The sequence below is a fragment of the Rhagoletis zephyria genome, unplaced genomic scaffold, assembly GCF_001687245.7.
Source record: "Rhagoletis zephyria isolate East Lansing unplaced genomic scaffold, Rhagoletis_zephyria_1.1 Rzeph_scaffold_03985, whole genome shotgun sequence".
NCBI classification, from domain to species: domain Eukaryota; kingdom Metazoa; phylum Arthropoda; class Insecta; order Diptera; family Tephritidae; genus Rhagoletis; species Rhagoletis zephyria.
In genome coordinates this window covers 1-55,775 of record NW_016161068.1, presented here as the reverse complement: position 1 = coordinate 55,775, position 55,775 = coordinate 1, and the positions used below count along the sequence as shown (strand labels likewise).

Below are 55,775 nucleotides of genomic sequence, written 5' to 3'. Positions count from 1 at the left end.
TCATACATATTTACATAGCCATACATCTGAATTTGTTGAGGTAGTGCACGTGTGGTGTTCGGCGTAAGAGCGAATAGAAATTACAAATAAAAGAATGGCAATGGCGAAAGCAGATGATAGAATACTAAATAAGCTTTTATAAATGTTATATGCAAGAAGAATGGCATCGCTAATAAGGGTGCCAGTGGCGTTAAAAGCTACTATAAGTACTTCAAGATATAAAAGTACTTGTCTACACGGACTATTTACTTATAAGTACATACATATGTATGTTTGCATATGAAAGCGTAGAAAATGCGTACTATTGCGTAAAAATTATGTTGTGAATGCCTTTCCACACCTATCAGGACATGCACACACACGCACACACCTGCACACACCTGCAGCATTTATTTCTTAGTGCACATTTATTTATTTATATATTTTTTCACTTCAGCAGCTTTCTTATTTACTGCCTCACCATCACACACTACTACACTTGCCACTGCAACTCCATTTGTGTGTGTGTGTTGTGTGCCTGGTATATTAGAACGGCACAAGGCAATTTATATTGTTGGCATCAGTCTACTCAACTTTTCAGTATAAGCATACATATATTGTTTGTTGAACTCTTATTTTTTCCAGTGTTTTTGTTACATGCATTTTTCTGCCTGCTGCTACTGGCAGTCGATATTAGTATGGTGGGCGTTCCGGGTCACACACATTGTCTACCTTTGCACGCTGTAGTTTGCCAGGAGCAGGAGCACTTGCACACGTGTAAAACTTTGCTCTAATTAAAATTTCAAATTACTTTACGTACAATTTTTCGTCTTCAATTTTTCTTTGTTATGGCGACTCGGCTGTACTTATTACTCCTCGAAAATTTTTAATCAATTTATTTTTTGTTTATTTTAAAATTTCTTGCCTTTTATGTAATCCACTCATTCACTTGGTCCTCAATTGACGTTCGCTCGCACACTGGCTCGCTGACTCACTGACTCACCGCTTGCCAAATATGGCACAATAACGACAAAACGAGCGTTCATATGCGCACGCCGTCTGCCTGGCACTGCCGTTCCCTATTATGCACTGTTGTTTTTTTTTTTTTTTCTTCACACATTTGCATTTTTTTTCAGATTTTTCAGCTGTTTTCAAATTTTAGTTTATTTTTTTTTTTTTGTAAATTTTCAAATATTTTTTTGCACATCAACAACGTAGGTAAGTATTCGTATAGGCATAGCATCGCATCACATTGAAATGCATAAATCGAATCGAATCCGGCACTGTCACTGCCACTGCCGCTGCCGCTGTTCTAGCTACTGCTGGTGTTGGTGCTAGCGCTTTTTAAGACGGTGAGTGTTACGAAACGGAAACCACGACCGACGAAGTACGTCGTTTTAGCAAACTGCTGCATTCGTGGTCGCCAGCGTCGTTGTCGTCGTCGTCGTCGTTGTTTGGCTGGCTGTTGGGTTTGACACGCGCGCACGCTGCTGTTGACTTTTAGGCGGCCGCAACGGCAACGGCAGCCACAAACAATATGAGTACGACAAACAGCAGCGCAGGTGTGAGCAATGGCTCAGAATCCAACAACTGTAGTGGGCATTGACTGACGTCGTCCGACATGATTTCGCATGCGATTGGGTTATTTTCGAATGTACTCTATGCGCCACTTTATTTTCTTTCGTTTCCTTTTTTTTATGTTTGTTTTCACTGTTTACTTCTTTTTTTGCGAATTTTTTCGTTTTAATTGTCTTGTATATTTTTTGTTCCTTTTTGTTTTTGCTTTTATTATGAATGCAGTTCAGTGCTAACTAGCGACTACCAATTGCTTTCACGAATATAACTTTCTATGTATGCGTGTGGAAAAGCGGCCCTACGGGAAAGGAATTGTTGATGTGGTGGCTTAATTTATCGAAATTGGTATCGTTATGTTATCTATATCAACTCGTTATCGATTTCTAGTGTTAAAGTTATCGATATAAATATTGTGATCGCTAATGGTGCGGGTACATAGCATAAATATACCATATCATTATGACCAACAAGTTTATAGTTATCGATTATCGAAATTATTCGCATATCTATCGTTATCGAAATCAAAAGCTTTATCGTCATGGAAATTAAAGTATTTGCATTTTACCGAAGTTTTTACCGTCACATACTCATTTTTGCATTTGAGTAATTTTAGATTGCAAAACGTTTCAAAATATTGGCAGCACCTATTTGTTTATTTAAAAATGTATCCTACCAAATGTTGCTTGAAATTAAAAAAAAGTTGTATGTAGATTCGCGCGACTGAAGTGAAAGTAGTATTTTCTGGATAATATTGAAAATATATCTTGATCTTAAACTTAATCTCAATTTTTATCTCAGCTTCAATCTCAATCTCAATCGCAGTCTCAGTCTCAATCTCAAACCCAATCTCAATCCCAATCTCAATCGCAGTCTTAATCTCAATCTCAATCTCAATCCTAATCTCAATCTAAATCTAAATATAAATATAAATCTTAATATCAATCTTAAACCTAATCTTGATCTTAGATTAAATTTTCAACTTAATCTTAACCTTACCCTTAATCTTAATTATAATCTTAATCTTTGTCTTAACTTTTATCTTAACCTTAGTATTAATCTTAATCTTAATTTTTATCTTAAGCTTAATCTTAACATTAACCTTAATCCTAATCTTAATCTTAATCTTAACCTTAATGGCAATCTTAATCTTAATCCCAATCTTAATCCCGATCTTAATATTAATCTTGATTTCAATCTTAATCTCAGGCTTAATTTTAGTTTTATTCAAGCCCGACCACCCCCGCCATCCCCTCGCTTCTTCTGCCGCTTTTTAATTTCATTGGAATTTGGAATTGGAGCCTAAAGATCGTGTCACTTTTGCGTTACATCGATGTTTGCTTTTACACCCAACCGAACGCAAAAAAGTTTCACTTCATTCTATTATAGTTTTTAAACACTTACTGGTCACCGAAAAATTAGTATTTAACTGCAGTTGGAATTTTAAATTTCAAGTCGATAGTATCACACAGTTTTCTTATGTTAAATTCTTTTCAAAAAAGTTCATATGAAAGATCAGACGCGCGCGCTATTCAAATGCGTGGGATTCCGTAGGCGATTTCTGCAATACCCTCTGTTGATAGCACGGAATACGATCTACTAAATATACGATTTCGGTAGGCAGAGAGAAGTTGACGTTACCACCACATGTCGCTGAATAGCAAGCCTCCTTAAACGAGAAAATATAATTTCTCCACTAGAACAGCAGGAAATAGTAAGCTATGAAAGTATGACCACAGAAGGGACTGATCTCTCATTCTATTACGGTCCATCGTATTAGATAGACTGCCTTCTAATTGACAAGGACACCATCTCAAACCTCCTACAGAGTGCGCTGAAAGTAGCCGCAAAGGGTCAACTTAAATAGCATAGTTATTTTTTCCAAGAAAAGGAAAGGGAAAACTGCTGGAACCATTTCATCTAGGAACAGAGATACAATCTCTAAAGAAGTCAAATATCTGGGAGTTTAGCTTGATAGAAAAAGGCCAGGGTCTCCCTTTGGGGCTATCGAAACTTGAGGCTAAGATCATCTACATAAGTTGGTGAGTTGGATGACCGAACCGCTTTCACAATCACACCCAACGCAAGCCACGCTAGTCCAGTAAACAACTTGTCTGCGTGGGCAATAAGCACTTTCCAGCAAGACAAATCTCTGGAGATAATGTGGAGGATAAGAAACTAAAACACTCACCTTCTCTCAATGTTATTGACTAAGAGGATCGACTGCATTTTAGGTTCATTGATTTGTGTCTAACGAGCAAGGTCGACCATAGTATAGTATTGGAGCAGCGGCCTATGCTAACCACCTAGAAGGCTTCCTTTAGGAATTAAATTACTTCCAATTACAAATTGCAAGGGATTGTAATTAGAAATCCATTCGATTACTTTTTCAATTCCTCAGAAGTGGTTGCAAATGTAATTGTTTTTGTTTTGGAATTCCCTTACAAGGAATTTCATATTGTAATTGGAATAAATTACGTGCTAGTAATGAAATTTTTCTCCGAATTCCTTTGAAAGGAATTGAAAATGTAATATATTTTCTTCCATTTCCATTACCTGGAATTGCAGGAGTACTTTAGTTTTTTCAATTACTCAACGGAATTGTAAAAGTAATTGAGAAACTGAAAGTTCATTCACGAATGTAAAATGTGTAATTTTTTTGGTAATCAAAGATTAAATCGAAACTATACATTGCACATCTTCTATTTATATATACATATGTACATATATGTAGTATATATAAAAAATTTGTGTTCGTTTGTTCGAGACGTCAAAACTCGAGAACGGCTGAAACGATTTGAATAATTTTTAATTGTGCGGCATAATACCAGAATTTAAGGTACAAAAATTTGTAGGGTTCCCACCTGTTTCAAAATTTTGAACTCAATTAAATTGATAAAATTAATGAAATATAGCAATTTGGGTATTAAATTAAAGACGTTTAAGAAAGATAACCATTTGAAATATTATTGAGGAGTGTTACCACCTATTTGAAAATTTTAACTAAGTTAAATTGATAAAATAAATGAAATATTGTAATGTGGGCGCCAAATTAGAGAGTTTTAAGAAGGCTTACAGGAGCAGAAAATATTGTATCCCTTTTTGGAATCCAAAATCCAAAAAAAGTATTACACTGCCAAAAAAAAAGTATAGATACGAGCGTTTGATATACATAATGCGACACATTTCCTAAATTTTATTACTTCTAAAATAAGTTAGGTCTGGTGGTCCTGAGATCTTATCCCATACTGTTTACTTCAATTTGATGTGCCTACTTCTGTTTTTAACCCACTGCCGTTTTAGCCCCGGCGCTTAAGATGAATGAATTGTGCTCAACGGAGTGCGCAAACGCTTCTCAGCAAGTCTTATCTCAGCTGTCTGTCATCGAAACACGCCTGGTAATAAGACTGACGAGTTATCTGTTATCGACACCTGAATGGAAGATCGACCTATCGCGGCAGGCAATGCGAAAACGCCCTATCTCAGATTTCAAAAAATTTTCAAAAACGCCCTATCTCGGAATTCGGTTCAAAAACGCCCTGCACCTTAACTCCCTTCACCTCAACTCATCAAAACTCACCTCAACCAACTCACCTTATCTCAACTCAGCTTAACTTATCTCACCTCAACTTAGCTCACCCTGGTTCACCTTAACACCTCCCATCAACTCACATCAACTTAACGCACCTCAACTCACCTCACTTAAACTCACGTCTACTCACCGCATCTTAACTCACCATAGGTCTCCTCAACTCACAATTGCGGTGGTTACAATTTCAACCGCTGGACGAAAAATAATTCAGTTATAGAAAATCTACATAATTCACAGGCGATTACATAGTTGATTCAAAAGTTGAACAAAAGTAGGCAAATGGCCAACTCTATTACAAGCGATTAGTTGAAAGGCCATTTACACCAGAACTGCTTCATTCAACTAAAAGTTGCCCGTAAAATCGCCTCATGTAAATTCCCCATTAAATCGACATCGGGCTGCAGAATAGCAAAGCTCACATCAGAGAACCTCACTTCTGTTAACAGAGCCCATGCTTGACGAAGCCATCAGCCTGACAGAGTATTACCCAAAATCCAAATTCTTGCTTACAATTCGAAACCATTAGGAGCAACTGAGCGTCTACTGAGGAAATACCCAGCTTTATAAAGGGGAAGGAGGATCTCATTTTAACGCAGTTTTTACGAAATTCTTATTTTGAACAAAAAAAAATGATATTCATATTTGAGGGCTATTAATTTTTATGACACTCTACGTATGTATGTACGTATGGTAACAAAAAAGTAATTATCTCAGACTAATTTTCAATTTCGAAGTTTATTTTTAGCTTATGTCAAAAAAACACAAAAAAACGTACATACATATGTACGTATGTATTAATCGATTTCACGTCGATTCTATTTCCCGCAGGTCAACAATACCGAAACGCATGCACGTAAATAATACATACACATGCACACACTTGTAGAACAACAACAAAAAATTTCACATTGACTAGGCAATTACTATTTTACTTGTACTGCTGAAAATTGTATCGAAGAAGTAAGGGAACCAAGAAGATAGCGTGCAGTCAGTCATATTTATTTGATTTACATGCACACCATTTCCATATACATTTTCAACTTTATTTTAGCGTACGTTACTCCATTGTGCATACTTTATTCTGCACCATACTCCATCATACAGGCATTATACTGTGTTACGCGGCGTATACGCGACATTCATGTTATTTTCGACACTCATACGCCCAGTGGTATGCGCAAACCGAAATCAATGTGAGTTTATTACAATTTAATATGTATGTATGGATGTATGTATATATGTGTGCATGCCCATTTTATTAAATAATTTCGCAAACAAGCGAATTAATGCGCTGTGTAGGTAAGAAAAAAATTCGAGGGGGCCCTATATATTTTGCATGCCCTTTACTCATTTTTCGCTTAATGATTTTCACGTACTTTCTATTAAACTCACTGGCCTTCTGCGCTGCTGCACTTACATTTTTTTTGCCCATACATATTTACATACATATATTTTGCTTTCACACAAAACGACGAGTGTTGAGCGCTTGTAGTCTTGAGTTTTTTCCTCTTCCTATATCTTGATTGCACACTTTTAATACTTCCTACACGCACTTTTTGAATTTTATTTTTATTTTTTTTTCTCATTAACTTCAATGACACTTTTATTTGCTACTTTTTTATTGCTTTGACTTTGTAAATATTTTATGTGTGTATGTACTTGGAAGTTGACTACGTACTGCGCACATTCTTGTACATATGTACATAGTTACTTGTATGTCATTTTGTGCTGCTACTGCTGCTGCTGCTGCTGCTTCGGCTATATATAGAGCGCGACATGTTAAGTCTTTCCACATACAAGNGCACAAGTGTTGTATAATGACTGGCTGGCAAAACAAAATATTTACAAGTGAGAGAAAGTAACAGAATGAAGTGAGTGGGAGAACCGAAGCTAGAAGAGAGTGCTTAAAGCTGCGTTTGAGTTAACAAAAAATTTGTTTAATAGTCACGTCACTACCCGATTAGTTTACACTCTGTGGAAAGGCAAGCAAGTAATGAGAAAGTCAATTAAATTTTTATTTTTTTTATTGGGAGAGTGAAAAGGCTTCTGCTCTCCTGAAATTAAACATATTCAATTTTGAGTTGTATATTGGTGCTTGGTACTGCCGAGACACAAAACCAAAAATGTCATTTTTAATAGCTGATGAAAGTCCAAAGTGTCAGTTAGTAATAGTAATTATATTCAATACAATCTACTCATTCGCTCAACAGCTGTCTAGAATGACATTTGCAGTCAAAGAATTCGATTTAGATGTTACAGCTGTTTGTTACTAGCAAAGAAGTACGTGTAGAATGCTCTCCGCATTGCTTGCCGTTTCCAATATCGAACACTTAACTTTAGTTTTACACACTTCGTCCACTAATAAATAAATATCCGTATTAATAAATATATAATAATAAAATAATAATAATAAATAATTTTTCGCATTCATATTCGACTTTATCGTCTTCGAACTCAACTCCGTATTCGTAGTCGTTTTCGTCTACGTCTTCGGAGCCCCTCAATATTCGCATTGGTCTTCAAGTAAGTCACTGCCTTCGTATTCACCTTCGTAGCAGTCTTCGTACTCGTTCTTCTAATTTGTTTTCGTATTCATCTTCAAAAGCCGTTTCAAAAACGCCCTAACTCAAAATTTTTTAAATGGTTTTTTCAGTTGATATAGAGCGTTTTTCAACCAAATTTTGATATATGGCGTTTTTCAATCAAACGTCGACTTCTAACAAAAAAAAATTGGTTTCCACGTAAGCTTTATTATTACACGATTGTTGTTGTAAACTGGTCGATCTATGTAAGTATTTTGCTATGTGCAAGAAAAAAATTTACATAGTATTCTTCTTTTAGATCCACGCAGTCCCTCACATCATTAACAAATCACCAAAAAGAGGTAGACGCTCATAGAGAAACGGTTAATTAAATTTGTGTATTGAAAACATCTTCAACATCACTGGTCAAAAGTGACATTTCTAATGTTGTTCTATTTACACTCAACTCAGTGTCTCTCATTAACATTGAAATCTCTCTTTACGCCGATGTTTTTATTTATCTAAAGTTTTCATTTATTATTGATGCAAATTGTTTACTTTTAAGCTGCTTTCTTTTAGCGCAAGCTCTCAGCAAATGTCAAAGATGACATTTGTGTTCAACCAAACCACGCTCTCTCTTATGCTTTCACTTCATTCGCTTTAATACAGAATCTACAGAAACCTTTAAAAACCTTCTCACGGGCGATATATGTATGTAGTTTGTAGATCTCTCTCGCTCACGGACTAATTTGCGATTGCATATTTTTTATAAATTCTCTCATAAAAGCTTTACTTTAAGCTGTTGAACCTAGTTATTGCTGCTACTTTTTTCATTTTCTAGGGAGTTATGAAAGTTTCTACGGAAAGCATTATTTTGTCACAAAGTTCATTAATAAACTTTTTGTGTAATTTGAAGTACGTCATCATGCTACGAGTACGTATGTGACCCAGTCTGTAAGAACTCTGCCTTGTTCCCGTAATCAATTCTTCATGACTCTGATTTCAGTAAAAAGAGTTGCTGTTATAGCAGAATTAAAACCATTCTGTGATATATTTTACTATTGGATGTATGTTGGTTTACGTACATGGGCGATTAGCGCGTTCCCTAGGTATTACACTCACTTTATTATTTAGTTGCTAAATGAGCAAGTTGGGCGCCTAAAAGTATTTAGTATTAAATGCTTAAGCGTATTGTTTTAGAATGCTTGCAGCTCTCAATCGGTATATGAAGTATTTTTTTAAGACACAACATCTAGACTGTTTGTCTTTTCCTTTCAAAACTGTAATCCTCAGATCTTTAAGATTCTGTTACAGTATGCAGATTTGTAGCGCAATCAACTTTATTATAACAAAGCACAGTCTCTTCCACACAAAAAAAAATTTCGAAAATGCTTTATATGGAAAAAATGCCAAACAAATTGCATACTCAAAAAAGTTCTAAAAAAATCTAATTAAAAAAGTTGAAAATTCGCTGTATTTTCGAAAGTTTTGTACAAAGTTTGGGAAATTGGCGGAAAAATTATAAGAATAAAAAATTTTGCATATATTGTGGAAAATTTGCTGTGCCAATACTTTGTTCCGGCAGTGTATATGAATTGAAAAAAACACAACCGAATTAAATGCTCATATAAAAACTACACTTAATGTGTAAAAAAAATTAAGCAACGACAATTCCCATTTAAAGACAAGTAATTTTTAACCGAGTTCACAAAGGGGTTATCAATTCGTCGGCATATATTTTTTTTTTTTTTTGTTTAATGTATGAGTACCGCATAACTTTGAATCACGTTAACTGATTTCTATAATTCTTTTCAAGGTAAGGTGGTACCTCAGAGGTGGTCCCATACTACTTTAAATATGATTATTGGATCATGAATAAATTAACGATACCCTTAAATTTTTGTATGAGAGTTGAAGTCGGTTTTGTTTGTTGCTTAAAAATTATTATTTTATCGACAACTATTCATAAGCGCACATACGGTTTGTCGCTTACAGCTCTATACAAATTTTAACGGCACAAATTGTTGAACAATAGAGATTCGTGTCACCTTCGAAAAATTTAAATTTTTCTATTTATACAAATATAAATTTTGTACAGAAAAAATTTTAAATTTAACAAAAGTTTACCTACGTACTGTGAACTCGCCTATAGCTCGAATATTGCTCTACTTTTCTATGATTTGACTCTCATATTCCAATTCGGCAGAAATTTTTAGGTACAAAAGATTTCTTGTCGACTAGTGTATTTTACCAGCTTCTTCTCAACTTCACTTTCGTGCACACAAACTTCAGCAAACTCCACATGACTCACTGATTGGTTAAAGAACATTAAAAAAAAACAGAATAGTCTATGACGTATGAATTGAGAAAAGGGCACAAGAACACATACTTCTTTATACTTCTTCTTGCTGTCATTTGTGCTCCTACACATCGTTGCTCTTTTCCTTAACATTTGAAAGCTTACTGCCGCTTTGACTACTCAACTCTCACATTATATCTCTCTCTCTCTCTCTCTCTCTCCACTCGCTCTCATTTTACTTTTCACTCTTTTCTCAATCACCATCCAAGCGAGGGAACATTCCGCTCCCTGGCCTTTTTGTTGTTCTTCCACATGCAGTCAAACCTCAACATTAAATATATAAAACCAAGTGACAGCACAATGTGGATGGCATTTCGTTTTGGCCAACACATTCGGAAAAAGGACCTCTCACAAATGGCTGAAAACAAGTGTCAGTCTGCTCGTAGCGCACAAATCATATTGTTCGCTCTTTAACGTGGAAAATTCTCGCTCGTCCTGTTACTGTTAAATATTTCACTATTATTGATATTTCTTTGTGGAGAAGTGTATATTCCAACAAAAAAAATTATAATAATTTATTGCACTTTAGTGCAGTAAGCAATTAACTAGTGAAGTTTGGCCGCAGAAAAGAAACTGTAAACAATTGTCAAAAATATCTAAAAAAAAAGTGTGTGCCAGAAATGATTTCATAATAACAACTTGAAACGGCGAAAGGAGGCCAACCAAGCCAAAGTGGTTAAAAGGAAAAGTTTAGCAGTAGACAAGCACATGTACCTGCACATATGTACATAAATAAGTATGTACATACATATACATAAACATATGTACATACAAATAAATGTGCTAATAGACCACAGTTGAAAAACAATTTGTAAACAGTGAAAGAATTGTACTTACCTACATAAGTAGGTGCGGTTGGAGGGCAACACACACACACACAGGAGGCCACAAAAGCAGGTTAGTGCACTTGAGTTAATGAAATGACGCGGAATCGCGTTGCAATTTCAGTTTTTTTTATCCATCAAGTGTGTGCGATATACGGAAATTGGCGTATAAAAAAAGGATGGTTTGTGACATAAATACAATGAATACATCGAGCCCTAACCGTCAAAACAGCGTAAACGAAATTTTTTCAAAATTTTTATTTTTGATGCAGAAATGCATCTAGATGCTCTAGGAATATTTCTGCATCAAAAATAAAAATTTTTTAAAAATTTCGTTTACGCTGTTTTGGCGGTTAGGCCTCGACGAGTTTCCAACATGTAGTGAAATTGTTTGGTCAATGTTCATGACTACTTACATACATAGTTCATGCTTTGCTAACTTTATGTGCTATATTATATAGTCTATATGTCGACATTTTTGCGCGAAGCCAAATTTTACAGGATAGCGTTTTTATACCTTTAAAATTTTTTGGATGTATTTTATCAACTGACTTCACAAAAAGGAGGTGGTTATCAATTCGTCGGAATATTTTTTATTTTTTTAATGCAGGTTATCGCATAACCGATTTCTATAATTCTTTTCAAGGAAAGGTGGTAGGTACCTCATAGGTGGTGACATACTAACTTTATTTAGATGCGGTCATTGGTACTCTTAAATTTTTATATGAGAAATTTACTGGTTTTATTATTTTTACTACGTGCAAAATACTTTTGTGCGGCATATACAATAATTTCGCCCACAAGAAAAAATGCATTGTAACATACGATAAAATGTACAATAAATTTTTGGCATAACAATAGCGAGCTCTAACCGCCAAAATAAAGTAAGCGACATTTTTTTCGAAATTTTCTGCATTTCTGCTTAAAAAAAAATAAATAACAATAATTTTGAAAAAAAATGTCGCTTACGTTATTTTGGCGGTTAGGGCTCAATATTTTACCAGGTGATGTGTTGTGGGGGAAAGAACAAATTCACATCACAAACTCGCTTTGGAAAAAATGGTACACACGCAGCGGGCTCGATAAAATGCAAAATAAGTGATTTCAATATTTTTTAGTATAACATTTTTCTCGAAAAATTTTTGAAAGTTCTGGTCAGTAGATACCTATATAAAAAATATTATGTCAGACAATATTTCATTCCTATAAAAAAATTCAAAAAAGGAAAAAATAAAAATAACAAAACCAGCTAACAATGAAAATAGAATGATTAATAAACAAATTGTGAATGGGCACATATAAATGTGTAATAACCCTGCAAAAAATGGGACTAATCCGGGATGAATCCGGGAGCAATCGCTAAAGAGCATGCGACTAATACCACTTTTGATCTCTTTGCATGGAATGAACTGTTCGCTTTTGTTCGAGCATGTCCTATGAAGAGACTAATTGTTCACCTTTATACCTGAACAGGTATAAAAAGCGATTAGTCACTTTTGAAAAATAAAAATAAAAATTTGCGGCAGCTGAGATTCGAACCGGGGTACTCAGTTTTGTCAGGCGAATACTCTATCTGTGTGCCAACGCCGCACATGAAATTTCATTGACGAAGTGCGTACATATCATTAAATCGTTAATAGTACCCGTTAGAGATGAGTTGGGGACTAATTGATCTCCAATTATACCCATAAGGGATGAGTCGAGACTAATTGATCTCCAATAGTACCCGTATGAGACTAGTTGGGACTAATTAATACCCGATTGAAAGTAATCTCGGAATACTCTCTTTAGAGATTAGTCGCACAAATTTTTGCAGGGAATGTTTTGTATGAAAGAGTAGCAGAAAATTTTGTTACTCATACGCCATGTTGCACATGGCCGTACTAGCATACATATGGCGTGCAAGTAATGGTTTTCATGTTGAAGCTTAGAATCCAGCTCACAAGAAAAATCGCAAGAAATATTTTCCATTATTTCTGTTGCTTGAAAAAGCACTTTGCTTTTGCTGTAAATTTTCTTGAAGAAATAAATATACGAACCTTTTTTAGATGAGAGCTGCAAACTGATTTAAACAATTTTAATACACGAAAATGTTTTGTCCATTTCTTGTGCGTCATTTTATATGATTTTTTCGTTTTTCTTGAGAGCTGGAAATATCGCTTAAAATTTGAATTCTTTTCATTGGAAATGTTAACCTAAAATCGAAATATCTTGGAAAAATTCTACGACCCAAAATTAAGTTTACTTCTCTCGGCATTTTTGTGTATCATTTCAACGTCTCTACAGTGTAATTTTAAAGTTAATGTTTTTTTTCGAAGCAATTTAATCCTTAAACAAGTAAGGGCGCACCCAATATGGCGGACAAAAAAAATCAAAACCAATTAGATTCGCTTAAAAATTTACAATTATGGGGTTTTGGGGTTGCTGATTATGAATCTGAAATCAGGTTTTAAAAATTCAAAGTGGAAGATTCATATTTGACCTACCATTTATCACGGAAAAGTTAAAAACAGTCGAGATGAGAATGTTACTCATACGCCATGTACTGTATGGATCTATGTCTCTCATCCAAGACTTGAAATAATTGCACCCCCAGAGCCAGGGCCATTTTCATTGTTGCACAGTGTAATTGATACCAAATGGATTCCATATACCTTCGTTTGGGTTTTTGTGCATGTAGCCGAAAAATAACGGCATTTTTTTGGAAATTCTCTAAAGAGTTAATCATGAAAACATCAAATTGTTCACCGTATCAGCTAACTTGTGCCTGCGACCATAAAAAAGTATTACAAAGTCTAAACGGCACCACTAAGAGGCCAGAGGGTTGGACTAATTTATATTATCAAATATATACACGTTTTCTGCATTTGGTAGCGACCGTACAGTACGTCGTTCCATCTTCTTCTGGTTTTGCGTAGAACTTTCATTTCAGGTACATCCAAAGTCTTCAAAATTTCATGCGACATCGTCCAAGCTTCTGCGCCGTATTTATGAAAAAAAGGTCTGTTTTATGATTGCTCCTAAACTGAGGCTTGCGAAATAAGAAACGTTGTCGGAAACTATGCTGATAGTAGAAGTATCGATTTCCCACACAAATGAGTAAACGGATGCTCGAGCTACCCATGATCCTCAAGGTGCAGAAGTCGTGGCCCAAAATACAGGTTTCCAAGTGTCCAGGATTATGTGAGGAGCTTAGTTTCTGATATCCCTCAAGAGGGAAGACTCTGGCTATTGATTGGTTCTCTAACGACGCATTACCTGCTGGTATCGCATGCCTTTGAACTGACTCTGACTAATCATCAAATCTGTAGGAGGTGCAGAACGAGCCCACAAAAGCAGCAGTCCGTCTCTGCAGAAAGCCTTATTTTATTGAAATGGTAGCTCAGCTTGCAGTGTTCTCTCAGGTAGCCTGCAAGAGTGTTAAGACCTTACCGGCTAAATTCAAGCAATCTTTCGAAGTTCCTACTAGTTTGAGTTATGAATTTCTTTGCTTGCCTTCTTCCCTTTACTTCCGCCAGCGGGCAACAATCTGAGAATCTTCGAAGATCCTAAGTAGTTCTACTCGGCATCATGCAAGCGCATTTAGGCTCCAAGTTTTTTGAGACTGTCAGCCCATTCGTATCCTTCAAACTCTTCATGTCCACGATCCCACCACAGTCTCACTCTATTTTGGGCTCCTGCTGTTGGCTACAACTGTCTACAAGCCTTGGTATGACTTCTAAATGCGTCTAGGACTTTTGGTGATGCCTGCCAGTACATTTAAATTGACCCCATTTGTTCTTCCAAAGACACAGATTTTGATTGAAAAGACTTTCGCCTGAAGTATGGTTGAGTAAAAGCCCTCTGGTAAACTTTTTTGGAATCTTGGTTCTAGTAGTCTATCCCAGAACTCCCGCCATAAATCTTCGATCCGTCGATATATCATACTTGAGACCCTTTGTCTATCATAGATATTATCGCTGCACAGTAGGGCTGTGCGATTAATTGATTACTCAAAATTTTAATTAATCATAAAGTAAATAACTCAATTATTCGATTAATTGGAAATTATAATTACTCAAAAGTTCAGTTACTCGAGTAATCAAGATTTTTGATTAACCAAAAACCAAAATATTTGAGTAATTTGCTTTATGATTAATCAACATTTCGAGTAAAATGAGTAATCAACATTTCAACTCTTTACATATAAAGTAGTTGAAGTTCCTTGATGCTCTGAAAACATCGTTTCTGTTTTCAAAAATTGAAACGAAAAATTATTTTCATATACAGAATGTAAAAAAGAAAAAAAGCATTTTCCAAAGCAAACTCTTTTAACGAGCAAAATTATTATTTTTTGAGTAATCATATTTCAATTAACTCGACTAATCATCGTTTTGAGTAATCAAAATCTTGATTACTCGAGTAATTGATTAACCTTATAATTGATTAACCAACTTGCTCGAGTAATCGAATAATCGCCCAGCCCTACTGCACAGCATTCCATCTCAGGAATTCTGACATTGTAGGACTATCTGTGAGCATGATAGTGGGATCATCCTTGGATGGCTTTAGAGCATTTAAGTCCCACTTTTCATACTGATTACATGATGCTACATTGGGCAGCCGTAGGGCGCACCAGCAGGCCTCCTTTTCAAGCAGAATTCACAGTGAAGGAATGCCTCTAAACACACCAAGGACATTCGTTGTCGAGGTGTGCATAGTCATGGCCACGTAGACCAAGCGGTTTAGCTTGCTCAAGGTGGCATACGCGCTTACTTGCTTAGCTTTAGGGCACCTAGCTCAGTTCCACATGTGTGACAACGCGTTGACCTAATCTAATCTGACCAGTGATTATTCAGCAGAGTTATGTATTTTTTCTAATAAGACAAAAGTCATTCAACAACATCACAAACCAGCTGACGGTCCGTACATGACTAATTAGTAACGCAAGCATCGACCCAATAAAAAAAAAGACACATACCGCACTACTTCAAATAAAATGAAAGAAGCAAACGAAAGAAGTGAACAATCAAAAATATGCAAAAATAGAGCACGCAAGCCAGTAAAATTGCCAAACGACCAAGCGTCTATATTGCCAAATGTCATGCAAAGTTGGGTGGGGTGAGGTAAAAGTTGTACGAGAAAGCAAAAAGTAAGTAAAGCAGTGCCAAGCTGCCCAAAAAAAAAATTGAATGACATGGCTGTGTAGACAGAGGTAAGCGCCGCAGAGAGTAAACGAAACTGCCAAAAGCATGACAAGCAACGAAATGCTAGGAATTCAAGAACGAAAAAAAATCAGCAAATACAGAAGGAATGCTGCTATCGATTTTTATTTTCCGTTGTACTCCGAGTTAGCAGCAAAGTGCGCGCGCATGCTTAGTGATTTTGTGCAAAAATTTCTTTTGAGTTTCGAAGGAGCTTTCGCCCAGCAGTTTCTCAGCTATGTATGCTCTCTGCCATTTAGCATACATGCCTCCACACATCCGCTCTCCAAAAATCTCAACGCTATTAGAGTTTTAAGAGGATTGTATGTATGGTGCTAGGCGTATAGGCAGATAAGCACTTTTAGGCTGCCATTTGGCCAGTTTGCAATACACACAACATACTCATATTGCCCGTGGTCGGAGCGGTGCAAAGAACGAAAACGAAAATCTTGAAACGGTTGAAGAAGTTGTGAAAACGATTTCTAATTGATAGAAAAAAAAGGAGAAAGCGAACTCAAATTTAATAAAAAACAGGAGCTGATTTTGAATTAAATCAATAAAAAGTGCAAGAAAATGTGGCCAGTTGTGTTTAAGGCAGGCAGCGAAGGCGTGCAATAATGTGCCAGCAGGACATACTTCAGTGCAGCTGAACTAAGAGTAGCAAAAAAAAAACCAGGCAAATTTAGTGGCACAGTGGCAGTTAACCTACAGCGAATTGGCCTGTATTACATTGCGTGGACCAATTTGTGTGCATAAATGGGTGTGTGAGCGTTTTTTGCGTATGCGAATGCGGCTGCTGGAGGCCCCCCGCCCCCCCTATTCGCTGTGACCGAGTGACCGAAAAATTGCCTGCGTAAGTTGGCTACAGCGCCTTAATTAAAATTTATGACTGTCAATGAAAACGAAAAATTAGCGCAACACGCAAGCAAACACAGGCGAAAAGCCAACGCTGCCCAACTGCTAGGAAAAATCAATATTGCAAACATTTTTCGTGACCATCAAAAAACTCGGCTAGGATGTTTGTTTAAAATGCGCTGAAGTGAGGGTGAAAGTATGAAAATAAACTAAAAGTAAAATACAAAAAAAAAAAATACAACAACAAAAAAGTCAGTTATATAAATCACTTAAAAAACACCTTAATGTATAGTGGCGGTGTTATTTAGGCTTAGCCAGCATTTTTTAATCCAACGTCGACTATCGGAATTAATCGCACGAGTTTTTTTAGTGTTTGTGCGCTTAGCTGTGTGTGACTGACATATGCTACAATCGATAGCGAGACGACAGCTAACTAAAACACATTGTAGCTGTCAACGTGCTAAAAGGCAATACATATACACACATACATAGAGACAAACTGGCTGTCGATTTGTACACCCACGCCTAGGTGGCTGGCGAATGTGTTTGGCGAAGGAATTTGACGGTGGCCAGAGAATTGTAGAAATTTTTAGCGCACAAAGCGTTGCTTGCATCCAACATTAAGTGCGAATAAAAAGTGGAATAAAAAACGCTAAATCAGAAATCAAAACTAAGTCACTTAACTTAGCAGAATTTTGAAAAACTTCGCCAACAAACTACAATCAAGCAGAACGGCAAAGGCAACGTCAGCCAAAAACTCGCTTGCTCACCTAAAAACTGCTCATACTAACTGCCAAGCGTGAATCGCGCTTCGTCTCACTCACTAGCAACAGCCCACCACCACCACAATGGGTAAGAAAAAGGTGCCTAGCGAGGACCTTATCGTCCCACCGCAGGATCAGCGCATTTGTGGCACCATTTGTGTGTGTCAAATGACGCTTGTGCTCAGTTCGGTGGCGCTAGTCTATCTAACTGTCGCCATTTATATGCCATCGACTCGCGCCTTCAAGAGCGGCATCGATCCAACGCCCGTCATGTGCACCACCACACGCGCCGTCAACAAGGACAATTGCGAATGGGGTTCGTGCGGTGAATGGTGTCTGAGCAAGACCTCCGGCGCCTGCATACAAATCTATGTAAATTTGCGCAGCAACGGCACCAATCTCACATTCCAGAATTGTACAAATTCGGCGAATAAGACGTGCTATGGCATCGATCAGGACCGCGCCGATAAGGCGCGTTGCATTAATGATGAGTGTAAAAATTTGACGGGCACATTCAATTGTACCGAAGGTCAATGCCTAAATATAACCGATGCATTTGAGTGTGTTTTCAAGAATAGCGATTCGCCGGTTAAGTGTTCGGGTCGACGGGGGAAAATCAATTGTATGGATATAAACGGTTTGTATTCGTGTAATCGTGGTACGTGTCGTAAGATACGCACCCCCTACAATTGTGATCGTCGCTGTGTCGATATACCGACACGCAATAAGAATGTTGTAGTGTTAAGCGGTGATAAAGTGTATTTGTCGCAGTGTCAGAATGCCATCAATGCCGAAACGAAAGAGGAGGTGTGGAACGAATCGGCCGATAATGTTGTGATGGCATCGTGTTATTTCATTAAGAATACATCGGATCGCGTTGAGGCCGTGGATTGCATTAATGGTTCGACGCTTGAGCACAATATGCTCACCGATTTGACGAATTTCACTTATTTGAGTCATTTGCACATATCGGTCTCGGTGCCGACACCCGAAATAGCGCCACCCGATTTCGATTTGACCATTTCGAATGAATCGAAATTGATGATAAATCTGGAGGGTTGTGTGAATACGCTGATGGATGAGTGCAAGGAATTCTTGAAGGATTTCGGCCGTGATGGCAGCGATCATAATGCACGCGCGCGTTTTCCTTGCTTTTATTCGCCCTCGAAGAAGGAGATTGTTGTGGCACGTTTCGATTTGGAGGTTACCTATCGTCAGTTTGTGATTGCCTCGGTGGTGCCATCGGTGTTGTTTGTCGTTTCGTGTCTGGTGCTGCTGCTCTGCCAGAAGACTGTCTATGTGGGTGATGATGCGAAAATGCGGTTCAAAGGTTGTGTGGATACGGATACGATATTGGCGAAAAATAATATAGGTTCACAAAATAATTTGGGCGATACTGGTGGAGGGGGAGGCGACGATGTAATGGCACTATGAGATCCGTCACGTAAGCATGGGGAATTTTATTTTCATTATATTTACTAATATTATTATGGAAAACAAAGGAACGAACGAAAAAATCACCAGTTTATTGTGTACATCTTTTGGTTTGACTTTGGCCAGCTTTTTCACATACATGCATATGTAAATTGTAATGCTTATTCTACACTTCCAGCATACTTTCAGCTGTATCAACGCGGATTGAAACCACCTGAAAGCTCAAATATTTATCCACCTTTTTGAGCATTTGTGCTGTTGTTATTGTGTCTGTAATGTCGTCGCTTATGGTGTAGGTTTCAAAACATTTTGTGAATAAATGCATTTCGATAATTGTAGTGAGAGAAGAGAGTTCATAAATATATCCGTATGTACTAAGTAGATGCAGTCCGTTTTTTGGCGTTAGCTTTGTTCGGAGGCTTAGAGCTTTCACTGAGTAGAAACGCATTTGTTAAGCGTGAATTTTGTAAGAAAAATTTTATAGCTTTTCAATATATAATCATGTATGTACGTAGACTTCGTAAAAAAGCCTTATGACGGATTTCCACAACCCAGTAAATGTCAAGGTTTAATAAAAAATTTGGGCATTAAAACAAAGTATTGTCTATTACCTATTGTTTGCCTAGGGGACATTCGGTGTTATATAGATTCCCTTAAAAAGTCGAATTCCAAAATTTCTTTAGGTGTTGTGGTAAAAAAAAAATTGTATGGCAAAGTTGTGCATATACTCTACCCGAAAAAAGTACTGGCATAATAATAAAAAAAGTATTGGTACTAATAATTTTTTGTCCGATAATTTTTTACGAAAATGTGGTGGATTCATACTACAACAAGAAATATAAAAATATAATGTTTAAACTTTATGCAAAACTCGGGAAAATTCTATAAATTTTCATCTTTTCAATCCAATTTTTTGGTACTTTTTTAATTTTTTGAGTATGCAGTTTTGTAGCCCATCAAATTTTAGTATAGAAAATTGAGGTTTAAATTATACAAAAAGCATTTTCGAAAATGTTGTTGTTAAGCTTGCAGTTTATCATAATAAAATATATTGTGCTACAAAACTACATACTTAAAAAATCTGTTTAAGAAGTTGAAAATTTTCATATAAATTTGTTGAATTTTCCTGAGATTTGCACAAAGTTTAGAAACTATATATTTTTTTAGTTGTGGTGTTCACATATTTTTATAAAAAATTTACGCAAAAAAAATGTAATTAAAATTGTTGCATATATTGTAAAAAATTATCTGTGCCAATACTTTTTCGGCCAGTGTACATATTTGCGTTGTTAATTGTTTTAAGTCTGTTCGTAAATGATATTTTTTAAAAGGCATATCCTTTTTGTCATTTCCACGCCTAGTGAAAACTCGGCATAAGAAAAATGTAGGCGGATTTGCGCATGAAAATCAATGGCAAAAACTTTAATTGAAAATTTGCATTAAATAATATTCGTGTCTTCCCTTTTTGCCTGATGTAAACTCGGCATTATACAGAGAACTTAACGGCCAATTTCCTCTAGACATTGAAATGACAAAAAATCTAATTACTAAACTGAGCGTTAAATATAAAAGCTCTTAACATTTTTTAGATGACACACATTTTTCGACTTTTCAGCGTGCAGTGCAATTTCAGCATTAAAGCTTTCGCTATGTAAAAAATAAACTTATACAGTATTTCCACAAAGCAATGAGGTAATAAAAATTTGATTTACAATGGTTGCGGATAAAAAACTTTTCTTATTAGAAAATTAAAGAATTGTTTTGCCATTTCGAAAATCTCAACGGATTTTCTGGGTTCTGGGTAAAGTTTTTGGGATAATGTAAATTTACCATAAAAATATGAAAAACTTAGTTAATACCGTTTATTACTTCTTGTATTTCAAAATACGTATTCCTCATAGTTTGGATTTGAAATCTTTAGGATAGTTTGAAATTGACCATGAAAAGAGGAAGTAGTTGCCGTGAATAACTCGGTTTTTTATATTTCTGTCGATATTATCTTAAAAAAAACTATACTTTATTCAGGGAATAGTTAGTGGAAATTCGGTATTAGTGTAGTAATGTTTCTGATATATACACATTCATACATGGTACATTAAATTGTGTAAACAAATAGCTTCGTGAGTCTAATTTGAGCATTCTGAAGTTCGGAAATTTAATTCAGTAATGTGGTTACTTTTCATCATTTAAGATAAACCTGTAGGTTATAGTCATCACTAATGCAAAAGGAGCTGCTCGACAGATAAATTAAAAAAAATCAAGTCTTAAAAATGCTAGCTTTATTGACACTTTAGATCGGATCTATAATCATTTCCTATGCAAATTTAAGCAGTTTTTTTGCTTCCCTAAAATTTCAAATCTATTCAACAGCTCCTTTTACATTTTACATTTTAAACGCTCAGTTACAATTTTATAACCTATTTCCTCCTAAAACCAGATATATACATTTTTATACATTTATATATAAATGTGGTATATTTTCTTAATTAATTGCGCTTTTAGACCCCTAAATTTGCTAACATATCGAGCCCTAACCGCCAAAAGGATGTAAGAGACATTTTTTTCAAATTTTTTTTATGCAGAAATGTTCGAAAAGCATCTAGATCGGCGATGGGAAGCGAGCTTTTACTCAGTACAGCCTACATAAAATGTATAGAAAGCTTAAAAAGAGTTTGCCCGCGGGCAAGACGGTGCCCATCACTGATCTAGATGCATTTCTATATCAAAAATAGAATGTTGAAAAGACGTCGCTTATATCTTTTTAGCGGTTAGGGCTCGATATTATTTAAACTTTGAACTGTTCCAAGTATGTATATAAACTTGGAGCTTTCACAATACAGCATAAAGTTTAGTATACAAGTTTTGTCCGTCACTTTCATAAGCGAAGTATGCAAACATATATACATGCATACATTCATATAATTAAAGACATTCTTTGAGTTACCCAATTTTGAGAGTATGAGATTCTTTTTCAATCTTTTGTTGTGTCTAGGAGATTTTGGAGGGTTCAAGGTAGTTAAAGAAATCTCTTTGTATCAACATTACTTTAGAAAAAAATATAAGCTTCATATCAAAGTTGAGAGCTTTTACCAAATGCATATAAACTTTATAGGAAATGCTAGGGCATTCGGAAGAAGAGAACTTACAGCGAAATTTCAGCAAAAAAAAGTTTTTTGTAAGACAATTGAAAGGCAGTAGGCAAGATAGTTCGAAAGAATTTGTTTATACCGACACGAAATTCTTACAAAACAGATCTCGCTTGCCAACTTTTATGGTGAAAGCCTATTTTAACAGAAAGACAAATGATTAGGTATGTTCACATATAATTTTCTCGAGAGATCCGAGGTTCGAGTCCTCGGGCAGCGAATTTTTTTCCTTTTTTTGTAGTTAAATTTGTAATATTTATTGTTAATTTTTTTTTATTTAATTTTCGTTAAATTTTTAGGTTTTATTGTTTTGAAAAGAAAAATATTTTTTTTAATATTTTTATTGAGCTTTGTACCACAATCGTTTATTAGGAAAAATTTTAAAAGCAACAAAGTCTAAGCGGTAGAAGTCATAGCAGCTATTTCGGAGATCACCACATCTCCTCATCAGACAAAAAAAAAATTAAGTAATAAAAAAAATAAAATGTTAATAAGCCACAATAACATTAAAAAATAATTAAATTTTTTTCTTATTTTTAAATTTATTAATTTAGAGAAAAATTCAGGATTTTATTTTATTTAAAAAAAAAAATATATATTTTTTGAATTTCATTTAACTTTCGGAAACTTACTTTTTTCATTTTTTAATTACATTACATTTTTTATTTTTTTTTTTATTTAATTCTGGTAAATTTTTTAGATTATACCGGTTATTTAAAATGAAAAATATATATTTTTTTTCATTTACTTTTTGACGATATTTTTTATCAATTAGTCAATAAGAAAATTTAAAAATATCTTTACACCTGACACCCTAGCAGAATCTTTCTTTCACAAATGACTATTGCAAATACCGTAAATAAACGAGTTCTGTATTTTAATAAAGTTTGCACTAAAATAAAGTAAATTCTCTGAAAAAAAGATACAGATTTTCTAAAATTGTTGAATAGGAGGGTTCTTGTCTTTTTATCTACACACATGCATACATTCAAAGCGTTAGATATTTACTTTCTACAACTCTTGCATACATACATACATACTATGTACATACATATATGCAGAAATGCCGTAGACCTATTTCGATAAAATTACTGAGATGTCATAAGGTGGCCCTTATTTTTTTCTACGTGCAAAATGAAGATATCCACGAAAACTTTAAAATCTTAAATACATTTAAAATTAAAAATTATTATTATTTTTTAAATCGCGTAGATTCGAAAAAAAATTGCTTTAAATTGGATAAGATTGACATATTATTAAATCTTATTTAAATAAATTCATAATATCCCTAAATTATAGCTGGTAAAGTCAAAATTTTTTCGAAAATAAATATTTTTTAACTCCAGCAGCGGCCACTAATTTATTTTATTTTTTTTAATTTTCGTGGATGGCTTTATTTTATACGTAGAAAGAAATAAAGGTGTATCCCATGATGTGGATATTTTTAAGGATCACCCTAATATGTGCATATGTATTTCAAAAACAATATAACAGTTATGTAGGTTTTTTTGCCACTTTATATCAATAGAGCATTTAGTTTTGATTTAAATTGTTTAAACTTAAAAAATTTATATCCTAGAATTATCAGTATATATGTATCTTAATTTCAAATAATTTTTAAACAGAATTCTACAGCATTTATAAATATATTATTTGAATTTCTAGGCATTCCTCTGCTCCAAGAAGACAGTCCAGTACATCAGGCCGGAGTGTTTGCTATGCAATAGAGCGTGCAAACAGGTTAACTGTAACAACAACAACAACAACATTCTTATACCATACTCACTTCACTAACTCAATTCAAAAAGAAACCAAGAAAAAAAATATAAAAAAGTATTTTATTCAGCCCACTAAAAAAAATAAATAAATTACACTACCCGCAAATTGCGCTTGCCTGCAAAAAAGGACATCTTTTGCTAGAAAAAAAAATAACGAAAAATCTAAAAAAAAAAATCGACAAACAGCAATCAAGTGTTGCTGTAAGCAGATTTCAAAAAAACGCTCGAAAGCAAGTAACCTTTAATTAAAATAAATATTTATTCGCACTCCTTAGCTGAGAAAAAGCCGAATAGAGCAGCAGTTCGGCCAACACGAAAATCTTTTTCAAATTATTCATTCAGACAATATTAGATTTACGCATGTAATTTAAACGATTTTTATTAACAACTTAAGTCATTGTTTGTGAACCAAGAAAAAAATACTTGCTTTAAGTTTTTGAAATTTCAAAAGAGAAAAACAAACTGTGTATTCACGCCAATTTTAAGGCAAGACAAAGTTTTTATACATTTTAAGGCTAAAACTTATTGTAAATTTGTTAAAACACAAAACCTCTATCCAAGCGCTTATTGCACTAATTTCGTACAAACGGGCACTCAGACACACACACACCCAAAAATATTTCAAGAGTAATTCACCTAAAGTCACAAATACATACACACACAGACATATATAAGCACACAAACTCACTTGTTATGGAAAGTCAAACGGTTTGGAGGGATGCGTGATCAACAAAATATTCAAGAAAATTTTGGTACAAAAAAAAATTTAAAAAATTTTAAATTAAATGAAGAGAAACTAAAAACCAACTCGTAAACGAACACTAAATGTAGCAAAGGAAACTAGCACAGCAAACAGACTAGGACAACAACAACAGAAAATAGATGACCAAAATTATGTAGCACACAAAAAAAAAATATTAGTTAAAATAGCATACAGATAGATAAATATGGAAAGTATTTAGCGAAAAACAGAAGAAGAAAAATATTTAAGAAAAAAAAAACTTACTGAATTATTAAAAAGATAAAGGAAAGGGGAAAAAAATAAAATAGTATTAAAATCAAAAAATCACTGATGTAATAAAAAACAAACCACAGGCTTATAAACCAATCGAAAATTTACATACACATATAACAAACCACACCAAAACAAACTGAAAATACATACAAATACAAAGACCGTTAGCTTTAACGCTNTATTAGTTAAAATAGCATACAGATAGATAAATATGGAAAGTATTTAGCGAAAAACAGAAGATGAAAAATATTTAAGAAAAAAACTTACTGAATTATTAAAAAGATATAGGAAAGGAAAAAAAAAGTAACATAGTATTAAAATCAAAAAATCACTGATGTAATAAAAAACAAACCACAGGCTTATAAACAAATCGAAAATTTACATACACATATAACAAACCACACTAAAACAAACTGAAAATACATACAAATACAAAGACCGTTAGCTTTAACGCTCGAACAATCGAATAGAGTATTCCAATACAAACACAATCGAACAATAAGAGTAGTGAAAGCACGAAACGTCTGGGCTCTCGAGCAAGCCAACGATTACGAGTAATACCAGCAGCAGCAGCAGCAGCGGCAGCGAACGGGCCCCAAATTGGCAACATGAAGAAAAGCTCAACAGCTACGACGACAATGTCATTCCCAACCAGTCCGACCATTTCGGCGCATACTATCACCGGCAGTAAAATTAGTTTGGGCAGCACAAAGACGGCGACTTCGGGTCGTTCTAGTCGCACGGGTTTGCAATCGCCACAGCGAAAGAAGAGCGATCTAGAATTGGAGTCTATATTGGAGAAGGCAAAATTTTACACATCGCTGTGCCTTGGTGAGTGTAGTGTGTTAATAAAGCTTTTTGATTTATGGAAATATGCAGTGGCGGGAAAATAAATAGGGGCGCGATATTTTAACAAATTTTGGCAATTTTTATTTTGCTAATTTAATGTTTATTATGTCTAACAAAACCTATTTACATAAGTCCGAATTTCAAATTTTGTACAAAAACTAGAAAAATACGACAAAGTTTCATCGAAAATATTTTAAATTTTTTTTGCAGAATTTTTAGAAAAAATTTTGGCATGCAGTTTTGTAGCTCATAAAATAAAAAAACAAGTTTGAAGCAGCTAGCATTTAGCGTTTTTTTTTTGNAGCGGCAGCGAACGGGCCCCAAATTGGCAACATGAAGAAAAGCTCAACAGCTACGACGACAATGTCGTTCCCAACCAGTCCGACCATTTCGGCGCATACCATCACCGGCAGTAAAATTAGTTTGGGCAGCACAAAGACAGCGACTTCGGGTCGTTCTAGTCGCACGGGTTTGCAATCGCCACAGCGAAAGAAAAGCGATCTAGAATTGGAGTCTATATTGGAGAAGGCTAAATTTTACACATCGCTGTGCCTTGGTGAGTGTAGTGTGTAAATGAAGCTTTTTGATTTAAATATGCAGTGGCGGGGGAAAAAATACAGGCGCGATATTTTAACAAATTTCGTCTATTTTTATTTTGCTAATTCAATGTTTATTATGTCTACCAAAAGAAAATTCGACAAAGTTTCATCGAAAATATTTCAAACTTTTTTGGCAGAATTTTTAGAAAAAATGTTGGTATGCAGTTTTGTAGCCCATAAAATAAAAAAACCAAGTTTGAAGCCGCTAGCATTTACCGTTGATTTTTAGCAGTTTTTTTTTTTATTGAATAGAGACAGAAGAAAATGTATGTTCGACAATATTTTTATATGTATGGAGAAAAATGCACAACACTGTCAGCATAAAAAATTGCCAAAATGCAACGGTAATTCCTAGCTACTTCAAACTTGCACTTTATTATAATAAAATTTATCCCGCTACAAAACTGCATGCCTAGAATTCTTTAAATTCTAAATAAAAGGTTTGAAATTTTTATCAACATTCGTCGAATTTTTATAAATCTTGAACAAATTTTGGGAACGTTTGAAAGTTTGACTTACATGGTTTTTTTAGATAAAGAGCTATATTTTTATAAAAAAAAAATATAAAGTTCAAATAAACAAAAATTAAATTAAATTAAAAAAAAATTATCTNTTTCATATGTATGGAGAAAATTGCACAACACTGTCAGCATAAAAAATTGCCAAAATGCAACGGTAATTCCTAGCTACTTCAAACTTGCACTTTATTATACTAAAATTTATCCCGCTACAAAACTGCATGCCTAGAATTCTTTAAATTCCACATAAAAGGTTTGAAATTTTTATCAACATTCGTCGAATTTTTATAAATCTTGAACAAATTTTGGAAACGTTTCCAAGTTTGACTTACATGGTTTTTTTAGATGAAGAGCTATATTTTTATAAAAAAAAAAACTATAAAGTTCAAATAAACAAAAATTAAATTAAATTAAAAAAAAATTATCTTGTTAAAACTATAAAGTCGAAAAATTTAAAGAAACAAAAATAAAAAAAATTATTCAAAAAGTAAAATTTTTCTAAAAATTAAATGAAATAAAAAAAATTCTTTTTAAAGCAACACAATCTAAAAATTAAGAGAAAATTTAATTAAAATAATTAAATATAAAAAAAAATATATAAAATATTTTCTAAAAATTAAATGAAATGACAAAAAAAATTTTAACAATAAATCTAAAAACTAAATTAAAAAAGTAAACAAAAACAGTCAAAATTTGTTAAAATATCGCGTCCCTATTTATTTTCGCGCCGTGTGTATCAAATTTTATTTTTTTATTTTTTATTTCTAGGAACCACTGCAATTCTCTCGGTCTTTGCCNTAATCAAAAAGTAAAATTTTTCTAAAAATTAAATGAAATAAAAAAAAATTCTTTTTAAAGCAACACAATCTAAAAATTAAGAGAAAATTTAATTAAAATAATTAAATATAAGAGAAAAAATATATAAAATATTTTTCTAAAAATTAAATGAAATGACAAAAAAAAAATTTTTAACAATAAATCTAAAAACTAAATTAAAAAAGTAAACAAAAACAGTCAAAACTTGTTAAAATATCACATCCCTATTTATTTTCGCGCCGTGTGTATCAAATTTAATTTTTTATTTTTTATTTCTAGGAACCACTGCAATTCTCTCGGTCTTTGCCTTCCTCTTCCTCATACCATTCGTTGTGGATCCGGCAATTTCGACAATAATCGCAGATTATGATCCTGTGCCAGTCACTTGTATTGTCATTGATCATATCTATGCGGAAGGCATTCGAAATTGTTCGTGGAGTTCATGCCGTGAAGGCTGTACGTCATCACTCACCAAGTAAGTTTTCAAGGGAGAAAAAGTGGGAACTAAAAAACCTAAGCGAGATTTGGTAGAAAACTATTAAAATGCAGTCGAAAGTCAAATTCGAATTAAAATACTGAACATTTTATGTAAATTTAAGAGAGATACAATTCGTATTTTAACCATTTTTAAAAACTAAAAGAGTTGAGCACATAAAAGTATTTAGTCGCGAAATCTATTTGGTTAGATCATATATGTATTACAATTTTAATTCACTGTTAGATCTGACAGAAGGGGAAAAAATCATTTTTCACTTAAATTGCTGTTGAAACCGGCAGCAGGTCCCATTCAATTACCTCTCATATTGTGATGTTTCATATGCTTAACTTTGGCACTCAAAGTTATTGTCACTTTTTAGATAGATGGCAACCCCATTCCAAAATTTGCTGAAAGCTTTTTCAATTTTCCCATTTAAATGTAGAAATTTAAGTATGGTATTAGGCCCTTCAATAATTTCAAACTTTCTATTAGGTGGCAACCCTACCATTTTCAATAAGTGTTATAACCTATATCTTATTCCAAAGAATGAGCATTAATGCTGTGAAGTTTCGTCAAAATCCGAACAGTAGTTTTTGCCTGAAAGCTTTACAAACATCCACACAAACTTTCACATTTATAATATTAGTTGAACTTATTTACTCATTGTATTTCATTTGCCTTTCAGGTGCCATCAGTTGTATGTGAACTATACACGCNGGATTATGATCCTGTGCCAGTTACTTGTATTGTCATTGATCATATCTATGCGGAAGGCATTCGAAATTGTTCGTGGAGTTCATGCCGCGAAGGCTGTACGTCATCACTCACCAAGTAAGTTTTCAAGGAAGAAAAAGTGGAAACTAGAAACCTAAGCGAGAATTAAAATAGTGAACAATTTTTGGTACATTTAAGAGGGATACAAATCGTATTTTAACCTTTTTTAAAATCTAAATGAGTTGAGCACATAAAAGTGTTTAGTCGCGAAATCTATTTGGTTAGATGATATATGTATTACAATTTTAATTTACTATTAAAACTGACAGAAGAGTAAAAATATTTTTTCATTTAAATTTAATTAAATTACCTTTCGTTTTTTTCGTTTTTTTTTTTGAATTTAACATTAGAACTGACAGAAAGGAAAAAAATTATTTTTCACTTAAATTGCTGTTGAAACCGGTTTACCTCTCTTATTGTGAGGTTTCATATGCTTAACTTTGGCATTCAACGTTATTGTCACTTTTTAAAAAGATGGCAACCCCATTCCAAAATTTTCTTAAAGCTTTACCAATTTTCTCATTTAAATGTAGAAATTTAATTAAGGTATCAGGCCTTTCAATAATTTCAAAATTTCTATTAGGTGGCAATCCTATTATTTTTAATTAGTGTTATAATCTATATCTTATTCCCCAAAGTATTAGCGGCATACTGTGAACTTTCGTCAAAATCCGACCAGTAGTTTTTGCCTGAAAGCTTTACAAACATCCACACAAACTTTCACATTTATAATATTAGTTGAACTTATTTACTCATTATATTTCATTTGCCTTTCAGGTGCCATCAGTTGTATGTGAACTATACACGCATCCCCTTCAGTGAATGGGAGAAAAATCCACGTGAATTGGATAAGGTGCAATGGGATGTTAGCTATACGAAATTTCTCATCAATTCCGAAGGCTGCGGTTATCCACCCACAACGAATTGTAGTGTCTTTGCGCGCCAATATGGGTAAGAAGAGCGAGAAAATTGTTTGTTGTTTTTTGTACATAACTCGTATCATTCCATGTATTTATTTACCTACATACATATGTATATCATTCTCACACTGACCATCTCATATTCAACTCTCTTTATGCTGCAGCTACTCACACATTGGCGAACCATTTCCCTGCTACTATAGTCGTGCCTACCCGGAAGTGGTGATCGGTCGCTACTCGTGGGAGAATAATTTGTATCATCTTATTTTGTCAATCATCATACCAAATGTGCTATTCGCCATTTCGATTGGTGTGCTAAGCTATTGGTATTGTCCCTGCTGCGACAAGGCTTGCAACAAGTCTTCACGCGTCTATGCGGAGAAGTTTCCCTCGAAGGAAGAGTGAGTTAACACACATGATTTTAACTTGATTAAAATTAACTACCACTACTACGATATCATACNAAAGGAAGAGTGAGTTATCAAAAACACACATGATTTTAACTTGATTAAAATTAACTACCACTACTACGATATCATACACATACTAACAACGTACTTATGCTCGTTTTACATGAAGGCATTATCGTTTAATACATACATACATGTTGAGATGTTGTAATGGGCCTTAACTATTTACTATTTATATAAAATTAAAAAAAAAACTGTTGTCATACATACTATATCCAAAATGTACCTGCATCTAGAACCTGCGTGATTTGGAATGTTTTNCAAAAAAAACTGTTGTCATACATATTTATATCCAAAATGTACCTGCATCTAGAACCTGCGTGATTTGGAATGTTTTTCAAAATTTGTTATTGCATCAGTAAATTAATAGATAGCATAAATACATATTTATTTAGTATGTTTTATATTTTCATGTGTAGTAATAAATATATACATTTGTACTACTTGTAGAAAATTCGATTGTACTATTATTGATCGTCATATCTTTTTCATACTAAATAATTTAATATTTTATACATACGTTGCTAGCAAACAAATGTCAAGTCATGATATAAATAAGTAGATATTTTAAGTTTACGTACGAGAAAAACAGCATGTTATTTAAATTTAAAAACATACATACATACACACATCAGCGACCTGATTTGACCTCAGTTTCATGTAAACGCTTAAAAGAAAAAAATGGACACACATTTTTGGTAGCCTAAAAGATTTAAAACTGGACATACATGAGGGAATAAATTTCTAGTCATTCAAAAACAGAAAATAAATTTTTTTGTCTAGTAAAAACTAGACATAATTTTGGTTAATAAAAGAGGGCATACATTTTTGGTAATTAAAAAACTAGGCATAGCTTTTTGGTGATTTGAAAATTTGACATAATTTTTGGCAGATAAAAAACAGGGCATATGTACATTTTTATTGAATTAAAAACTCGTCACTAGACATAAATGTTTGATAAAAAAAAAATTAACATCATTTTTGTTATAAAAAAAAACCGAGCCCCCCATTTTGGCAATTTAAAAACTGTCCACAAATTCTTGGTAATTTGAGAATTGAACATAATTTTTGGCCAATAGAAACCCGGGCATAAATTTTTATGCATTTAAAAACTGGACATATTTTTTGGTTATTTAATATATTCACACAAATTTTTGGAATTTCAAAAATAACACATACAGTTCTGTTATCTAAAAACCAAAACATTCGTTTTTGATTATACTACATTTTTCGTCACTTAAAACCAGGGTGTAAAGTTTTGGTAATTTAAAAAACTGCACATAAGCTGTTGAAAATTCTGAACCCGGACATAAATTTTGGTTATTTTAAACATAAATTTCGGGTCCAATAAAAACTGAATATCTGCTTTTGACTATTGAAAAACTGGGCATAAGCTTTCGGTCATAGAAATGTTTGTCCGTTAAAATTGGTTAAAGGAAAACAGCACACAAATTTTTGGTAACTCAAAACCCAGTTATGTATGTCCAACTTAAAAAAAAAAACCAAAGCTAATTTAAGTGACTAAACATATATTTCAGACTTTAAATTACACTAATTCATTTTCAGTTTTTGAATAAAAAAAAAATATGTCGAATTTTTATGTCCAACATTTTTTGTTCCAATGTCTATATTTTGAATTTCTAAATTTGTTTACCACTTTGTAAATATTGGATAACAGAACACAAATTTGTGTTAAACCCCAGCTATTTGCATTTTTAAACAAACCCAAAAACTAATTTCATTTAGATACTGAAAATTGTTTCGAGATTTTAAATTGCAACCATTTTGTACAAGTTTATAAAATGCAAGAATTTAAAAAAATCCACTTTTTAGGTCCACAAATTTATGTAAATAAATATGTGCAGTTTTTAAATTTCCAAACTTTTTGTCAACTTTTTAAATGTCTACTAATTTATCTTCAGGAATCTATGTCCAACGTTAAAAAAAATAAGGTAAATATTTATGTCAAAAATATTGCAACCAGTTTTTAAATTATAAAAATTGTGTTTACCTTTTAAATTACCAAAAAAACTTTGTTTTTAGATCCTCAAAAATATTCGGCCAGTTTTTAAATGAAATTACAAGAATGTATGCCAAATTTTCAAATGAACAAAGAAATATGTCCAGTTTTGAGGTTTCCACAAATTTTTGTCGGATTTTTGATTTACCAAAGTATTATGACAAAGTTTTAAATGGCCATTTACATTTAGTGTTTAAATTACTAAATGCTTTTATGTCGTTTGGAAATGGCCGAAAATTCATGTCCACTTTTTAATATAAATTTTGTACTCTCCTATATACTGAGTAACTATAACTTTCAGTTTTGTTTACTTTGCATGCATTGCTATATACTCCTTTTAAACATCTCTATTGGCAAATGCAATTGGCGTTGGTTGTTATTGCTTTGCATCATCAAAATTGAGGAAACCAAAAATGCATAACTTTTATTTTCATTTTTTTTTTGCTATTATTTCCTACCGCCTTACAAATTCTTTTCCCTCATATGAAGTTAATAATACTTAGTAGTATTGTCATTTATTTAAGTATACCTTTTGAAAAACAAAAATAAAACCCAAAAAAAGAAACTACTAAAATCAACATTTACAATTACTAACGAATTTTTACAGGATTGTTAACTGCATGAATTGCAAACCGGAGAAAACGTTATCCCTCAGTAATTTTTAAGCGTAAATTATGCAAGTGCCTGTTTGAAACCGTTTGAAGTAAATTTAAAAATATACTTTTTAATCCAAAATAGAAACGAAAACTTAAGATATGCTACTTTACAAGTGAGATTTAATGCAGCTGAAATACCTACTAGTTATTAGTTAGTAATTAAACAACTTTTTGTGCACCTTCTTTTATCCTCTAATAAATAGTTAGTTATCTCTCTCATAAAAAAAAAAATAGTTGTTGGAATTTAGTGTTGTTTGAATGGCACTTAAAGTAGAGCACTCAGTTTTCCCTATTGATATTTGAAATATAAAAATAAAACGGCTAATGGTGGCTAATGATTTTTACCGATGACTTTTATAAATAAAACGCTTCAATAACTGTTATCTAAAACAAACATAATATAAACATCAAAAATAACTGTTATTTTCAGACTTTTTAGATAAAAATCAAAAATAATTGATGATTTATTTTGGAACGAATTTCCGTCGTCCCTTGTCAAGTTTGTTTTGCAAACAACCAATTTCGGCATTGTGCCATCTTCAGTGTCATTTTTCGTTCAAAATAATTGTTATTATTCGCTTCAAAAATAATTGTTATTATGGATTTATAAAATAAAAATAAAAAATAATTATTTTTTTTTTAATTTTACATAAAAACTGCAAATAAAAATTTATTTTCAAACTTGGTTCTAGGTGAAAAAAGAAATCAACTGGTATGTAGTACCAGTTAGTTAGTTGTAGAACAGTTTTCATCAATAACTGTTATGTTCGGACCCTGGTAGAGGGTATTCACTTTGGGAAAGTCTGCCTCCGAGTGGAAATTTTTTTCAAAATTTTATTTTTGATACAGAAGTGCGCCTAGGGCATCTAGATGTATTTCTGCATCAATTACAGAATTAAAAAAAAAAATCGTTCAAATTTTCTTGGCTATTAAAGCCGATATAAACGGCTGTTAATTGCGAAAATTTAATAACATGCAAGTTATAGTATTACTCTCGCACAAAATAATCGCTTCTTTTAGATTTTACCCGCAAGAATTTTTATTTATTTTACTTTGTTTTTGTATTGAATGCATTAAGTAACTTAATTCTAGGCATTTATTTGCTGCATACGTACGCAGTAGTTAGTTGAGTAGCAGTTGATTGATTTTGCATGCATTAATGTAGACTACACTCCGATTACTCCAGCAATTTAAAATACCCACATTGAACACATGATCAGCATGATATTTGTAGTTAAAGTTGAAGAATTTTGCACACAATTCACCAAAAAAAACAAACACCATAAATTTCAATAAAAAGTCCAACAAAGCTTTTAAGAACACATGCTATTTCAATTATTATAAAATTTCTGTTGTAGAAAACTTCTGTGTCAAAGTGACGACGAAGATGATATGGAATACTAGTGAACTAGAAAATCTAGTGTTATGCTAGAAGAAGAAGAAGAAGAAGAAGAAGAACTCCTCGTAGCATTAGCAAACAGCTGCACAGCTCACAACAAATACAATACATACAATGAAAACAATTTTAGAAAATTTCGAAAATCGATAAACACATTTTGTATTCCTATTCGTATTCGTATTTGTAGTCATTCGTATTCAATAGTTAAATGCCAACATATATTTACGCTCAGATTCCCAGATAGTGCATACATACAAACAAAGAAATGTACAGAAAAGTAGGTACGTTATGTACTCGCATAGCATCATCTAAGTAGCTATTTATTCATATTCGTAAATGTACTCTATGCAGTGTATGTATGTTGGTATGCGAACAAATGATGTTCGTCTTCGCATTCGTATTCGTATTCATGTACTATATTCACCTAGCCACCAGTCTCAGTATTCGTAATTCGAAATATTTTCCCACTCCATATTTAGCGCTAAATACACACACAAACGCAATAGTATGTACATACGTATATGTGCTAACAATACAATAGTATAAATATACCAGCTTATCACAAAAGGCCAATGCAGTATTTGCTAGTTATTTCTTAAAGCTTTTAGTCATAGTTATTTTCAAATTGCAAATGCACTTGAAGTAAAACTTGATATGCAATGCTATGTATAGCACGATATTATATGTAGTATATGAATAAATAAAATATGTAAGCTTTTTTGAATTTATATTATAATAATAATAATAAAAATACAACCCTCAAATTGTATATGTATATGAATAGCCGCTAAGTAAATGTGTAGAATAAGAAAGTATACGTCGACAGCTTAGTTTCGAAAGTTAGCAAATAAAAACATAATAGCATTGTTACTAAGTATTATTTAAGTAACATTAATTTAAAGCTTTTGCTCTTTTTGGCAATGAAAGTGAAAGCTTTGGATGAAGTGATAATTTACATTAAAACTTTTTTGAAAACTTCATTAACGAAGAAATGCAAGTAAAAGCTTTGAATTAAGTGAAAGCTCTGGATGAAGTGAAAGCTGCAAGAGTAAAAAAGTTCTGGGCATATCTTATCAATCCAATGCAAGCAAAAAACTAAACTTTCACTCCCCAATCAAATCACTGTTATCAGCTTAACTTAACTTTCTTCGTATAAATAGTTTCAAGTAAACCCCTTCGTTGAAGTAAAAGCAGCGAGTGAATATAAAAACTTTGATAGCAGCGAAAGCTGCAAAATTCACAACTTTTTTGAAAGGTTTTGCTTGGTCAGTTTTTTTTTTTTCAAAATTAAATACAAGTAAACACGCTTGGAAAAGCGGAGGCTACAAATTCAAAAGTCCAGCTGAAAACTGTGCGCAAGCTTTTATACAAGCAATTCTTTAATCAGCAAGCGTTTGAAAAAAAAATTAGCTTTTATAGAGGTGTTAGCGTTTTCTAAAAGTGGTTAATCAGCAAGCACTTAAAAGAAGACATCATTTTTAGAATTCTTAGCAACTTTTCTAAAGCTTTAGCATCAGCAAGCGATTTATAAAGATCTGCTGCAATCGAAACAGGGTGAAAGCTCTGCGCGTAAGTGAAAGCTTTTTTGTAAAAGTGAAAGCTTTGCACTTTTTTCACTCCCACTTTTGCAGCACATATAAGCCAGTCATTTTATTGCATTCATGCTGTTTATTTCAGATTCCTTCGCGTCTAAAATTTGCAAAACTTCTCAAGCTTTTCACTACGATATGTACTCGTATGTTAAAAATTAATTGAAAAATGTTATTTATGTATAAATATACATTTATTAAACAAATATTGTGATAATAGTCATAATTACAAAAAAATTTTTGTTCTCAGCGTGTTTTACTGTACACAAAAAAAAATTGTTTTGAAGTGTATGTATGGCATAAGAGAGCCCTAAGATTTGTGAACCAAAAGTTGAATGGCAAATAGTTGAATTATAAATGTAAATTAGAATTATAGCGCATACATAAATGGAAAACGAATTTGGCTTTGAGGGATGAGTAAATAGATATACTTATAAAACGTATGTTCGTACTTAAGTTAGTCTAGACAAATTCCATTGCAAATAAAATATGGTTGGAAAAAGATAAAATTGTATCTACATAAAAGTTGAGTTAGCCAATAATGTTTAAGCAACTGAAAGTTATAAAATTTATTAATTTAAGAATTTATTTGAGAAAGAAAAATTCAGCAAATGTTAATGCAAATATTTTATAAGAAAACAAAATTTTCTTTCTAAAATTAAACCCCAAAGCAAATGTACCTAAACGACAAGTTAAGTTATCTTTTCCTTCAAAAAAAATATTATATTTTTGTTCACATCGCTTGAAGCTACATATACATATGTGTACGAAGTACCTATTATGGTTAATATTTTAAACAAATCTTCCGAATAACTAAAATAAAGCAAAAAAAGCGAGCGCTTCAAGAAAGTGTTGAAATATAGTTTATTTTTTAGATCAGGGGAAAATTAGTTTTTCCCTTACGAAAAATCTACAATATGGAGAATTTTTGGAACGTAAAATGCGTTAAAATTATTTAATCCTACGAATCTTTGATGATCATAATGGGGCTCATTTCACGCTGGGCGGCAATGTTAATGATGAAAAAACCGAACTGTGTGCAGCAGGCAGCCGCGAGAGCGACTTCCTCAAAAGGGTAAAAGCTGCAACCGATCTCATCTAAAGCTTCAAAGTGGCAATTGGCTGTAAGTCAGGAATATTCGCTAAGCAGGAAAACGTAAAATTTTCCTATTTCTCAGAGAGTTTTGCTAATGTTTTTCAATGATTTTTATGAGAAGCTTTTTCTTGAAAGAAATACACTCGGATGTGGGCCATTCACTGTCGAGCGGCAACCGCTGTTGGAAAAAAAACTTTTTATACTATAATTTTGGGATGTTTCTCAGACCAGAAATCGCACTCGCACCGGGATCCTGCCAGCTGGAAGCCCGCATCTCTATTCACCCGGCATGTGTGGGGCATTTATTTTTGTCGTAAGCCACTACAAAACGGGCTTTGGATAGCATTCGGGATTTTGAAGATCAACTCTTATGGCTTACTTGCAGAGGTTCAGGGTATACATTTTTATAAGTTCACATTCCGGTTTGTTTTATCCGGTTTTTTATGTCCTCGATTAATGTCTGTCTTAAAAATTGTATTATGGTCTTCAGATGATCAAAAGAGCTAATGTAAATTCGAATATGAATATTTGAACAATACAAAGTAAACAAAAAAAAAACAAAAAAATAGTAATCTTTTGGGGTTTTACTTTCTAATATTTTTATTTCGTATTGACTAATTTTACTTAAAATTTGCATGCATTTGCTGAATTCAAATTTTCAAAAAGGATTACAATTTCATAGCTAATCGTTTTTGTACTTTTAATAAGCACACATTTCAAAAAGCTTGAAAATAGGTCGGCGTCATTTGGTTTTTTGCAAATATAAAATGGCGAAAAATAAAATAAAAAGTAAATAAATTAATTTATATTCCAAAGTTTTTTGCAATACCTACCTGCATACTAACACAAATACAAATTGTAACAAATTGATACAGGATTCTATTTACAAAAAATAAAAATTAAAAAAAAAAAAACACAATAATATATTTCTTCAGCGCGAAATTGTAAATCTCTTCAAACAAATATAAAAGTAATGGCAATTGCTAAATAAAATTTAAATGAAAATAAGAAATTACATATTTGTTTGATTTATTTTTTCTTAATTGAGATACAAAAGTGTGTATTTTGCACCTTCGGAAATCAAAATTTGCGTAAGTATTTAAGAAGACTAGTATAGCCCAGTTGTCGAATCAAAATCCAAAAAAGCGGATTTTCGGTCCATGCTAATGTGCATAGTCGTACGCCAACAATTATTTGTTTTGGGTATGTAAAAATAAAATCAAGATTTATGCCCACTGTTGAGCCTGAAACAGCCTGTTAAGTTATATGTACAGGGCGAAGGGTTCACAGAAGTAGCGAAAATAACTATAGGTCCCATAAATGCCGAAAATACCACACACAAAAAATCGTTGCGTCTCGAAATGTCTACGAAAATCCTAAAAAAACAAAACAAAAAATCCTGAACAAACCAAAACATTTAGAAATAAGTCTAAAGTAAATCCGTAGAGTCCCGCAAGTTACCGAACAATACCGAAAAAAATCCGGAGCGTCACCAAATATTCTTAACGGTCCTGAAACATAAAACACGAACAAGCTCGAACAGGCCGGAAAAAAAATTCTGATACGTCCGAAAATCCAAAGTTCCAATAAGTCAGGAAAAATCTCGAGGGTCTTGAAAGAACTAATGCAGATCTGGTAATATAAATACTAATAATATTCCAGAAAACGCACAAAATTCGGAAATATTTCGAAAAAAATTCCGGAAAAATTAAAAAGCATTTAATTCTACTGTTAAACAAAACAAATTTTAATTTTATTGTAATTATGCTGAAGTTGCAAAATAACCCGAAAATCTAGCAAAAAATCGGAAATATCCCGAAAAAATCTTGAAAGAATAGTTTTCCCAAAATTCCAGAAAGTCTCGAAAAAAATTTCAACAGATTCAAAAACAATTCCGAAAAATACCAGAGAAATTCCCAATAGTCCCGAAGGATGCCGAGTGTACCTGTTTAAGCGCCTTCGTGCGTTTCCCATATAAAATCAAATATAACGAACACCCACCCACACGTATGTATGTATGTACGTACGTACATATGCGTAAGAGGATATGAAATTTTTAATGTTTTTATGCGATTCTCAAATATCTCCTCGCTGAACTTATTGAACTATTAAGTCGCTGGCATTCCCAACCATAGTCCACGCTAACCCAGCTTGGCTCATCACATGATGACTGAGGCAACGCCCACACTCCATTCTAGGGAGTAATCTTTGAGCTCGGTAGTAAGCTACGGCTTACAAACCAACCAGGAGGCACCTTACACCAGCTCTTACGTCAGCTAGAGCGCGACTCCTCCAATGACGTCGCCAATAAATATGTAAATGGTAAAAAGGGCCACATGTCGTGCTTCATTATACTCATCTGCTTGCGCGCACATCCCTCTCTCTCTTTTTCTCTATCTCTCTCTGTCTCATATCAGGCTTATGAAGCATTTAGTTGACTTTATATTTTAAAATGGACGAAATCCAAAAAAAAATAATACCAAAAATTTTGAACAGTGTAAAATAAATACCGATTGGTCACAAAAATGCAGGGACCGAACATAGCAGTTTTTGATGGAAACTGTCATGAAAAAATTCACTATGAAGGAAATGTTCTGCAACTAAATGATACATACCAATCGATTTTCTTTTCACCGAGAATAAAATTTGAAAATAAATTTTTATTTGCAATTTGTATGCAAAATTAAAAAAAAAAACAAAATTAAAAAAATAACATTTATTTTTAATTTTTATATTATAAATCCAAAATAACAATTATAGTTGTGTTTTTTATATTATAAATCCAAAATAACAATTATTTTTAATTTTTATATTATATGTCTTAGATACCAGTTATTGAAGACCTTTATTTATAAAAGTCATCAATAAAAATCAGTCAGTGACTTTTACTTTTAAAAGTCGTCAATATAAATCAGTCACCAACTTCTATCACTCGTATAAAAGTCATTAACATTTTATGCAGTTAAGAAGAAGTTGGGAAAAAAACTGTTTCTACGACTTATACAAATTACTTTTATAAGTATTATTTGAAAAATAAAGGTCAGTGACTGATTTTTGTTTATGACTTTTATAAATAAAAGTCTTCGATTACTGTTATCTGAGACACATAATTTAAAAATAAAAAATAACTGTTATTTGCAATTATTTAGATAAAAATCAAAAATAATTGATATTTTGGATTAATAAAAGAAAAGTCAGAAATTACGGTTATTTAATGAGTAATTAAATAAAAGTAAAAAAATAATTGTTAAAGAGCGATTTTTTTAATAAAAGTTGCAACTGTTACGGTCCCTGCAAAAATACCGAAGAATTGCGAAATAGTTTTGAAAATTTTCTAAACTTTCCGAAAATTTTCCAATAACATCTCAAGAATCTCAAAAATCCTTACGGATCTGCAAAAATTAAGTTCAGAAAAAATCCCCCAAAAATTCCGAAATCTATCGAAACACTCCGAAGCAATTATGGAAAACTCTGCAAAAGATTCAAAGTAAAAATCACAAGGTCTTTTGTTTTTAAAAATTATCACAATAACAATAACTTTCCATTTTGTAGTAATTATGCTGAAAACTACGAAAAGGTCACGAAATAAAAAACAAAAATCACCGAAAAGTACAGAGTAATCTATAAAAAGTATCATTTTCTTTATTGTTAATTTATTTTAGGGTTTTAGCAGCGTCGGTGATTTCGTCATTGAAAGAAATGCCCCATTTTGAATGAATGTAAATAAATTTAATTGACTGTAAGTTATCCTCAATCTGTGACATGTTAAAAGTGAGAATGGAAGATCGAGTTGTATGTAATTATATTTATGCAGTAAAATGACGACGACCATAGCGGCAAATAGTTGTTTTCTACTCACACACACATACATACGTACATTTATGTATGTTTACTTGTGTATCACCAACAATTTACAATGCAAAACCATTTTAATATTTGACTGTCTAGCTGTTTGTTTGTTCATTTGCTGGCTTGCTACTCATTTTCACCATACAATGTAGTTGTTATTTTTGTAAAATTAATGTGACCTACAAATGTTTGCTTGCACCACATTCGCATTCATATCAACAGCAGCGGGAAGATGACAAAGAAGCAAGCGCCACAAAAGCAAAAACAAAACTGCATCAACAAAACTGCGACGCAACACTCTTACGGTGCCAATGGTGCAACCCCAGCTGAAAGGGGCCATGTTACTGATGACTTCACTACTAAAAGGTCACAGACAAAAGACTACTGCAGCAGTGGCAATTACGTATGCAGGCCACTTTGCATTTTATGTGTGTTGAGTTGAGTGTGTGTGTGTGTGTGCCGTTAGTTTATTATCTTTGTAGGTGCGTTGTTGTTATAATGTATATGTGCTGCTGTGGAATTGCAAGAGACGCGATGTTCACACCATTTCAGATGAAAATAGAAGCAAAAAAAACATCACTAAAGTGGCAGCAGAAGCCAACAGAACACAGAGTCCACGTGGCGTATACGCAACATTCCATTCCACACAGGAGAACAACTAGGCAGCCATGTGAATAGTAGCGTAAATTGAAATTTATATGAGTCCTCAGCGTACAGCAGGCAAGCAAGTAAGGGACATGTTTATTTTATGAGTACAAAATGTGAATGTGATGACAACAACGAAAGCAACAACCAACTATGGCGCTAGTTACTGACTGCTGATGCTGCTGACACTGGCGCTGGTCTCAAGTATCCAAAGTTTGCCATGGAGTGCATTTAAAACACGAATACGTCACACACACACATAGCAGGCTGCTAGTAGTAGCACTGGTACACTAAGATGACCCACTACAAAAAAGGAAATCATACTGTTTTGACTAATTCGCGAGCTCGTAGACCATTAATTGGTTGTGAGTATTCCAACTGCTTGAACGACTATATTTGAAAATTAAAATAACCTCCCAAATGCTATTTTATATGCATGTACATTAGGGTGGTCCAAAATAAAAAATCGGAATTTTAATGCTCCTACCCTCTAGGATTGTCGTTTGAAATCAAAAAATATTTAGAGTTCGGTTAAAGCGCTCACAGTTTTCCATGTATTTTATATGCAAAAAAAACAAATTTTCGTAGAAACGGTATGGAATTATTGAAAATCAATATTTTTCCAAAGAAAACAACTGGTTCTCTTTATGAGGCTTCCAATAACAATAATCAATTATTTATTTAACCATTTCTTAATACTAAAGATTTTTTATTTATCACCCCATTGCATTTTCTGACATTTTGTGAGGATTTTGGCGGACCTATGACATATAGTTACTATGCAAATATGGTTAAACAAATGACTGGGTATTATTACTGGGAATCTTCTGAAGAGAAATACTGACTTTTAAGAATTATATACCATTTCTACGAAAACCTGTTTTTTCCATATAAAATACATGGAAAACTTTGAGTGGTTTGAGCGACCTCTAAATAGTTTTTGATTTCAAAATAAAAAAGTAGGGGTATATATATATATATATTTTTTTTTTTGGTATAGAACAATCCTAGGAGGTGGCGGTATTAAAATTCCGATTTTACTTTTCCTCATGCAAAATAGACGTATTTAAAAAAATTTAGGAAAGGGAAGCATTTTCATATGTAGAGCGTGCGGCACTCTAATGTGGTGCCAAAACTATGTCCTGTTCCTCCGTCGTCGCGTGCTGACACTCGCTTCCTCTTGCTATTTGCTATTTTCAGGCAACGCTTGCAATGTGAATGACATTGTGAGCTTTGCGGTCGCTCCCACGGTCGGTCGGTCAGTCAGTCGGTTGAAACTTTGGCAGCAAACCCCTCGAAGACATACCCCAACCATTGAATGCAGAAGGAGTTTGCGCGCGCTGACACACATACGAAATGAGAACAACACGCATACTAGTACAAATACCCGTAGGCACCACTCACCTACATATACATATGTACATATACATATCCATACACAAACAGTGAGCGAATGTTGTGGAAAATATGTAATTCTGTATGTCCTTCTACAACTGATAACTGGTAAGCTCACTGAAGTCAGTGTATTATGAGCGTTTAGTCTTACTTGGATACTCGTCGCAAGCGGTTGGGTTACGGTACGCTGGCATTCTCCTACGGATTCAAACGCGACCAAACTAAATCAAAAATACATTCATACATATAGCCAACCGAGCAAAATTTTTTTTTTTTTTGTGTTATTGTTGTTCGAACCCACATAATAATATATACATATTAATTTAATTATCGATGGAAATACTTGTGGATTCATGTGAATGAGAGAGAAAATTCGAATTTAAAAAATTAAAGATTATTAATATTGCAGTACACTCAAAATCGAATGAAATGAAAGTGCTTTAATATTCCTTTATGGGTTATTTGGTTAAAGACTAAAACAGAAATTGTGAAACACCAGTAAACGCTGCTAAACTAAACTCTTTTGAAGCAGGCAAAATAAAATCCGATTCTCACTCCACCACGCACGATTTTGCTATACCTCATTTTAGTGCACTCCAGTAAAACTCTGCAGTTTAGTAGGTGGCACACACCGCTTGACAGCCCACAAGCGAACCACCGACCTACCAACCAACCAGCCAGCCAGCCCACGAAGCCACCAGTCATTCGCTAAGGCAGCGGAGTTTGTTTGCCAGTCAGTGTCAGTGTCAACGAGAGAGAGAGATAGAGAGAGAAATTGGTGAGCTGTTAGTAACTTGAACAGAGTAGGGAAAAAGTGGGCATTTATAAGAAAGAAATTAGTTTAAATTATGTGTGTTTGTTTATGTGCGCGCGTCTTAATACTCGACTAGTAGTTTGGCAAACGCTGGTGACTAATTGCTATACTTAGTACATTCAGTACATTAGAGTGGTTCAATTTTTGTATAGGGGAAAAAAATTCCACCCTAGAAAACGGGGCACCCCTCGATTTTTTCCATTTGATATTTGTAATATGTATACCGACTTTCAATTTTCTACAGCAACCAATACAGGGTGCTCAATCACCTTGATATGCTTTACTGGATCGCTGTGAAACTGGCAAAAATATTGGTGATTTTTATAAAATGTTGAAGTTTGTGATATTTTTTAGCTAATTTAAATTTGAAACGTTCTTAGGTTGCTTAACCAATTGCTTGATTAATGTACAGTGCCGGACAAATGTATTGGCTCAGAGAATTTTTCGCAATATCTACAAAGTTTTTTATTCTAATTTATTTTCGATAATTTGTTATAAAAATATAGTTCGTCCTACACCAAAAAACATAAAAACTAAATATCTAAACTTTGTGCAAAACTCCGGAAAACTCCATAAATTTGCACACTAGTTTGCAACTTTCTATCCAATTAAAAAAAAAGTTCTAAGTACGCAGTTTTATAGCCCATCTAATTTTATTATAACAAAGTGCAAGCCTGAAGTTGCTAAAAAAATCGCGTTGATTTTTGGCAATTTTTTTCAATCAGGTTCTTCCATACAAAGTATATTCGACAATTATTTTTTGTATGGAGTAAATGAGCAACACCTTCCACTAAAAAAAATTTTCAAAAATCAACCCAATTTTTTAGGTACTTCAAACTAGCACTTTGAAAAATTTAATGGGCTACAAAACTACATACTTAGAATTCTTCTCAAAAATCTGAATAGAAAGTTGCAAATACTTCTGTCCGGCACTGTATGTACTCAATACTTCTAGAGTAATATATGAGCATCCTATAAACTTATACTAAGAAACGTAAAGTTGGTGACAGCAACTTTTTCGGCAAGAGGAAAAATTTTGTAAGGTGTCCCAAGCCATATCTCTGAAAAAATTTTTTTGTGTCACTCTAATGTACATATACATACATACATTAGCGCAAACAAATGACATCAACAAGTAAGAATGTTTAAGATCGATGAGCGTGGAGCTAAGAGAAAATGTAGCAGAAATTATACAATTTTGGTGCAAAGTGCAAACTTATGCGCGTAAAGTTAAAGGAAATAGTTTTACAAAAGCAAAAAGGATTTGAAAGCCATATATATATATATACATACATATGTACTGCAAAATGTCTCAAACAAAATGTGCGTGTAATTTTTTTCGTGTCAAGTGCATTTTAATGCTGTGAGTCAGCTGCAAAAAAATAAATAAATAAACCATTCTACTATTACGAGAAAATCTGCTAGGAATTCTTAATCCACTGCCGCTTTTAATCAGTTATCAATCAGCAGTCAATCGTCAGCAGTCAACAAACCCCTACCACCGTCACCACCAACGTTACTCCTTTAAATTCCCCACGTCCGCGTGCTCTCCAACCTACAAATGGGTCGTCGCAAGGATAAACCACGTCTTATACCGGAACAGGATAAGCGCATATGTCGCGCCATTTGCCTTTGCCAATTGACAATGGTGTTATCCTGCGTGTCCATCGTCTACCTGAGTGTTGCNTAGTCAACAAACCCCTACCACCGTCACCACCAACGTTACTCCCCACAACCGCGTGCTCCCCAGCCTACAAATGGGTCGTCGCAAGGATAAACCACGTCTTATACCGGAACAGGATAAGCGCATATGTCGCGCCATTTGCCTTTGTCAATTGACAATGGTGTTATCCTGCGTGTCCATCGTCTACCTGAGTGTTGCTATCTATTCGCCATCACTAAAGTGAGTAATCATTATACATATGTACTTATGTAGGTTATACATTAATACATACAAACATATGTATGTAGTATGTATACTATCTGCAGGATTGCACGTACGCATTTACATATTTACAAAATACAACAACGATAACAAATTATGCAGTACTAGAAGGAAAAGTAATCTGATTAGGAATGTATTTATGTATGATCTGAAGAAATCGAAACATATGTAACGGGTGATTTTTTAAGAGCTTGATACCTTTTTTTTAAAAANGTGCGATAATACAGGGAAAAGTTATCTGATTAGGAATGTATTTATGTATGATCTGAAGAAGTCGAAACATATGTATTTTATTTTATGTTAGTGTGCTATGGACCCTTGAACTTGAAATTCCGATGTCCGTGTTTTCTTAATTCTTATCTTCTAAAGCACTTCGTCGATTTTTATCGAGATATTGGAGACTCCACAGCCAATATAGTACTAGCAAACAGTAAACAGTCCTCTCCAAAAAAATATTACAAATATTTAGCTGTTTCTGAGTGAAGAGAAGTCTCGCATGGTGTGGGCTTTTCATTTCATCAAATTTTAATACACATCTATATGCAGGCCAAACTCTTCAATTTGACTTCTCAGTTTTGAAATTCGAAGGAACGTTGCAGATCTGACGACCTTGCCAAAAAATACCTGGTATGTAGTATGTATGTACATACACCACATATGTATATATACAGGTATGACTTTTGGAATAGGTGGCAACTCTAATAAAAAAAAACATTCCAAACTAAAGTTTTCTGAAAATAGTTTCGTTTGAGATTCATATTTCATACAACTTGTGTATAATTTAAATAAATTCGATTTTTCAAAGATGTGGCAACGCCGTTAAAAATTATTTTCAATCTAATATCTCCTTAAATCTCGTTCATCTGACATTGCTATGCATATTGCAATTAACTGTTGAATTAAGTTGAATTTGATTTTTTAAACACGTGGCAACCCTCCTAAATACAGTTCAAAAAATAAAGTATTTTCAAACCATTTTGAATGGCAACCTTCTTTTAATAATTCATTTATACAGTAATTCGAATTTAATGTCTTAAACCGGTGGCAACCCTCTTTGAGTATCTCGAAAATATTTTAAATATTCAAATTAAGCATATCNGTGTGCTATGGACCCTTGAACTTGAAATTACGGTGTGCGTGTTTTCTTAATTCTTATCTTTTAAAGCACTTCGCCGATTTTTATCGAGAAATTTGGAAACTCCACTGCCAATATAGTACTAACAAACAGTAAACAGTCCTCTCCAAAAAAATATTCCAAATATTTAGCTGTTTCTGAGTGAAGAGAAGTCTCGCATGGTGTGGGCTTTTAATTTCATCAAATTTTAATACACATCTATATGCAGGCCAAACTCTTCAATTTGACTTCTGAGTTTTGAAATTCGAAGGAACGGTGCAGATCTGACGACCTTGCCAAAAAGTTTCTGGTACGTAGTATGTTCATACATATATAGACAGGTATGACTTTTCGAATAGGTGGCAACTCTAATCAAAAAAAAACATTCCAAACTAAAGCTTTCTGAAAACAGTTTCGTTTGAGATTCATATTTCATAAAACTTGTGTATAATTTAAATAAATTCGATTTTTCAAAGAGGTGGCAACGGCGTTAAAAATTATTTTCAATCTAACATCTCCTTAAATCTCGTTCATCTGACATTGTTATGCAGATGTCAACTAACTGTTGAATTAAGTTGAATTTGATTGACGTGGCAGCCCTCCTAAACACAGCTCAAAAAAAATTAAGTATTTTCAAACCATTTTGAATGACAACCTTCTTTTAATAATTCATTTATACAGTAATTCGAATTTAATGTCTTAAACCGGTGGCAGCCCTCTTTGAGTATCTCGAAAATATTTTAAATATTCAAATTAAGCATATCTTGCCACTCTTTCGTTGGACACCTATATTTTATAATGGCATATATGTAACTTGTGTGTAGTTCAATTAAATTCGATTTATCAAACAGTTGGTAGCCTTTGACAAGTTATTTTCAGACAAAACGCCTTTTAAACCTCGGTGGTCTGACACTCATTTTATGATACGAATTTCAATTATTTCATTCCTTTAAATCATTATGTGGCAACCCCTTCTATAAGTAGTTATAAATAAAACCCTTTCAAACTCATTTCGATTGATAGCCATATTGTAATAATTGGCAACCCTTTTTGAAGAAGTAAAACCGTATTTCACATAGGCAGCCCTTCGATTTTTTTGCGATTTAGAATTATTTTGAATATTCGGTTGCTAAACTTCGAAAACCTTTATTTTCTTTCCTGTGGACTATATTTTCAATTACCGAGTTTTCCAACAGAGAAAAAAATATTTTCAAAATTAATTTCTTCTTTTGAAGGTAATGCTTGAATTTTTGGTTTGAAACAGATTTTGCATTATTGCCTATAGTCACACGATTTGTACAATACGGCGAACTTCATTTCAGACATTTTTTTCAAATAGTTTGTCGTGATTGGAATAAAGACAAATATTTCTGCATTCACACAGTTGGGATACGCTTTTCACCAAATTTTAGGGCAAATGCGCAAATGTGTGATGATGCCTTAAAGAAATTAAAGAAGAATGATGGTCTCAACTTAATAAAAATTTTGAAATTTTCGAAAATAGTTAACATGTGCCCTTTTAACCCGCATGCCAACTTATTTTTTTAATTTACATAAAGTAATCTGAATTAATCCATTCATTGTAATTTTCTTGCAGAGCATTCAAATCCGGTTTCGAACTCGACCCCGTCATGTGCCAAACGGTCGATCGTCAAATGCCAAATAACTGCCCGTGGGCCTCATGCGGCGAATGGTGTCTGACGCGCACCAGCGGCTTTTGTCCGCAAATACATTCGGTGGTGCGACGCAACGGCACCGATATACAGCTCAATAATTGCACGCGAATCGCCAATACATCCTGTGCCATGGTAAGTGAATAAAAACTCAATTTCTTTGCTTGAGCATGTGTGTGTGTGTGTGTGTACTTTCATAGATATGTGTGCGGTTTCAAGAGGCCACTTGATGGTCCGTATGCTGCTGACAAGTGTACATTTTTTGACTTTTATTGAAGTGTATTCAATAGTACTACATACTCAAAGCGCTGCTCGCCGCTGCTATATGCAATTATAACTTTCTAGAAAATATCGGTAACAAGAAAATTTCAATCTATGTACAGGATGTCAATTAGTCGACTCCCTCGCTTTTTACCACGTGATGAAATGATGAATACGATTTATTCTAAAATTTTCAAATGGCAAGTGAGGAATCCCTGCATACATGTGTACATATGTATTAAACCGTCCCAGAAAAAAAAGTTCGCCGTACACTCCTGAGTCTAAAGTATCTCTCCAAGGCAATTTCGAAAAAAAAAAATTTTTTTTGACTCAACGTAGAAGTTGCTTTTTGAATTTTTTCGTCATATTTTCGGCATTTATAGTATTGTATGTACTTACCAGCTCTCAGTTCTTACCCTAACGTACCACCCTAATATGAAAAAATTAAAGCCCACTAAAAGTTATGAAACTCTTGCTATGGCAGTATTTCGATTATTCCAGTAAAACTATTAAAAAACAATGTAGTATTTCCGAATGTAGATGTCGCCGAAAAGTGCAAAAAAGGCGACCTCTCAGTCTGCGTAACAAATACTAAACGGCCCTTGGAAGATTAGTACTTAATGTTTAGCAGATGAAATTGTATCCGTCAGTATTTGTCTAATACCGAAGATTCAAACAAAATATAGACAAATCTATCAGTTATGGTGTCAATGCAGTCGCAAAAATTCTTGAGAAGCCTATGACCGCTATATCCAAGGCGAATTTATATAAGGTGCTGTTACTAGATCGGCTGATTTTGTATACACTGCCGGAACAAAGTATTGGCACAGCAAATTTTTCACATTATATGCAACAATTTTATTCTAATATTTTTCCGCCAATTTTGTATTAAAATATGGTTCATTCAACAACAAAAAACATAAAAATATAATTCCTAGACTTTGTGCAAAACTCCCGAAAATTCAGCAAATCTTATCATTTAATTCTAGTTAAAAAATGCAAGTTCTGAGTGAGTCAAAAATCGTGTGGATTTTTGATAATTTTTTTGTTGAAGGTGTTTTGCATTTTTTCCATATAAAGTATTTTTCGAAAAAAATGTTTGTATGAAAGAGACTGCGTGAAAAAAAAATTCCAAAAATCAACTGTAATTCCTAGCTACTTAAAACTTGCACTTTAATATAATAAAATTGATTGGGCTACAAATCTGCATACTGAAAAAAATTATAAAAAATCTGATTGAAAAGTTGACAACTTTCATGAAAATTTGCTGAATTTTCGCGAGTTTTGCACAAAGTTTAGGTATTATATTTTTACATTTTTTGTTGTTGAATGAACCATATTTTTATACGAAATTATCGAAAAAATATTAGAATGAAAATTGTTGCATATATTGTGAAAAATTTGCTTTGCCAATACTTTGTTCCTTTGAATCTTTGGGCGAAGACCACATTCCAATTGAAAATAAAGAGGGAACTTGGAGTACAGGCCGTTAGTGCGAACGGTTTTCGCTTCTTAGAGGATCTCTTTAGCCAACTTAATTATGAAAAAGTTCTATCTAGAAACTTTTTTCCAATTTTGGCCGCACTTTTGGATTTCGGCCGCTCTGTGCGTCAGTACTAATAATAATGAGGCACACGAAGAGTTTTCGCCTATCTCGTCCCGAGAGCTTGACGTTTGCCTCATTCATAGAACTTTTGATAGTTTTGGTGAAAAGTACTCTGTGTGTGGTAACTGGTTAACTTTTAATCGATAAATTTGTTTAAACACTATTTGAATATCCGCCATGGCTTTTTAACAAAACTCTGTCCAAATCATTATTCACAAATTACTCAATTATTGATCGAAAACCTTATTAGAATACAAAATTGATTCGTACCACCAGACATCCAAGCGATGAGCAGCCAAACCATCTTCGACATTTCTGGTGACACGGATAATAGCCATTTTGAATAAGTTGCTCACCGGCAGAGGCCATTCTATGTGTGTCAAGAGGCGACACAGGCCTTTTACTGGGGTAAATCCAAAAATGTAATTATAATTCTGTTAAACCATTTACTGGCCACAATTGGAATTGAGAAGGTCCGATAGCTCCACTTGAGTTATCTCTACCAAGCTAATGAAAAAGGCAAACCAGAAAACAATTTAGTCTCCTTGTATGGAGACTAGGCCAAAGACATAACAAATTGTGTACAGATTCCTTTCCTTTTCATTCTGGCAACTTTTACACAGGGAACTGGTTGGCTTACAACAATGTTAAGGAATTTGTTTTTATCACAGTGTCCTGGGTTGTCGCCGGAAAGAATCGTTGCTGTGGATTAATCTAAACTCAAAAGATCCTCAAACCGTATTTTTTTTTGTTAACCCTAACCCATACAAAACTTAAGGCTTCACAGTCAGACCGGTTGGTTTATAATAACTTTGATAGAAACTTACTACTCTCTGTTAGATAAGTGGTTTTCTCTATCTCTGCTTGAAAGGCACTGCAGTCGTTAGGTAGATATTATGATTTCCTGATCTGCAAGTCTACCGAATAAACACCTTTCTTCTTTGACGGTGGGCCAGCATCCTATATTTATACAAATAGTTTAACTGCGAATCCCGAAGCAGAAGACCCAAAATTACTCTATGAAATCTGTGGTGCTATCTGAGTCAGCCTGTAGTCCGCTATGCCGTCCTATTCTAAGTTCACTCAAGATCGCTGTGCGGCCATGAACGAACTGCACTATTTATGAAGACTTGCGGCGGTTTTTAGTGGAATATCATATTAAAATTTTCTAGTGTTTATCCCATACACTGAGGCAAGCGATTATCTGTACTCTAAGGGATATTTTTTCAGTACTTTCTCCAGAATAATAACTTATAAGTTTCAGTTCAGTTCAGTTTTTCATTAATGCCGCTTTTGATGTATAGGAATTTACTAGGCCCATTAATTGCTCTCTCCTCAACGATTCACCTTAGAAAATATTTGACATTTCTTGCCTCTAAGCGTATGCTTTAGGGGCTAAAAGTAATGTCCATGCAGAAAAATTGCGAACGTTATTGAACTACTATATGCGGACGATCTATGTACATAGCTATGGTCTGATGGTAGTCATTGTACTAGTGTTAGTAAATAATAGCAACCTATACTTAGGAATGGTTGAAATGGTCAAATTCGAATTCATGAAGACGAAGTATGACAAGATTTTTGGTGTATTGTACCATAACGGTTTAAGCTACAATCAGAGATATTTTGGATAGACTTTGTGAAGCCTTTATATTTATTTATCATATTGAGAATATATAAACGATTTGAATTACAAGTGGCATTGCAGCTACATTACTCCCCATGTAATTTTTTTTTGTGCGCGTAAAATGAAGCTATATTTCCTATACCCTATTGAAAAATATGAATTTAAGCTCAACTGTCGACTAATATTTATTTAAATTTGTTACTTATCCCAATAGATTGACATGAATCGCTTAAATAAATTCAACTGCAATAACGGCACAGTTTGCAATAACATTCGTGGCGTCTTCAATTGTTCGAATGGTAAGTGTGAACACCTATAAGTATATACATAAGTATCAAATGAAGGATTTTTTTTTCAGTATGACCACCTCAATCGGTCACAGATATCACATATAAGCTTTGGTCCCGATTGGAGTCGGTTAAGACGTTGTCATAGGCTAATCTGAACTTTTACCCCTGTGCGACACGCCTTAACCGACTCCAATCGGTACCAAAATTTATATGTGATATCTTCGACAATAGTAGCATCGACGTAGGGGCTGAGGCTTCCTACATTTATGGACCTCCCTAATATACTACTTATACATACTTACATATGTATATTCTATATTATTCCTTATGTGAAAAAAAAAAATCGTAAACGTCATATTTTCCTTAGGTCATTGCAAAAATATGTCAGAATTCTTTTTGTGTCATCATAAGCCCGATGGTCCAACAATCAACTCAGCCAAGGACAATACAAAACTGAATGGATTTTTCGAATGCCGTGGAGTGCATTGTACGAAAATTAAGAAACCTTTCACTTGCGATCGTTATTGCACCAAAATTACAACGACATCAATAAATGTGCTCCTGATGCTTGTGAGTATTTACATATCTGCCGATTGAAACAAGTCTAAAAAAGATCAATTTATTTAGGGGCGAAAGTTCTTCATTCCGAAATTTTTAGACATACAACACTATGCAGCTGCTTTTATGTTCCTTTTAATAATTAAAGTGGCAAAGAGTTCAGTTGTTCGTCTCCCAACATATTGCTGTCAGAAGCTTCCTGACTAAACTTCCCAAAGGCGGGACCGAAGCGCACATCCCACTATTACTACCCGATAAAATTCAAGCTGCTTTAAGCAAAATTCTCTTGAACTTTACGCTGCAACTAAATATTTAATTACATTTTCAAGGGGCATTTTTATTTTTTTCTAGACCTATCAGTTTTTAATGGACCTATAAGGAGTTTCCCCAAATTATCACAGGTTCGTTTGGGATTAACTGTGACCCTTACTGCTTTGTTTTGGATTTACTGATTGACTTTTTTTTTGTAAAGGCGCATAAAGACCCTACAAACATTCGAACTCGTTTTAGAGTCAAAAAAGAATTCTGTGTTGAAAACCTCTCTATGACCTCTGATCCTTTTTTGAGCTTATTTCCCTTCTTAGAAGGGCACGCGAATACGTGTCCAAGTTAGGAGTCATACTAGAGTCGGAAATGTCACGCTTTTCTGAGTCTCAAAAACAAACATTCTTTATAATTCTGTTTACTTATAAACGTTTACTTCTAAGTGAACTTTGTTACTTTTGTTCAACTCAGAATTTATGACACCAAAAGAGTCCGAAATTAGTCAGTCTGGTTGATTGGTCTCAGAATCATATTTATCATGATAAGTAAGGTAAAACCATTCTCTCAATTCGTCGGCCATGATTTAGTTTTTAACCGACTTCAAAAAAAGGAGCAGGTTATCAATTCGTCGGAATATTTTTTTTTTATGTATGTTACCGCATAACTTTGGACCACGGCGGCCGATTTCGATAATTCTTTTTTCAAAGGCGGTAACTTAAAGGTGGTCCCATACTAATTTTGTCTAGATCCGATAATTGCATCGTGAAGAAATTAACGGTACACTTCAATTTTTATATGACAATTGAAGTCGGTTGTATTTTTTGCTTAAAAATTTCCTTTTTTTAAGTTTTCAAGCATTCTAAAATCATATGGAGCCCTAACCGCCAAAAAAAACGTAAGCGGCATTTTTTTCAAAATTTTCTGTTTGATGCAGAAATGCATCTAGATACCCTAGAAATATTTCTTCATCAAAAAGGAAATTTTGAAAAAAAAATGTCGCTTACGTTATTTTTACGGTTAGAGCTCGATATGAAATTGAGAAAAAAGAATTTGTTCAAAGTTTTTGTCGTATGAGATTGATAATGAAAATGTGTGATGTGAAAATGTGTATTTGTGTTTAAAATTTTAAAATTAAATTGCTTGCAAACATCAAGAATTTTCAAAGTGCCTCTTAGCTGTTCTGTCTTACTCTGTTTTATCATGATATTTATAACGAAACAAAGACTCATTTTAGACTCATAAATTTTAAGCACTCAGAAATTGTTTAAAGGTAAAAAGAAAAATTACCATTTATTTCTTACTCAAAGAAATATTAAAAAAGAAAATTGCCTTAATTTTTGCCTCAAAAATAAAAAGCAAAAATTATCGATAATTCTTACTCGATATATTGGTATATGAACAAGCAATTTTTAAGAAAAAAAACTCACCGCAGTTCATAAAAAAATTTAGGAGTACCGTTAATTTCTTTATGACACAATGATCGGAAATAAAACAAAATAATATATGACCGCTCTTGAGGTGCCACCTTTTCGTTATTAAATGAAAAATCGATTAAAAGAAAGAAAAAAAAATATTCCGGTGAATTAATTCCTTCTTTTTTTTTTGAAGTCGGCTAAAACATTTTTGGCCTTATTCATAAAAAATTAAGTGGGTTTAAGGAGCTTTATAAAATGACGTTTTCATACATTTTTCAGGTTATAAACCTTTTTTAAAGCTACTTTATTTTTTATGAATAAGGGCATTTGTCTTAAATTAAGAGATAACGGCAGGGTATCCGCTGGTTTTGATCGCATTCCAAATATTATTTTTTTTTTTTTTCATTGTTAACTCGTATTTATTTTGAAAATTTTGTATTTTCACCATTTTCATATTCCATTATTAAACGTACATATCCAAATATTCGAAAACTTTACACCCTTTTCAGGAAGACAGCGTTATCACAGCCGACTGTGACTCTGGTGTTGCCTTCAATGAGGCACGTGGCAGCGAACATGGCGTAAAAACTGAACCCACCGAGTTTTGGAAGGATGAAGATGGTCAACTACTGACCAATTGTGCTACTGTGAGGCGAGAGGGTGACAAAATTTTGTATGTGGAATATCTAAAGCAATTTTATATTATTGATGGCAAATACTATTTTCCTTGCAGCGCTACAGATTGCCTGAATGGCACCATTTTAGAGCCAGGCACACTGCCACAACCATTCATGAATTTCACACAGTTCTGGAGCATATATGCGAATAGCACACATCCTGTCGATCCCGAACAACGTTTGCTACCCAATCAAGCGAATCTAACCATTTACACATGGAAGAAGTTATATATCAATTTGGAAGGTTGTGTGAATACGCTGCGCGGCGAATGTAAGGATTTCGTGGCACGCTATGGCAACGATGGCGATAACAATACGGCACAGTCACGCTATCAGTGTTACTACAACAAGGTAAGTGCTAGTTAGTTACTTAGTTACCAGTGAAGTTCAAAATAGGCATGGAGAGAGAGAGAGAGAGAGATAATGCGAAAAGAG

General features: G+C 33.6%; 3 protein-coding genes across 5 annotated transcripts; all 3 read left to right on the top strand.

Annotated features, from left to right (window-relative positions):
• Positions 1-9,868: 9,868 nt before the first annotated feature.
• LOC108370057 (uncharacterized) lies at positions 9,869-24,912 on the top strand. Of its 2 annotated transcripts, XM_017625293.1 has the most exons (3): positions 9,869-9,881; positions 16,996-19,094; positions 23,896-24,912. In XM_017625293.1, exon 2 carries the CDS (start codon positions 17,735-17,737, stop codon positions 19,082-19,084), a length of 1,350 nt encoding a protein of 449 aa, XP_017480782.1. In that variant the 5' UTR covers positions 9,869-9,881; positions 16,996-17,734; the 3' UTR covers positions 19,085-19,094; positions 23,896-24,912. The 2 variants fall into 2 exon arrangements, with proteins under 2 accessions (XP_017480782.1, XP_017480783.1); XM_017625294.1 differs by lacking the exon at positions 9,869-9,881 and having other exon boundaries at positions 16,439-19,094.
• A 1,273-nt stretch (positions 24,913-26,185) lies between these two features.
• On the top strand, positions 26,186-36,255 carry Teh2 (tipE homolog 2 phospholipid transfer protein). Of its 2 annotated transcripts, none has more exons than XM_017625292.1 (5): positions 26,186-26,428; positions 28,085-28,280; positions 29,835-30,008; positions 30,142-30,378; positions 34,482-36,255. In XM_017625292.1, the coding sequence occupies exons 1-5, from the start codon at positions 26,206-26,208 to the stop codon at positions 34,525-34,527; spliced, it is 876 nt and encodes a 291-aa protein (XP_017480781.1). In that variant the 5' UTR covers positions 26,186-26,205; the 3' UTR covers positions 34,528-36,255. The 2 variants fall into 2 exon arrangements, with proteins under 2 accessions (XP_017480781.1, XP_017480779.1); XM_017625290.1 differs by lacking the exon at positions 34,482-36,255 and adding an exon at positions 33,075-33,505.
• A 9,412-nt stretch (positions 36,256-45,667) lies between these two features.
• On the top strand, positions 45,668-55,767 carry Teh4 (tipE homolog 4 phospholipid transfer protein). Its single transcript, XM_017625289.1, has 6 exons — positions 45,668-45,813; positions 48,567-48,777; positions 52,351-52,435; positions 52,794-52,996; positions 55,173-55,336; positions 55,397-55,767. Exons 1-6 carry the CDS (start codon positions 45,668-45,670, stop codon positions 55,704-55,706), a joined length of 1,119 nt encoding a protein of 372 aa, XP_017480778.1. The 3' UTR covers positions 55,707-55,767.
• The last annotated feature ends 8 nt before the right edge of the window (positions 55,768-55,775 follow it).

Coding starts and splice junctions, on each gene's coding strand:
- LOC108370057 (XM_017625293.1), top strand. CDS start 17,735: ATGGGTAAGAAAAAGGTGCCTAGCGAGGACCTTATCGTCCCACCGCAG.
- Teh2 (XM_017625290.1), top strand. CDS start 26,206: ATGAAGAAAAGCTCAACAGCTACGACGACAATGTCGTTCCCAACCAGT. Junction 30,009..30,141: donor GTCTTTGCGCGCCAATATGG/GTAAGAAGAGCG, acceptor TTTATGCTGCAG/CTACTCACACATTGGCGAAC. Junction 30,379..33,074: donor AAGTTTCCCTCGAAGGAAGA/GTGAGTTAACAC, acceptor GAATTTTTACAG/GATTGTTAACTGCATGAATT.
- Teh4 (XM_017625289.1), top strand. CDS start 45,668: ATGGGTCGTCGCAAGGATAAACCACGTCTTATACCGGAACAGGATAAG. Junction 48,778..52,350: donor CCAATACATCCTGTGCCATG/GTAAGTGAATAA, acceptor TTATCCCAATAG/ATTGACATGAATCGCTTAAA. Junction 52,436..52,793: donor CGTCTTCAATTGTTCGAATG/GTAAGTGTGAAC, acceptor TATTTTCCTTAG/GTCATTGCAAAAATATGTCA.